This window comes from Nicotiana sylvestris, chromosome 9, assembly GCF_000393655.2.
Source record: "Nicotiana sylvestris chromosome 9, ASM39365v2, whole genome shotgun sequence".
In the NCBI taxonomy this organism is placed as follows: domain Eukaryota; kingdom Viridiplantae; phylum Streptophyta; class Magnoliopsida; order Solanales; family Solanaceae; genus Nicotiana; species Nicotiana sylvestris.
Genome location: NC_091065.1, coordinates 162,124,887 through 162,196,975, shown reverse-complemented (window position 1 = coordinate 162,196,975; position 72,089 = coordinate 162,124,887). Strand labels below are relative to the sequence as shown.

Below are 72,089 nucleotides of genomic sequence, written 5' to 3'. Positions count from 1 at the left end.
GGCAGGCTGTGCCGTAGCTGGGCAAGGCGATGCAGTAAAGATGTTCATGCTTGCATCATTGGCCGACATTCGGGGATGAGGCTCAGAAGGTGATCCTGCAGAGAAGGCGGAGGTGGCTGGGTACCCAAATGGGGTAGCAGGGTAATTTATGGGAACATTAGAAGTCCCACTTGACCTGGAGAATAGTTCAGGGAATCCGGGGACGACACTTGGCGGCTCTTTCCCATTGTTCCAGTCATCCAGCATTTCCAACATGCGGAGCCGTAGGATCCTATTTTCCTCCGCAGTTGCGGATTCAGGTGTGAGGACGGCTGAGATTGAGCTCTCCTCAGAGACGGGGACTGTTTGCAATGGAATTTCCGAAGACATTTCCACACTTCCTTTTGACCTGGTGAAGTAAGTGTGAGTACTGCTTCTGGTCCTAACAATAGGTAGTTGAACACCTCTCCTTGACCTCGTGAAGTATGAGTGCGAGGCCAGACTTTCACCAAACCAACCGTCTTTTCAAAAACCCTGAAAAAAATGCTCAATGACAAACGCACGGTTAATTCTGCAGCAAATAATAGATAGTTAATCTCACGTTGGGCATGATGTACCTATACAGTTAAGTGGATTACTATATGTTTGCTACAAGAGCATGCGTCATTCCGGCATTTTTCTCTTATTAGTTTTTCCCCTTTTTTCTTTTCTTTCCTTTTCTCTTTTGTTTTCCCTTTTATTTTATTTATTATATATATATTTTTTTTTTATTTTTGTAGTAAAAGAAATGCAACCGGATCCGATGAGGATTGCCTACGTATCACAATGCCTACGTGAATCAGATCATTACGTAGTTCGAGAAACACAAATGGACGTAAAAGAAAACAACCTCTTCATTGTTGAAATGTTCTATTACAAGCTACATTCTGCAAAAGAAAAAGCAAACTTGGAAAATGAACCTAGACTCAAAATAGACTGAAAATCACCTTGATGAAAAACAGGCAGAAGATGCTAAAATACAGATTTGACCTATGAATGCATTATGGTTTTAAAAATCGGTTTCCGCGGGGCATCGTTCGGCCTCGCCGCGGTCCTAGGCGTGAGATCCCTCTCAAGTTGCTCCAGCTCGTGCATAGTCTGCTTGACATAACCCATTACTGCCGAGAGGACGGTAGCGCTGGACATGTTCTCACATCGTAGGCATCGTCTGGTGATGGCATGGGCAATGGCCTTGATCCTATCTCTGGTTTGCTTCTTCTCTACGAGCAGGCGTTTTGTCTGATCGCTGCATATCTTGAAAACTTGAGCATCTTGTACATGCTGATGCTTCAGTCGTCGTACTTCCAACTTCATCTGGGCTATTGAGTCATACCAGTATCTGCTCTCAATTTGGAAATCCTTGGCCTGATTAGCTGCTTTGATCTCAAGTGCAGCCATCTCTCTCTTTATCTTAGCAACAGTCTTCTCATGGTCGCTTTCCAATCGATTCAGGTACCTGCGATGCTTATCCGTTCTTGTATCCCGCTGTGCTTTGAGCTCTGCTATGATGTTTTCAGATTTCTCCAAACCATCTCGCCATTCCCTGATTTCACCTTTTAGCCCTTTTATCAGCTGCTCGTCCGATCGACGCCTTGGTTGTCTATCTGCATCCAACCTTATCTGTTTGATCTGGGCTCTGAGCATTTCATTTTCTTGAATTAACCTGTTCCGCTCTCCCAGATCGGTAGCAACTTGCACGTTGTGTTCATATTTCAAGTTTTCCACTTGTTGCTTTAACCTGCTGATTTCGGTGCAATAGCCTCTTTCTTTTGCTAACCAATCCCACTGCTTTTGTGATGATTCGGTAAAATTCCGGATGTGGGGTCTCTTAGCTGGCCTTTCATGCTCGAGTTCCCTTCTGTACCATGCAAGGTAACCTGGCGCCGTTTCTCCTTTGGCTTGATCCCGCACGCAAGTATCTGATTTCAAATATTGACCCTCATTCCAGATTTGGCGAATCTTTGCTTCTGGGAACTGTCCGTTAGGACTTATCTCAACTGCTTGAGTGCTTAGATCTTCCTCATGAGGTACTGTCTGGCATCTTCCGAACTGTCTTAAAACTCGGCAGGGTGCGTAAGGTTGAATGCTCTTAAGCCCCATCAGCAAGAAATGAGTTTTAGCCGCTGACATATATAAGACCTCATCAACGGGCAACCATCCCAACTTCCATTGTATTTGGCTGGCAGTAAGAGCTTGAAAGAACGAGGTCCAAGCCAGGACTCCTTCGGGCAAACTGATCTCTTTGGCTCTCGCGTAAGATTCTTCTATGCGGGTCTTTTCCGGGGAACCATGGCTCAAAATCTCGGAATGATGGCAAAGGTGCTCGGTCATCCATATCTGCAGGAGCAAGTTACAACCTTCGAAGAAATTTCCCCCAGCTTTACAAGCTGTGAGAGCTCGAAAGATGTCGGATACCACCATAGGCGCGAGAGTACTGTCACTTTGCGTGAGTAAAGGTGCTGACGACCCCAGATATCTTCAAATCAATGTTTCCATCTTTCCTGGGAAATACCAGAAGGCCCAGGAACATCATCATGAATGCTACCCGTCTGTGCTCGTCCCACTTCTGCCGAACTCCTTTGCTGCACAGTTTGTTGATTGGATTATTGAATCCCCCCTCATGACCGTACCTATCATATATGAAGCATGGAGTACAGAATCCGGCTGCTAGATCCGGGTTGTGGACTGTTCTGGGTATCTTCAATGAATCTAGGAATCGATGTGCCGTGACGACTCTTGGGGCGACCACGTATTTTTCCCTCAACGGAAGTTCAGTATTCCCGATGTATCCGGCCATTTCTTCCAAAGTTGGGGTGAGCTCAAAGTCAGAGAAATGGAAAACATTGTGCGCCGGGTCCCAATAGGTAACCAAAGCTCTTATGATATCTCCCCGAGGCTGGATTTCCAACAGACCCACAAGACCTTTCAGATATTTCTTAACCTCATTTTGCCCTTCAACACCTAGATCATTCCACCATAGCCGTAACTTGATAGGGATTTTGGTCATTATTGAAAAATGTTCATTTTGCATCGTGCTCATCCTGCACATTTATTAAGGTGATTTTAACAAAAATGACTGACTCAAAATATTTTACAGAGGGGACCAAGCTTTGAACACGGCCTTTAAGCACTTCGGGGACGAAGATTTTAAGGCTGTGTGGGTCTAAAAATGCTAAGCAAAACCCAAAAGTGGCTATTTATGCAAAGTCAGCCTTCCGGCGTCCCTTTCGGGAACATTCGGCTATTCATGTCAAAACAGCATCACCTGACTTATTTATGACTCTTTAAAAATTTGAAACATATTTTTTTTTTAAAATTAGGAAACTCAATATTGCTAACACGACCTTTCAACGCCTAGGGGACGAAGATTTTAAGGTTGTGTGGGTCAACTGGACTAAACCTAAAAAATGACCCAAAGGTGGCTGTTTATGCAAAGTTAGCCTTCCGGCGTCCCTTTCGGGAACATTCGGCTATTTATGACAAAACAGCATCACCTGACTTATTTATGACTCTTTAAAAATTTGAAACATATTTTTTTTGATTTTGGCTATTTTAGCAAAATGGGGGTTGAACCCGACGAGGGTTGCCTACGTATCTCACATCCGGTGAGAATCAAACCGGCGTAGTTCGGGATATCGTAAAATAGGAAAAAAAATCGAATAAACCTAGAAATCAGGAATGCGTATTTTTTTACATTTTTTTTTTTGAAAAGAGATAAAGATTAAAGAAACTATATTTTTTTTATATATTATTTATATTATTATTTTTTTAAAAAAAAATTTGGACTATTAGTCTGAATTCATAAAAGAGGTACTACGAAAGAAACAACTCATTTTTTTTGAATTATGAATTTTCGATTTTTTTTTTACTTTTAAAATAAATACCTTTTCTTTTTTTTTTTATCTTTGAAAGTGATAAAAGAAAAATTGTTGTATATATTTTTTTTAACAACTCTCAATAAACAAAACAGTTTTTTTTTAGAAAAATTCCGGCGAGGTTTTGACACTACTTGGACATTGGTTTTATTTTCCAAAAATAAGTAATTATCTCCCCTGCGCTGCTATTTTCCTTTCTTTTTTTTAAGAACCGGTCGACATGCGGAACCGAAGCAAATAAATGCATAACACAGATAGGAATGCAGCATGATGGTCTTTCCATTTCAGGTTGCCTGTCCTAGACGGACCCAACCCCTGTGTTGAGTCCCCTAAGTCAAATGCCATATGATGCAAATAAGCGTTCCTACTAGGGATCCGGCATGAAGTTTCGTTATACTAGGTTTAAACCTTGGTATTTGCCCTAGACTGTGTACCCGAGCGGACAACTCGAGTCGAGGAGGGGGCTACGTACCGGGGACCCGCGAGATCGTCCGGCTTTGTAACTTGTCCGACCTCTTTCTTATTTCAAGTATTGACACTAACAGAATAGGGAGTCTCGACCAGCGAGCTTCTCCCCGGAGGTAAGAAAAGAAGGGTTTCGGCACAGTTTATATACAGTTCAGATAATATCAAAAGCGGTAAAAGACAACATTTAGCACTTTTATGCAAAACATGTAATAAAGATCAGATAATAAGCCAGATATAACAATTATTCTAAGCTCGAATTCTTGGACCCTGAACCAGTGGTTCTGGGTCACAATCCCCAGCGGAGTCGCCAGAGCTGTCACACCTCCTTTTTCCGCGCCATCCCGAAGGGTTAAATGCGCGGGTGGAGTTTTTCCAATTTAAGTGACAATATTCGAAAATGGGATTATTTATTTAGTTCAGAGTCGCCACTTGGGAAAGGTTTGGCTTTTGGTGTCCCAAGTCACCGGTTTATCTTGAATCCCAAATCGAGGAGATTTTCGACTTTTCCAAATGAAGTCTGCGAACCAGAAATTCTAAGTAAGGAATTCTGTTGACCCGAGGGAAGGTGTTAGGCACCCTCGAATCCCGTGGTTCTAGCACGGTCGCTTAAATTGTTATAATGGCTAAATATCTGATTTAAATACATATTATGACTTACGTGCTTTTATTAAGTTTAGAACCGCTTTTATTATTATCACTTATTTTTTATAGAATTGCAACGTCGTGAAAACACATCTCGAACCACGTCACAATCAATGCACCCGTGATCGTCGACACATTTGGACTTCGTTGAGATTCGGATTTGGGTCACATCAATGTGCACCCGAATTTAAGAATGTGATTTAATTAAGCCGCGCCTACAGAGTCTAACGCGTTATTATCTTTGTATAAGGCCATGAAATTTATTAAATGGCCTATCTTGAATTCTAAATAATTATCATGATTATTTATTGAGAGCCCCGCAATTTTGCATCTTTATTTGGCGAGGCTCATCTCTATTTTAGAAAAGGATATCCTAAAATAGCTACATTTCTAACGCATTTGTCTCTAAAACTAGAAGAAAAGGTACATGCTGATTCAATTATAGGCTTTTGTCTAATCCGGATTTTTGTCAGTTTCTGATTAACTACTTATAAAGTAAAAAACGTCATGCCTCGCGAGGATGTTTCAGTCGAACAAAAAAACTACATATGAGATTGATGAAATGCAATACCTAATCCGAATATTTCTTGAATTGAACTTAACTGAACTTATTTGGACTAGATTAAAGGATAACTGGCAAAGTAAAATACTTTAGTTTGGCAAGGAATCCTGTACGAGCTAAACGAAATACAACACTTAATCCGAACACTTCTCGAGTTGAACTCAACTAAGCTTATGTGGACTAGTCTTAACTAAACAAAACTAGTGAGACCAGAACAGTATTGTATAAGGTCGAAATATACATGCCCACAAACAACTACAGAGTTAAAATACAACAGGGCAAACTCAGTCAAATATCAATACATACTTTCAAACTGCTGGATTATAAACTAATCAATTTTCACAAGCCTGTTAATGTACTATGAATATTACAGCAAATGCTTGAACTTCTTCAACCTTTTCCATTTCATGCTTTCAAACTGTTTCAATTACATCAATATGGGGCTTGAAATGTGTACCTGAAAATGCTGAATGTGCAAAGGAGAAGAAGAAGAAGATGTGGAAATCAGCAGCAAAAGAAACAGGACTAGCAATAGCAGCAGGACAGGGCAGCAGCAAAACAAAACGAACAGCAGAAAAGGCTCAAGTGCAGAAATGCAACTATGGCCAATAGAAAGAAATAGCCAAACGAGAGCACAACCCAGTGGAATAGAATCAAGAACTCCAAGCAGACCAAACCAGTAGTGAACCAATGGAAAACACTTGACTAAATAGACACAGCTGGAACTTCAAACAATCAGAATTGATTTCAACGAGTTAAACAACTGAAAACCCAAATAACAAATAGGAAGAAACAATTTCTGATTGTAGATTGTATAATTTCTGTATCTCTTTGTATGTCTTTCAAGCTTTCTCTTTCAACACTCCTCACAGTGTGTTCCCCTTTCCTTTATTTTCTGATCTCCTCTCCCCTCTAATTCTGTGTTTTGCTCCTATCCCTCACACCATCTCTTTTAACAGCCTCTTTTCCAAATGTCACAGTACCCCTCCCATGTGTCTTTTACCTTTTCAGATCCCAATTAGTTATTTAAGTATATAACCCCATCAATATTCCCTGGCAGGCTTTCCTTTCCTATTTTATTAACTAAAAGCAAGCATGGGCAGTAGAATATATCTGACAGCATATGCTGTCAAACAATTTTTAAAAATCAAAAGCCTTCCTATGCAGGAAAACAGGCTGTGCACAAGTGCACATGCCATCAACTCAGATTTCAATTAACAGACCAAGCCTTAGGTTTCTGAAATCACATTAACAGCTTATAAGTACCTGGACTTGGTTCTTAATTGATTCAGGCAAATGTTCAACAGAGGCAAGTCAATTTGTTATCGTTCGGACAGTTGAAACTAATTGACGACATATGTCGACTCGACTATATTAATCATAACACATACAACCGTAACCAAAAATCAGACATTCAAAGTATAGGGCACATGACTTGAATTGTACTGGCTAAACAAAATTATACTTCGAGGAATCAGTTAATCAAAACAAATTTGGAACACAACCAATACACATGCCTTATCAGAATAGGAGGGGTTCAAACAAACACCGTGGTTCAAGCAAAGTGGACAAACAGAAGTTGGTAAAAATTCAAAAGATACAAATTGAAACAAAACATGAACAGCCATTCAATCACTCACATGGACCAAACAGAAATAAAGAAAGCAAGCAAGACTCACCTCAAGTCTTGAAAAATCAAAAACCTTGACTCGGACTTGGACAGACTTTCTTAAGGGTGAACGGACTTTAATCGAAGTGTTTCTCGGATGAGAAACACTTCGATTAAGGTCCATTAGACCTTAATCTCTTTGGTTTGGACGGACATAGGCCAGTGATGAAGAACTACAAAGTTCCAAACTCAGATCCGGGATTTATACTCCCCTGGTCAGATTCGGACCAAACCAAGTATGGTTTGGTCACGAGGGGGGTCCGGGGAGTGTCTGGTATGAATTTAGGGCAGATTGGTGTAGATTAGGTTCCGACTCGAATCTTCAAATGAAGATTCGAGAAGGTGGGATAGGATTCGAGGTGTGTGGTTGATAGATTTGGGTTCAGGATGTCAAGGGGGTTCTACGGTGTTAGGGGCGAGGTCACCGGCGCCCGTGCCGCCGGCTTCCATGGTGAAGGATACAGGGGCGGCTCTAGGGTTTGATGGGGAATGAGGTTGAAGACGGAGGCTGGGGTTAGGATAGGGGGGCAGGGTATGTTACGGGCTTATATATGGCTGGAAGGGGTTGATCTTAGCCGTTGGATGAGGCGAGATGGAAGGCTCAGATCTTTCTTTTGATGAGGAAACGGCGTCGTTTCTCATTCAGAGCTTGGGGGTCGGTTTGGATAAGACGGGTCGGGTTAGTTAGTGGGTACGGGGTGTGAGATCTTGGCCGTTGGATCAGTTTGGTTTGAATGGTTGAGATGGATCGGCCTTGAAACGACGTAGTTTTGGTGTTAAACTACGTCGTTTTGTGTCCTGGGGTGGGCTGTTCGGACTGGGGGTTTGGGCTGTTCAATTGGGCTCCAAATTTTTAAATGGACACGGCCCAAACAAATTTTGTCTTCTCTTTTTTTTTTTTTCTTTATTTCTAATTTCCTAAATACACAAACTAATTAAATAAAACCAAGCACCATTAATTAACACTTAACATATTTATTTCACGCGGATAAAATGTTAAAGGTAGGCAAAATTAAACACAGCAACAAATCAGGAAAAAAAAGAAAAAATGCGTATTTTTTGTAATTTTCCATCTAACAAACGGGTCATGGTTTAAATTACGCATGACACATACATTTTTTAATTCTTTTGGAGCGATTGTCGCGTAAAACAAAAATCACGTGCTCACAATCTTTGGAATCTATTAGTCTATTACGCTTCATGTGTATCATAAACTATGTCCATCATGGACTTTATTATATTTGGAGCATTAACAACTGAAATATGACATTTAGCTTTGGGTCGGCAAATGCTCCTGGCAATATTTTGGAAATGAATCATCACTTGAACTTCAAGTTCAGATTTTCTTGTACGAGGATCTAGATGTATTCATAATAATTCATTCCACATATTACTGTTTCAGCTGCCTATTTTCTCCCCCTAATGTTAGGATCACCAACACATTTTTCAGCCTTCTTTGGGAACCCATCTTTGTGCATTGTGGTGTCACAATTAAATCATATAGTACATCCATAATTCAAGATGGAAATTATTTAGTTCCTGGCCCTGAACCAATTGTGACGGGGAGAATTTATCATAACTTGGCTAGATGCGTACAAGTGCTGCTCTATATTAAATAATATATCTCATACCAAATTTCTTTTTGGTAATTTTTTTCTCATAACCAATGGTTTAGCTATAATTGGAGGCATACAATCTTTGCTAAACCAACTTGGATTTAAACCAGTATTATCAAGATAAATTTATATTCTGGACTCTGCTCTAATAATTTGAGCAATCAATCTTGCAAAATCCAAACTGCAAGTTGATAACAAACGCACATGTGACCATACAATAGATGCATCTATTAAAATTATATAATAGTAAATGGTTCACATGGCAGGTGACTGGGCCCATATATATATATATATATATCATCTTCTATTCGTTACAGAAATCAAGGGATTCAATCCCAACCTTAACTGGTATATCATAAGAATAAGCAGCACAAGAGAATTCTTGAAGAACCTTCTATTTCTTTAATATATGCCAATATGAATTCTCAATCAATTTTTCGCATCATAATTAAACCGGGGTGGCCGACCAGTCATGCCAACTGATACTTATTTCAGTAAACATCTAATTTGCTATGGCATGCGATTCTATCATCATGCTTATACATGTGTAGTACAAATAGAAGAAAAGTCGGGTAACCTTTCATATTTATCCGGTGTGATTATAGTACTATGAAGACATTCAATCTTCTTTTCATTTATAGTCTCAAATGCCAACCACTTTGGCTATTATATTTTAAATTCAAAAGGTTTCTTTTGAGACTTACTACAATATCAATGTCATGAACAATTTTATTTATCTGAGTAGTAACAAATTAGCTTTTCCGGAGCTCTTAATTAATTTTGTACTAAAAGACTTTTTTCTCACCATCCATATTGTAAATGTCTCCTTCACGAAGAAAAATTAATATTATAGACATTGTCAATCATCATAAGCAAAATCAGTTTTTGCTTTATTTTTGCCTTTAATAACTTTTTATAAGGCATGTCGAAATATTTTTGGCATACCCCATGTACGCGATCAATGACATATTCATGTAACCACACTGTAATATTCGTTATCTTTCTTTCTCTCAAACCTCCCTTAGAGGTGAATTGTAGTGTGTATCCAATCATGTATTGCACGTCTTTATTCATTACTTTTATCACATATTGTTACATTCACCTTCAAGAATGAATCTGCATTCTCAATGCTTATCACATGTCACATTCTTTTCAAAGAATGGAGTATAATTATCGTGACATGCTTTATAAATTTTTCATACCTTTGATGGTAAATATTTCCTTCTCCTTTTGAAGGATTACTTCGAGAACCCTTATTGTTCTCCTTTTATAGTTACCATAGTGATGACAATTATTATTTCGTCGTTTGTCATGCCCTCGTACATTCATACAATCATGAAAGATTATTTTTATTAGTCATTATTAGATCATCAATATGGTACATTGGGACTCAAACTCAATGTCTTACCCATATAAAGGCATGTAAGACTATAATGCGTTGGGACTCGAGCCCAACTCTTATCATCATGTTGCACCATGACTCAAACCCGATATCTTACTCTCGTGGTACGTTGGGACTTTAACCCATCGTCTTACCCATAATTAGGCCAATGCATTGGAACTCATCCTTGAGCCAAAGTCAGTACTGAAATACTATGCATGCGCATTAGTATCCAAGTGTATTAATAATTAGAGAATGCAGTATTCAACTATCTATAAGGAAATTTTACTAAAGATAGTTTTCAGTTTATGGTTCTAACATAAAACCTCTATAATAGAATGCACATATAAAAACTTTCTGTTGTTGCAAGCCGCAACCGCACAAATAAATTGTAGTGGTAAAAATCAAATTTTGTGGTAATTAGATACATGTCATGACTAACTTTCACATAAAAAAATGAAACAGATTGTGCATTATATTATTAACTCCAAAAAAAATCGACTAAATTAAGAACAAGTAAGTATATCCACTATATTTCAATGGATGAATCACTAAAACAGTGAAAATAAGTTTTCCTAAACATTAATGCTACTTTAGATATAAGAATACGGTAGTGTTCTAATCAGATATATATGAACACAAGTGTTAGGAGTTCTTTTCCTATTCTAACCATGTAAGCATAAATAAAATTTGAAGCTACGTGTCAACATATATGCAGATTAAGGAGTTATTTTGATTATGATGTTGTCATATTTACATAAGTGTAAACTCAAAGGTAGACATGAATTATCAAACATACGCTGACATAAGAATTTAGAAGTAAAACTTACTGGACCGAAAAGATTGACTAAATCTGATATAAACCCTTACTATTATGAAGAAAAATTAAAATAAAATTACCTTGCCGCCAAAATGGTGTGGCCAAAGCCATGGAAATTAAAGAACACCTACCACTGTAACAATCCGACCGGTTGTTTTACTTTCTAGAACTCTTTTCCCCTATTTAAGAATGTCCGTATTTGCTTTAACTGTTTTATGACTGCGGGGTTGGTTCAGGATTTGGAAGAGTTTGGGTTGAAATTGGAACAATTGGCTCCTTAAGGTTAGCCTAAAAGGCCAAGTTTGACTTCGGTCAATATTTTGAGTAAATGACCTCAGAATCGGGATTTGACGGTTCCAATAGGTTTGTATGATGATTTCAAACTTGTGCATATGTCTGGATCGGGTTTTAGATGACCCGGTAGCGTTTCGGCCCCTAATAGTGGAGGTTGATTCCTTAAGGATTTTGAAGTTCTTAAGTATTGGTTTGGAGCGGGTTTTTATGTTATCGAGGTCCGAACGGAGTTTCGAGATCGGGAATAGTTCTGTATTTCCATTTAAGACTTGCACGCAAAATTTGGTGTCAATCCGAGTAGTATACGTGTGTTTCGTCGCATCTGAAGTAAATTGAAGAACTTAAAGTTCATAAGTTTGATTCAATTTGTTTTAGGGAGTGATTCTTAGATTTAGCGTTGTTACGGGCATTTCGAGGGTTCGAGCGAGTCTGTTTTATGATTTTAAGCTTTTCGGTATGTTCGGACGAGGCTCAAGTGAAGTTGAAATATTTCGGAAGGAGTTGAAGCTCCAGGCATCTGTCATAACTGCACCTGTGGTTGGTTAGCCGCAGGTGCGAGACTGTAGGTGCAGCCAAAGGGAAGGAGCCCAAGAACCACAGATACGGCTCCTTTTCCGCAGGAGCAGCCCCCAGACCGCAGAAGCGGTCCCAGCCAGCCCCAGCCCATTTTCGCAGATGCGGGCTACCCCTCGCAGAAGCGAGACCGCAGATACAGTCCCCTAACCACAACTGCGGAAATTGCTGAAGGCAGTGCCTTCATTTAATACGGAAATGTGTCATTTTTGACACATTTCCTTCATTGTTTGGGTGATTTGGAAGCTTCCAAAGAAGGGATTTACACCTAATCTTGAGAGGTAAGTTATTCCTACTTATTGTGAGTTTAATACTTGGGTTTTGGGTAGATTAATACATGAAGATTAGTGAAAAATCATGGGATTAGAGTAAAACTTAGGGTTTTGATAAAAATAAGATTTAACCAAGAAATTTGTTATGAAATGAAGTAAAAATCATATATTCTCGATCCTTAGGCTATGGATAACAGCTTTCTTTAAAAATTTCCGAAATCCGGGCACGTGGGCTTGGGGACGAATTTTAGAAATCTTGTAAATTGGATTCGGGGAATCACTCTAATGGTTGGGATATGAACGTTTAAGCCTATATTGATTAGTTTCTATACTATTTGGATAGTTTTGGAGTGTTTGGCACCAAATTATAGGTTTGAACTTAAACTTGGACCGGAAAGTAGGTCGTGAAGCGAGGTAAGTCTCTTTTCTAACCTTGTAAGAGGGAAATCTCCCCATAGGTAAACTAAATTAATATGTGATGTGATTGTGGGGAGGCCACATACGCACGAAGTGACGATAATCCGTACGTGGATACTATTCCTGTTATGTCCGGGTAGTTCTAGGGTTACACCATGCTTTGTGGGTATTGTTATATGATTATAAATTGTTGAACTACACTGATTGAAATCTCGTTGAGGATGTTATAATTTCAAGGATTTCAAGTAAATAAATGTTTTGAAAAGAATTAAAGAAAGCATTTAAGTTGTGTCTATATTTAATCGCATCGCAAGTATATTCTGCGCGCGGGGTGATTATTCCACTACTCTCATGGGAGCGGACCGTTCGCCTCGACAGGTTGGTAATTGTATATATCTATGGTTTGGGCCGTTCGACCCTTGACAGTGCACAATTTACTTTTATGTTGGATCGGGCCGATCGTCCTTGGTGGTGATTGTGTGTGATAATGGAACCGGGGCCTCTTATAATTCTTATGATTATTGTTTAGAATGTCACTTGTCTTAAAGGAAGGAAATGGCTAGATTTACCAATTGATGAGAAGATTTTTTTTGTACTATCTCTTATTTGAACTTGCTTCTATCCATGTTCATTGTGAATTGAAATATTGAACTTCATATTATCATTTTATTGACCCTAGTAAGTGTCAAGTCGACCCATCGTCACTACTTCTTCGAGGTTAGACTAGATACTTACTAGGCACATATTATTTATGTATTCATACTATGCTTCTACACTTAATTGTACATGATCTGAGGCAGGTTCATCTGGCTACCCTACTGGTGCGCATTGTTGATACTTGACCGAGATTCCATGGTGAGCTGCTCCTTTCCGATGCAGTTCACCAGCCTGATGGAGTTCTCTCTTTTGTTTTAACTGTCTATTCTATTTCAGGCAGTAGGATAGATGTATTCTTTTGTATATTATGCTCATATACTTGTGACACCAGGTCTTGTCACACACACTAGTAGACTATTCTTTTTAGCATGTAATCACTTAATTATGACATCATTTAGTCTCTTCAGTTTTGAATTGCCTAAATATTTACCATTATTGAAAGTTTAGTTTTTGACTAAGTATATGTTGGAAATGTTTTGGTAAAATAAATGGAACCCACCAGTTTGGTTAAGTTTGGCTTGCCTAACCTTGACGTTGGGCGCCATCGCAACCTAGATTGGAAATTGGGTCGTGACAACTTGGTATCAGAGTACTAGGTTCATGTAGGTCTCACAAGTTATGGGTAAACCTGGTAGAGTCTTGCGGATCGGTACGGAGATGTCTGTACTTATCTTCGAGAGGCTATAGGGTGTTAGGAAACTACTCTTTATTCATCTTCAATCGTGCAGTTGATGGTATACTAAATTTCCCTTCTTCTATTCTCTCACATATGGTGAGGACGCGCACAGCAGATGTTCCAGACCCGGGAGGAGCTGCTCCCCCCATTGCTAGAGGCCAAGGCAGAGGCCGGGGGAGGGCACCGGCCCGAGATAGGGGACGAGGGCATCCCAGAGCTTCCCCAGTTGCACCACAGACAGATCCAACAAGGGATCCCATTATTGAGGAGCAGGGCGAGGTGCCCACAGTAGAACCTGCTCCGACGGATTTTATGATGGCACCAGGCTTCCAGGAGGTCATGGGTCGTATGCTGCGGTTCATGGACTCTATGACCTAGGCTAGTTTATTTCCAGCGGACCCAACCACATCTCAGGCAGGAGGGGGAGCACAAACCCCTACTGCTCAGGCTCCTGGGCATGCAGCTGCCGTATATCAGACTTCGGGTACTCTATCCATGAGTGGTGTTCAGCCAGTTGCAGCAGCGGCACCTGAGCCTAGACCAGTTGCAGACGGCGATCCGCAGAAGTTATTGGATAGATGGACTAGGCTATACTCTCCAATCTTCGGAGGCGAGCGTCATGAGGATGTCCAGGATTTTATTGACAGATGCAGGGACAGACTGCATAACATGAGGATATTGGAGGCCCATGGAGTAGATTTCACCGCCTTCTAGTTAGAGGGCAGGGCCCGTAGATGGTGACAGTCTTACCTTCTCGATAGACCAACAGGTTCTCCTCCTATGACTTGGGGTCAGTTTACACAGCTTCTTTTGGACAGATATATTCCACCCTCCTAGAGGGAAGAGTTATGGTGCTAGTTTGAGCAGCTCGAGCAGGGTTAGATGTCTGTGACTGACTATGAGGCGAGGTTCTCTGAGTTGTCTCGCCATGCACTCATGATACTTCCCACGGATGTAGAGAGAGTGTGGAGATTTGTTACGGGGTTACACCCCAGTATTCGAGCTATCATGTCCGGAGAGGTGGAGATGGGTACTGAGTATCAACTAGTGGTAGAGATTGCTCGTAGGATTGAGGGTTATCGCCAGAGGGGTAGAGAGTAGATTCAGCAGCACAAGGGGGCGCAGTTTTCTGGAGAGTTCAGAGGTGCCCCAGCTAGGGGTAGAGGTGACTTCGGGAGAGGTCATCCTAGCAGGCCCTTGCATTCAGCACCACCACCACCTCCCCGAAGTGCTCCAATGAGGCCTTATTTCAGTGCGATGCCAGAGAGTTCTTACCATCCACAAGCTATTCAGGGTTCCTTCGACGAGTATTCTGGTCATCCGGGTTCTTCCAGTGCTTACTTCAGTGCCATGCCAAAGAGTTCATATTGCCCACCAGCCATTTAGGTTTCCTCTAGTGGGTATTCAGGTCATCAAGCTCAGACTTCAGGACAACAGTCTATGGCACTACGGGGTTGTTATGAGTGTGGGGATCTAGGTCACATGAAGAGATTTTGTCCCAGACTTCGGGGAAAGGTAGTACAGCAGGGTTATCTCCCATGATTGTAGCAGCAGTTGCTCAGCCTCCCAGAGGCGGGGGACAGACTGGTAGGGGCCATCCTAGAGGTAGAGGCCAGATAGGGAGAGGTTAGCCAGCTACTGCTTAGTCAGGTGGAGGCCAGCCAGCCGGCGCTCCAGCCAGATTCTATGCCATTCCGGCCAGACCAGATGTATTGGCCTCAGATGCCGTCATCACAGGTATTATTTCTGTCTGCAATAGGGATGATTCAGTGCTATTTTATCCAGGGTCTACCTATTCTTATATGTCATCTTTGTTTGCTCATTTCCTGGATATTCCTCGTGAGCCTTTGGGTACTTCTGTCTATGTGTCCAATCCTGTGGGCAATTTTATGGTTGTGGATCAGATCTACCGGTCCTGTATGGTTACCTTCTATAGTTACGAGACTAGAGTGTACCTTCTTCTACTTGACATGATAAACTTTGAGGTCATACTGGGCATGGATTGGTTATCTCCATATCACGCCATTCTTGATTATCATGCCAAGACTGTTACTTTAGTGATGCCAGAGTTACCGAGATTGGAGTGGAAGGGTTCCTTCGTTAGTTAATCCAGTTGGGTTATCTCTTTTCTGAAGGCTCGATAGAGGGTCAAGAAAGGTTGTTTGGCGTATCTAGCATATGTTCGGGACAACAGCGCAAAGTCTCTGACGATTGATTCAGTAGCCGTAGTTCGGAAGTTCGCCGATGTGTTTCCATATGACATCCCAGGCATGCCACCAAATCGTGACATTGATTTCTGCATTAATTTGGCTCCAGGTACCCAGCCTATATCTATTCCACCATATTGTATGGCCCCAAATGAGTTGAAAGAGCAGCTTGAGGAGTTGTTAGCAAAGCGATTTGTGAGACCAAGTGTATCACCTTGGGGTGCACCAATGTTATTTTTGAAAAAAGAAGGATGGGACTATGAGGATATGCATTGATTACAGCTAGTTGAACAAAGTCATTATCAAGAACAAGTACCTGTTGCCCCGTATCGTTGATTTATTTGACCAGTTGCAGGGTTCTAGGGTGTTTTCTAAGATCGACTTGAGATCAGGGTATCATCAGCTGAAGATTCGGGACTCAGATGTCCCGAAGACTGCCTTCCATACTAGATATGGCCATTATGAGTTCTTGATGATATCTTTTGGCTTGACTAATGCCCCAACGACGTTTATGGACTTGATGACCAAAGTGTTCAGGCCTTATATTGATTTTTTTGTTATTGCCTTCAATGACGACATCTTGATCTACTCATGTGGCCTGAGGGAGCACGAGCAGCATTTGAGAGTAGTGCTTCAGACACTGCGAGAGCAGAAGCTATATGCCAAGTTCTCCACGTGTGAGTTTTGGCTAGAGTCAGTGGTATTCTTGGGGCATGTTGTATTGGGAGAGGGTATTAAAGTGGATCCTAAAAAGATTAAGCTAGTTCGAAGTTGGCCACGTCCTACTTCAGTGACCGAGATCAGGAGTTTCCTAGGATTAGCAGGTTATTACCGTCTATTCGTGCAGGTATTTTCATCTATTGCACCACCTCTGACTAGATTGACCCAGAAGGGTGCTCCTTTCTGTTGGTACGATGATTGTGAGGCGAGCTTTTAGAAGCTCAATACAGCTTTGACTACAGTACCAGTCCTAGTGTTACCTTCTGGCTCGGGGATGTATATTGTGTATTGCGACGCTTCATGCATTGGCTTGGGTTGCGTATTGATGTAGGAGGGGCGAGTTATTGCATATGCTTCGCGTCAGCTGAAGATTCATGAGAAGAATTATCCTGTGCACAATTTAGAGTTGGCCGCGACTAATCATGCTTTTAAGATATTGAGTCATTATCTGTATGGGGTGTCATGTGAGGTTTATACGGATCATCGCAGCTTACAGCATTTGTTCAAGCAGAGGGATCTCAATTTGAGGAAGCGCATATGGCTTGAGTTACTGAAGGATTATGACATCACCACTCTTTATCATCCGGGCAAGGCAAATGTGGTCGCGGATGCCTTAAGCAGGAAAGCATAGAGTATGGGTAGCTTGGCATTCATTCCAGCAGGGGAGAGGCCACTAGCTTTAGACATTCATTCCTTAGCTAACAGACTTGTGAGGTTGGATATTTCAGAGCCCAGTCGAGTCCTTGCGTGTGTTGTTGCTTAGTCTTCATTTTTGGGGTAGATGAAGGACCGGTAGTTCGATGATCCACATTTGGCAGTCCTCAGAGAGACGGTGCTACAGGGTAGTGCCAAGGAGGTTTCCATTGGCGAGGATGGTGTTTTGCGACTCCAGGGTCGCCTATGTGTTCCTAATGTTGATGGCCTGAGGGAGAGGATTCTAGAAGAGGCACACAATTCACGGTATTCCATTCATCAGTGTGCTACGAAGATGTATCATGACTTGATGCAGCATTATTGGTGGTGAAGGATGAAGAAAGACATAGTGGAGTATATGGCTAGGTATTTGAATTGCCAGCAGGTTAAGTATGAACACCAGAGGCCAAGAGGCCTACTTTAGCAGATGCTTATACCTGAGTAGAAGTGGGAGCGCATTACTATGAACTTCGTAGTTGGGTTTCCCCAAACCTTGCGGGAGTTTGATGCACTGTGGGTCATTGTTGACAGGTTGACCAAGTTGGCACACTTTATTCCAGCTGTGAGAACTTATACTTCAGAGAGGTTCGCTCAGATTTACATTCGGGAAATAGTCTGGTTGCACGGTGTGCCTATTTCCATTATATCAGATAGAGGCCCTCAGTTCACTTCCCATTTCTGGAGAGCCGTCCAGAGTGAGTTGGGGACCCATGTGGAGCTTAGCACAACATTCCATCCTTAGACCGACGGACAGTCGGAGTGGACATTTTAGATTTCGGAGAATATGCTTAAAGCCTGTGTGATTGGCTTTGGAGGGCAGTGGGATCAGTTCTTGCCTTTGGCTGAGTTTGCTTACAACAACTATCAGTCCAGCATCGAGATGGCTCCCTTCGAGGCTTTATATGGTCGGTGGTGTTGTTCTCCTATCGGGTGGTTTGAGCCTGGTGAGGCTAAGTTGTATGATACAGACTTGGTGAAAGATGCCTTGGAAAAGGTGAAGTTGATTCAGGAGAGGCTTTGCACAGCTCAGTCCAGATAGAAAAGTTACGCGGATCAGAAGGTGCGCGATGTACCATTCATGGTTTGCGAGAAGGTTCTCTTGAAAGTCTCGCCAATGAAGGGTATTATCAGATTCGGGAAGAAGGGAAAGTTAAGCCCAAGGTTTATTAGCCCATTTGAGGTGTTGAGGTGAGTTGGGGAGGTTGTTTACGAGCTTGCTTTACCCCCCAGCTTATCGGGAGTTCATCTTGTTTTCCATGTATCGATGCTACAGAAGTATCATGCCGACTTGTCCCATGTGTTAGACTTCAGTACTATTCATCTAGATGAGAGTTTGGGTTATGAGGAGGAGCCAGTTGCCATTGTTGATAGAAAGGATTGCCAGTTGAGATCCAAGAGGATTTCTATGTTGAAGGTCTAGTGGAGGGGCCAACCAGTCGAAGGGGTGACCTCGGAGTCTGAGGAGGACATGCGGAGTAGATATCCATGCTTATTCGGCACTTCAGGTATGAATCTAAACCCGTTCGAGGACGGACGTTTGTTTAAGAGGTGGAGAATGTAATGACCCGATAGGTTGTTTTGCTTTCTAGAACCCTGTTCCCCTATTTAAGACTGCCCGTACTTGCTTTAACTGATTTATGACTTGCGGGGATGGTTGGTTCGGGATTTGGAAGAGTTTGGGTTGAAATCGGACAATTGGTTCCTTAAGGTTAGCCTAAAAGGCCAATTTTGACTTCGGTCAACATTTTGAGTAAACGACCTCGGAATCAAGATTTGGCGGCTCCAATAGGTTTGTATGATGATTTCGGACTTGAGCGTATGTCCGGATCGGGTTTTGGATGACCCGGGAGCGTTTCGGTGCCTAATAATAGAGGTTGATTCCTTAAGGATTCTGAAGTTCTTAATTATTGGTTTGGAGCGGATTTTTATGTTATCGAGGTCTGAACAGAGTTCCAAGATCGGGAATAGTTTCATATTTCCATTTAAGACTTGCACTTAAAATTTGGTGTCAATCCGAATAGTATACGTGTGTTTCGTCGTACCAAAAGTAAATTGAAGAACTTGAAGTTCATAACATTGATTCAATTGGTTTTAGGGAGTGATTCTTAGATTTAGCGTTATTGTGGGCATTCCGAGGGTTCGAGCGAGTCCATTTTATGATTTCAAACTTGTTGGTATGTTCGCGCGGGGCCCATGGGCCCGACCCCGAGCATCAATCAGACGAGGCTCGAGTGAAGTTGGAAAATTTTTGAAGGAGCTGAAGCTCCAGGCATCTGTCATAACCGCACTTGCGGTTGGTAAGCCACAGGTGCGAGACTGCAGGTGCAGTCGAGCTCTCGCAGGTGCGGCCAAGGGGAAGGAGCCCAGGAATAGCAGATGCAACACCTTTTTCGCAGAAGCGGAACCGCAGGGGCGGCCCTAAGACTGCAAAAGCAGTCCCAGCCAGCCCCAGCCCATTTTTGCAGATGCGGGCTACCCCTTGCAAAAGCGAGACCGCAGATGCGGTCCCTTAACTGCAGGTGTAGAAATCGCTGAAAGGTAGTGCCTTCATTTAATACGGGAATGTATCATTTTTGACACATTTCTTTCATTGTTTAGGCGATTTGGGAGCTTCCAAACAGGGTATTTCCACCTAGCATTGAGAGGTAAGTTATTCCTACGTATTGTGAGTTTAATATTTGGGTTTTTGGTAGATTAACACATGAATATTAGTGAAAAATTATGGGATTAGAGTAAAACCTAGGGTTTTGATAAAAACAAGATTTCACCACGAAATTTGTTATGAAATAGAGTAAAAATCATATGTTTTCGATCCTTAGGCTATGGGTAACAACTTTCTTAAAAATTTCCGAAATCCGGGCACGTGGGCCCAGGGACGAATTTTAGGAATCTTGTAAATTGGATTGGGAATCACTCTAATGGTTGAGATATAAACTTTTAAGCCTATATTGATTAGTTTCTATGCTATTTGGATAGTTTTGGAGTGTTTGGCACCAAATTGAGGGTTTGGACATAAACTTGGACCGGAAAGTAGGTCGTGAAGCGAGGTAAGTCTCTTTTCTATCCTTGTAAGAGGGAATCTCCCCATAGGTAAACTAAATTAATATGTGATGTGATTTTGGGGAGGCCACATACGCACGAAGTGACAAGAGTCCGTACGTGGCTACTATTCATGTTATGTCTGGGTAGTTCTAGGCTTATACCATGCTTTGTGGGTATTGTTATATGATTATAATTTGTTGAATTGCATTGATTGAAATCTCGTTGAGGATGTTATAATTTCAAGGATTTCAAGTAAATAAATGTTTTGAAAAGAATTAAAGAAAGCATTTAAGTTGTATCTATATTTAATCGCGTCACAAGTATATTCCGGGCGCAGGGTGATTATTCCACTACTCTCATGGGAGCGGGCCGTTCGCCTCGGCAGGTTGGTAAGTGTATACATCTATGGTTCGGGTCGTTCGACCCTCGGCAGTGCATAGTTTACTTTTATGTTGGATCGGGCCGAACGTCCTCGGTGGTGATTGTGTGTGATAATGGAACCAGAACCTCTTATAATTCCTATGATTTATTGTTTGGAATGTCACTTGTCTTAAAGGAAGGAAATGCCTATATTTACTAGTGTGATGAGAAGATTTTTTTTGTACTATCTCTTATTTGAACTTGCTTCTATCCATGTACATTGTGAATTGAAATATTGAACTTTATATTATCACTTTATTGACCCTAGTAAGTGTCAAGTCGACCCCCCTCGTCATTACTTCTTCGAGGTTAGACTAGATACTTACTGGGTACATATTGTTTATGTGCTCATACTATGCTTATGTACTTAATTGTACAGGATCTGAGGCAGGTGAATCTAGCTACCCTACTGGTGCGCAATGTTGATACTTGGCTGAGATTCCACGGTGAGCTACTCCTTTCCGATGTCGTTCAGCAGTCTGATGGAGTCTCTCTTTTGTTTTGACTGTCTATTCTATTTTAGATATTAGGATAGATGTATTCTTTTGTATATTCTACTAGATGCCCATATACTTGTGACACTAGGTCATGGCACACACACTAGTAGACTATTCTTTTTGGCAAGTAATCACTTAATTATGACATCATTTAGTCTCATCGATTTTAAATTGCCTAACTATTTACCATTATTGAAAGTTTAGTTTTTAACTAAGTATATGTTGTAAATGTTTTGGTAAAATAAATGGAACCCACCAGTTTGGTTAAGTTTGGCTTGCCTAACCTCGACGTTAGGCGCCATCGCGACCTAGATTGGAAATTGGATCGTGACAACCACATAATCTTGAAATAGAAGATCATTAAATAAGCAATTTGTGCTGATAATGTGTTAAGAAACTAAGCTCAAAGCAATAACATAAAACAAGAAAATAGATAAGAGATATAGAGAGAAAGAGAGAAGAGATTCTTATTTCTTCCATGTATTCAAGTGTCTACAATGTGGTGCTAAAACATTCTATTTATAGGATTACATAGAGATATACAAAATAATGCCATAAATATGGCATTAAATATTTGAGATCATGGAGAAAGATCATGGGGGAGGTTATGGGAACATGAGAGTTACAACCATAAGTATTGGAGTAGTGGGAGTTATGGAGATAATGGAGAAGAGTAGTGGGAGTAACTTCTTTAGGAGTTATAGATATCCACTAATATAATTATAATATTTCACAATAGCTTTATGTTAGTTAATCAATTATTTCTTTCTTATAACCTATCATTTGTCTATAATAATGTTTGCCATTTTGATCTTAAGGTTATTGTAAGAAAATGTTTACATTAGCAGTTTGGTGGTTGTTACCCTAAAAACTGGATAACAATTAAACTTATAATGTAGTTTTAAAGACACGTGATTTCACCTAATACCAATTGATAAATGTAAAGATCAGTAATAGAAATTGACAATAAGATAAACTAAACCAGTGTTACAACGTAATTCAACCCTCGAGCTTGGATACTCTCGAACTGGTTGGTGCAAGAACAGTAAAAAATATGACAAGCTGATGAACAAGAGAGTATAAGCTAAAGAGAAAGTGTTGTATTGCTTTGATACACCAATGTAAGGTGTCTATAAAATGATTAGAACCATCTTTATATAGTACAAGAATCCTATCTATGGTACAATTCTAATTACGGAAGTAAATCCCATGATTAGCCTAAACAACCGCCCTTGATTTGATCTGTTTTAGGATTTCCGCCATGATCTTCGACCGGTCACTGATATCTCGCTTTTCTGTTATTGCACTTTTCTCGAAGTCTACCTTATTTGGTCCCGATCACTATTGGCCTCGATCTCAGCAGGCGCCTCATCTCGAACTCGGTACCTTGTCCTCGTGCTCTAGTCTGATCCACTATGAGGCCGACCTTCGATGCAACTCCCTGGTCTCGATCAAATAGTAAAATCGGGCAGGCCCAATTTTAACCGTATATAGATAGTCCCCTCATTTTTTGGAGTGTAATGAGAAGAAACAAATTGAGCCTTCGATTTTGTACCTCGAACTGTCATGATGTCATCTTTGTGACGTAAGCAACGGAAGTGACTGAAACGTCTCGTCGGTACAGTTCCACAAGTCACTAATGAGAATCAGTTGGTGGTCGGCTACTAGTGCCTTTGAACCATCGTCGTGAATCCCTTAAATAGGCCCCCTCTCTCATTGATTCCATCTTTACTTTCACTTTCTTCTAATCTCTTAAGCTTTTACATCTCTTAAGCTCTTCCTTTCTTCGGCTACTAGTGCCTTTGAACCATCGTCGTGAATCCCTTAAATAGGCCCCCTCTCTCATTGATTCCATCTTTACTTTCACTTTCTTCTAATCTCTTAAGCTTTTACATCTCTTAAGCTCTTCCTTTCTTCAAAATCTCCAGGGTTTGTTGCTAATCCCCTTTCAAACACCAAGTCATGTCATCTCTTTCTCTCTTTAAACTTGCATAAAAATGGCAAAAACGTCAAAAATTGTTCCTCAAAAGGGAAACGTCTCTTCATCGCAACCGGCCGGCGATAAAACACCGGCGGAACTGTGCCCTGAGAAGTGCGTTCCCGGGGAATGTGAACATAATTCTGACTTCAAGGTCGAGAAAACTTCATCGGTTCCTGGTCGATGTGAGCTAATGTCGAGATATATATGCTCAATAACTGAGAGTTTCCTTAAGCAGGTAAAGAAAGATTGCAATTGGGTAGACAAGCACGTGGTGGTGCCCTTGCTCGAAGAGTCAATCACTACGCATATAGAGGGGTTTTTGAGCATTTACACCTATTCTTTCACATTCGGTCCTCTAGACCCAATCATGGTGGACTTCTGCAAGAAGTACGAGGTTACCCTTGGTTAGATTCATCCTTCTTTTTAGAGGATAGTGATATTGCTTCGATTTTTTGTGAGCAAAGTCGAGGGGCTTCCCTTCACCCTCGACCGTCTCATTCGTCTGTATAGTCCCCGACTTTATCAAGGTGGGCTAATAAAGCTTCAATGTCGGTCTACGAAGGCGGTCTTCTTGAGCATGGATGAGGAAAGGGATAGGGGCTGGATAGGCCAATTTGTTCGAGTGAAGACCTCGGACCTGATCCCGGCCGAAAGCATGTTATTTCCAAAGAAATGGAAGATGGAACGTGAGTACAATTCCACTTTTAACTTCTGTTTATTGTCGTCTCTTTTTTCCATCCTTTCTTACTGGTGTTTTACTTAGTGTAACCATTGCTTGGATGCTGAGTGTGATCCCCCATCTATAGAACTGGGTCAGGAAACTAGTGTCGACGTCAACGCACGTTGAGCGCACATAGCACGAATTATTAAAGAGTCGATGGGAGGCCCAAAGCCATGGTAAGTTTTTGTGTAATCCAATAACTCCGATCTCTATTCAAAATTCCTTTTGATTCCATTTTCTCTCTTTTTGCAGGCCTTGGGAAAGACATGCGGATGAGGCCCCCATCAGCTGATGAAGAAAACCATCCCCAATTGTCTGCTCCAAAATAGAAAAAAGAGCGGAAAAGGAAAGAGGTTTCAAGCTCCACGAACCTAAATGAGCAAAACCCTAAAAAGAGGCAAACCCGCAAGGGGGATGTTACCCCTTTGTCGATGGATTCAGTCCTCAGGTTACGAGATGAGCCCAAAGAGGGTGAACAAGAAGAAGAAAAAGAAGGTGATTCAGGGCTGGTAGTCCATACTCGAGCTAGCTCCGGGGCTAGGAAGGCTACAGAGCCAATTAGGACCAATACTGACTGGTCTAAGCTCGATGAGGTCTAAGAGGATGCTTAGTCCCAAGTCCTTATGTCGAAAGTTGTTTTGCCTCGGTGCGAAAAGGCCGTTAAAGAGGCAGTGGGTGCCGAGCTCGAGGCTCTTCAAGATGAAGAGAAAGTCACTTGGGGCAATTGAAATTGGAGATTCCCAGTAGCTTCCTTTGTTTTCCGAGGGGGTGATTCAGGAGGCTCGGGCCAAGAAAGCTCCTTCCATAGAAGGAGCCCATGGAGGGGAGGACCTTTTTCGTGGCTACTTTACTGGATCGAGTACATCCCTGGCTCGAGCGACTTGGAGACATCGAGGAAAGATTCGGGTGGAGAACTGAGTCTCTTCAATGAGGCACAACAGGATCTGAATCGAGTAACCTTTAATTCCCTTTATTGATATCATACTTGCATTTTTTCCCTTCGTTGTCTAATTCTTTTTTTTCTATTTGTATAGGCCTTGGTGCTTTATCAAGAGGCATTCTCCAAATCTTGGGCAGAACTAAGTCGGCATGAGACCGATATTCAAAGGCTTACCGAGGAGAAGAATTCCTTTAAAATTCTTAGTGGGCGGAAAGAAGAGGAAATCAAAGGCCTCCGAGCTGAACTGGTAGTGGCTCAGAAAGAACAGAATGAACTGACTGAGCAGGTAAATAAAGTCTTAGAAGCTCATGGCCTCAGTTCGGGAGTGGTGGCTAACAATTCAATCTCACAAGTCCAGCAACTGCACAAGACGATCAGGCAACTCCGTGGAGAGGTAGATGTGGTGAAGGCGAAACCATAGTGTGGAAGTAAAATATGGACCACCTTTCATTAGAGAAAGAGACTGTTCGAGTTTAGTTATCCTCTACTGAAAGCTAGCTCCAAGGTATGAAAGAGAAGAACTTGGCACAAGCTAAGAAAATTGAGGAGCTCCAGGCTCGCTTGGTAAAGGAACTTGCAGTGGCGAAATCCGAGGCTGAAAAGGCTAAGGGCGATGCTGAGGCAATCATGGTCGTCTACCATTCTGACGCCGAAGCCACTCAATCTCGACCAAGAGAAGTTGCTAATACTGCTCAGACTCGAGCATACTGGGTCACCGAGCTTGCCAAGTGCTAGTCCCGAAGGTAAACTCTTGAGGAGGTCCACGCTCGTGGCTTCAATCTCACTACAGAGATTAAAATTGCAAAAGAGCTTGAAGCCAAAGCCAGATTGGTCTCTTCCAATGATGATGATTCCGGGAGCATGAGCGGATCCGAAAGTGGAGAAGATCCTGATGTCGAAGACGTAGCCCCCGGGGAGAATTAGGCACTTAGGATTTTACTTTTGAATTGTTGTGCAGGACTTTGATCGGTCCTTGTAAATATTCTTATATATAAAAGATTTCTTTGCTTTTTGACTTGTCTTTATTTCAACTTCTGCCTTGTGAGAATTATGTTTCATTCGTGCCTTGTGAAAATTTTGTTCATGAGTACAAGGCTTAGGCAATTTGATCAAAGTCGGACTAATATAGTCTTTGTAATCGAGTGAGTACTTGCTCGAACTCGAAGTAGGATGACCCTTAGGTTTTAGTTGAGTGAGGATGACTTCTCGAACTCAAAGAATAAAATGGCCCTTAGGCTCTTAAATTAAGCCGATATGGCCTCAAAAGTATGGCTCATTTCCCTTTTCGGCTTAAAAAAGTTAATCATATAAAAATTTGTTATGCCTTAGCATGAAATAAGGTTGTTTTGAGAGTTCGAACAATCTGTTACCCCTTTAGGGTCTTGGAGGGTTGATGTTATCGAATCCCTTTATAATATTGCCGAGGGTAGCCTTTTTTAAATCGATTTTATGAAAATATTCGAAGGCCTATATTACTACGGAATTCGGGCATCTCCGAACCGTGTTAGTTTGGTCGTAGCATTTAACTTGATATTTGCCTCTTGGGCTTATTATACTTCGAACTTGTTCGAAGTGTTAGTCCCCGAGTGGGGTGGCCGTGGCCTATAAAAATGAGGATTTCCTTTTTCAGGTCTTATGATCTCGAGGCTAATAATTTGACTACGCCGAATTTTCGAACGGTAGTCCCCGAGTATGGGGTAAGTTGTTGGCCATTTGTGATCGACCCTTAAGCATGTTTCCACAATAGATCAAAAGTATGAAATCGTAAAGTAAAAATTTCTTTAAGGCAAGAATTATTTGGCAAGGAAAAATACTTCTCTCAATAGATTATACATGTGTACATGTTCGCCTTTAGGACTCGAGTAATCTACATGGGCACGGTTCGTTTAACTTTTTGGCCCTTACAAAGTTTTACCAATCGAGACCCTATTGGCACAAAGTAACTTCCTTGTAACAAAGTTAACATCAGAGGGTGATGCCCCCTAGTATTCAAGGTTGATTGTAAAGAAGCCTCGGATACTATTGAATTGCTCTAAGTTAGCATGAACAATGGTTGCCTCATTAAAAACTTCGCTGGAAAAATCCATTTGGGACAAAAACCGGTCTAAGGGAAAAAGAGAGTAACGCGTGCTGTCAGACTTAAGGACTTTGTGATGAGAAATCCTTCTATGTTTTCGATTTAATACCTGTAATTGGTGAGTATAAAATATAAATAAAAGTGTAGAAGATCATACCTTAACAGTAATATCATTTGAGGAGTGATACGTTCCAATTGTTTGGTAATTGCTCGTCGTCCATTGTACCAAGTTTGTAGGATCCTTTTTTGATGATATCGAGGACCTCATACGGTCCCTCCTAGTTCGGGCCAAGTTTTCCTTCGTTTGGGTCTCGAGTATTGAGTGTGACCTTTCTTAGAACTAATTCCTCGATTTTAACGTGTCAAAGATTGGCTCTTCGATTGTAATACTTTTCGATCTGCTGGTTTTATATGGCCATTCAAACAAGAGAGTCTTCCCGTCTTTCATCTAGAAATTCGAGGCTCGTATTCATAGCCTCATGATTTTAATCTTCCTTTGCATATCGAAATCTGAAGCTAGGTTCCCTGACTTCGATCGGGATTAGAGCTTCGGCACCGCAGACTAAAGAGAACGGTGTTGTCCCTGTACTGGATTTCGATATTGTTCGATACGCCCAAAGGACCTCGGGCAATATTTCTCTCCATTTTCCTTTAGCTTTGTTCAATATTTTTTTTAGATTTTGGACAACGGTCTTTTTTGTTGATTCGGCCTATCCGTTCCCACTAGGATGATATGGCATTGACAAGATCCTTTTTATTAGTTGGTCTTCGAAAAACTTTGTCACTTTGCTGCCGATGAATTGCTTTCCATTGTCGCATACGATCTCGGCAGGCATTTCGAATCAGCATATAATGTGGTCCCAGATGACGTCTATCACCTCTTTTTCTCTGACTTTCTCGAAGGCCTGCGCTTCAACCCACTTAGAGAAATAGTAAGTTATAAACAAAATGAATTTAGCTTTACCTGGGGCCGATGGTAGAGGGCCGACGATATTCATCCCCCATTTCATGAATGGCCATAGGGATAGGACTGAGTGGAGTTGCTCTCCGGGCTGGTAGATCATCGACACATACCTTTGATATTTGTCACACTTTGGAATAATTCTTTAGTGTCCTTCTCCATATAGGTCCAATAGTACCCTACTCTGATGACTTTATGAACCAATGACTCGGCACCGGAATGATTTCTGCATGTGCCCTCGTGAATTTCTCATAGAACGTAGTCGGTATCTCCTGGTCCCAAACATTTCGCTAACAGTCCATAGAACGTTCTCCTATATAGTGTTCCATATTCGGCCAATGTGAACAGTGCGGCCTTGTTGCGTAGAATCCTCGATTCTTTCGGATCCGATGGAAGCTTCTCGTTCTTTAGGTATTTGATGTACTTATTCCTCCAATCCTGGGTTAAACTTGTGGAGTTTATTTTGCTGTGTCCTTTTTCGATTACTAACCTCGAAAGTTATACGACAGTCCTCGAGCTAAGATCATCATCTTTGATTGACGACCGCAAAATTGCAAGGGCATCGGCCTTGCTATTTTGTTCTCGAGGCACGTGTTGTAGGGTGCATTCTTTAAATTGATGTAGGGACACTTGTAATTTGTCCAAGTACCTTTGTATTCGATCCTCTCGAACCTCGAAAGTTCTGTTAACTTGATTTACCACAAGTTGAGAGTCACATTTGGCCTCGATGACCTCCGCTCCCAAGCTCTTAGCTAGCTTGAGACCTGCAATCATGGCCTGATACTCGGCCTCAAAATTTTGATAGACTTTCTAATTGTATTACCCGTGGGTAGATTCAAAATGATGCCTAGACTGGACCCCTTCACATTCGAAGCGGCGTCTGTGAAGAGGGTCCACACCCCCGATGTTGTGCCCGATTTTAGTAGTAGTTCCTTTTCAACCTCGGGTATGAGGGCTGGCGTGAAGTCGGCCACGAAGTCTTCCAGGATTTGAGACTTGATGGTGGTTCGACGTTGATACTTGATATTGTACCTGCTGATCTCGACGGCCCATTTAGCCAATCGACCCGAGAGTTCGGGCTTGTGAAAAATGTTGCGAAGGGGATAAGTGGTATAACACAAATTGGTTGACATTGAAAGTACAGTTTTAATTTCCTAGAGGCGCGACCTTGATTTTATCTGGGTTGATATCCCCCGATTTGATACCATAAAGTCGAGGAACTTGCCCGAACCGACCCTGAATGCACATTTTTTGGGTTGAGCTTCATGTTGTATGTTCTCATCATGTCGAAGGTCTCCTACAAATGTTTCAAGTGGTCCTCTACTCGCTGGGACTTAACTTGCATGTCATCAATATAAACCTCTATTGATTTACCTATTTGTTCTTTGAACATTCGATTTACTAGGATTGATAAGTAGCACCAGCATTTTTTAGTCCAAACGGCATTACATAACAGCAATAGGTTCCGTATTTAGGGATGAACGAAGTCTTTTCCTGATCCTATGGGTTTATTTGTATTTGATTGTACCCAGAGTAGGCATCGAGAAAACTAAGGATCTTGTGGCCGGCTGTGGCATCGATATTTAGCAAAGGAAAGGAATATTTAGGGCATGCTTTGTTTAAATCTTTGTAGTCTACGCACATTCTACGTTTATTCCCTTTTTTAGGGACTATGACTACGTTTGCTAGCCATTCGGGATATTTTACCTCCCGGATGGACCTTATTTTGAGAAATTTGGTTACCTCGTCTTTGGTGAATGCATGTTTAACCTCGGACTGGGGCCTTCTCTTTTGCTTTATTGGTCAGAACTTTGGATCAAAGCTCAATCAATGGGTAGTAATCTCTGGTGGGATCCCTGTCATGTCAAGGTGGGACCAAGCAAAACAATCCATATTTTTGATAAGGAATTTAATAAGTTTTTCCCTGAGCTAGGGGGTTAACCTCGTGCCAGGTATACCTTTCAATCGGGTAGACAGGTACTCGATCAGTATGATTTATTCCAGCTCTTCGATCGTTGACTTTGTTGCATCAGAATCGTCGGGGATTATGAAGGTTCGAGGTATCATATAATCATCATCCTCGAAAGTTTCCTGCTCCTCCGATCGGGCTGAGGCTAGTGACTGTGGTTGCTATTTGATTTCTTGCTTTCTTCCATCTCTTTTTTGATGAAAGTACTAATACCGGTACTACTTCATCAATTGCAAACATTTCTTTGGCGGTAGGTTGTTTACCGTACACCTTTTTGATTCCTTCGATGTTGGGAACTTCAGGACTTGATGAAGCGTCGAGGGTACTGCCCTCATGTTATGAATCCAAGGCCTTCCGAGCAGCGCGTTGTACATCATGTCACCTTCGATCACATGGAACTTTATTTGTTGGACAATCCTGGCCATATTTACTAGCAAAATAATTTTCCCTTTGATGGTTTCACTTGTCATGTTGAAGCCATTAAGTACCGAGTTGCGGGCACGACTTGATCTTGAACATCGAGTTTCTCTACGACCCTTGATCGAATAATATTTGCCGATCTACCTGGATCAATCAACACACATTTAACTTGAATTTTATTCATAAGGATAAATATTACCAGTGCGTCGTTGTGAGGTTGTTCAATCCCTTCTGCATCATCGTCGTTGAAAGACAAGGTTTCTTCTGGTAAGTAATCTCGAGTTCGTTTTCCCTCGTGATTGTCACCTTGGTGCGTTTAAATACCGATCCTTGAGGAATGCCGACCCTACCAACGATCATATGAATTACATGTTGTGGTTCTTCCTGTTCATTTTTCCTTTTTGCATCCTTGTCTCTGAAGTGATCTTTAGCTCGGTCACTCAAGAATTCTCGAAGATGACCCTCGTTGAATAAACAAGCTACCTCTTCCCTCGGCTGTCTGCAGTCTTCGGATTTGTGACCATAGGTACCATGGTATTTGCATATTTGATTAGGGTTCCTTTGAGATGGATCGGTTTGTAGGGATCTGGGCCATCTAGTATCCTTGATCCGTCCGATGGCTAATACAATACCCAATGCATCGATGTTGAAGTTGTATTCTAACAGTCGTGGTGCTTCGGTGGGCTTGACATGTTTATCGAAGCCACTTTTACTCATGATCCCTCAGGAGCTCTATCCTCGATCATTCCTTCGACCATTTTGAATAGGATTACGTCATGGGTTTATATTTCTACAATCTACGTTGTATGGTTGATATCGATCTCTGTTCGATCGGGGTTCTCTATCAATGTCCCTTTGAATTCTACCGATGGGCCTATTTGGGTAAACAGAACCGGAAGGAGTTCCTAATTGATCATCCTCGACCCTAATTTTTGATTGGTATCAATTATGTACATCTGCCCAGGTTACAGCTGGATATTCAATTAAATTTTTCTTTTAGCTGTCGTGATGCAATCGAACTTCGTTCGTTCAAACATTGAGTAAAATCTTGAATAACCCAATCATTTGTGACCGAGGGGAGGTCCATGCATTCTATCTGGAACCGAGATACGAATTCCCTTAGCATTTCATTATCCTTTTGTCTCACTTTGAAGAGGTTCAATTTCCTAGTTGCAACCTTTATCGCTCTGATGTGTGCCTTTATGAACGAATCTGCAAGCATGGAGAAGGAATCGATGGAATTGGGTGGTAAATCGTGGTACCATATCATCGCCCCTTTCGATAAAGTCTCTCCAAACTCTTTTAGCAGAATAGATTCAATATCATCATCTTCTAAGTATTTCCCATTATTGCACATGTATAGGAAGTAACATGCTCATTAGGGTCAGTGGTCCCATTGTATTTGGGAATTTCTGGCATGCGGAATTTTTTCATAATGGGCTTCAGAGCCGCACTTGGAGGGAAAGGCTTCTGTACGAACTTCTTCGAATACAAATCTTTTAGAATCGGGGGTGCCCCAGGTATTCAGTCCACCCGTGAGTTATATGTTTCTACCTTTTTATCATTAGCCTCGATTTTCTTTTCACCCGATTCGATCCGTTTAGTGAGCTCCTCGAGCATCTTCATAATGGCGGGGTCAGTCCCCGATTCAATGGCATTCGATTTCTACGGTACAGGTTCAGCTCTATGAACAACTTCTTGTAATGTTTCGAGCTCAATTCCGCTTGGTGCTCGATTCTGATTTTGGAGTTGTTCAAGCTATCGCAACTTGTTGAGTCTACAACATTTCGAATATCACTCGAAGTCTAATTCTGCTTTCTTCACCGCTCTGTGCATTCTGATCGGCTGCGCTAGCATCTTTGGGGATGTTATTTCCATGGTCGATGCCCAAATTCCCATTAATGGCAATATGGGAGTTGGCATCGATTGGGTCTACGGCTAGTGGTCCATCGGGGTTGACTGGAGGTACTCCGTTTCCCGGGATGACTGTGTTTTCGTTTTCTCCATAAAGACCAAGGCCGTTGTCAGTATAAGTGGGTGCTACTTGAGAGTTTGACATGTTGATTCCTGAAATCAAAGACACTTACGAGAACAAGCATAAAGTGGTGTGTTTTATAGGAATTGATATCAGGCAATCACTATTATCCTTAGCCCCATGGTGGGCGCCAAGCTGTTTACCCTAAAAATTGGATAACAATTAAACTTATAATGTGGTTTTAAGGATACGTGATTTCACCTAATACCAATTGATAAATGTAAAGATCAGTAATAGAAATTGATGATAAGATGAAGCAAACCAGTGTTACAACGTAATTCATCCCTCGAGCTTGGATGCCCTCGAATAGGTTGGTGCAAGAACAATAAAAAATATGACAAACTGATGAACAAGAGAGTATAATCTAAGAGAAAGTATTGTATTGCTTTGATACGCCAATGTAAGGTGTCTATAAAATGATTAGAACCCTCTTTATATAGTAGAGGAATCCTATCTATGGTACAATTCTAATTACGAAAGTAAATCCCATGATTAGCCTAAACAACCGCCCTTGATTTGATCTGTTCTGGATTTTCTGCCATGATCTTCGACCGGACACGAATATCTCGCTTTTCTGTTATTGCGCTTTGCTCGAAGTCTGCCTTATTTGGTCTCGATCTCGACAGGCGCCTCATCTCGAACTCGGTACCTTGTCCTCGTGCTCTGGTTTGATCCACTACGAGGCCGATCTTCGATGCAATTCGCTGGTCTCGATCAAATAGTAAAATCGGGCAGACCTGGTTTTAACCGTATACAATGGTCACAAGAAAAACACGTTATAACTTATTCACTTATCTCATACTTACTTCATCTTAAAGTCTCAATTGCTTTTTATTTATTTGTTTGAGAAAATGAAGATTGATAATCATATCTTCTATTTTGATTTTGAATTATAGTGCACCGACATTTTTAATCTTTTGTGACAATAAATCTAAAAATCAATATATAGGAACAAATCTTTGTCCGATTCGAAACAAAACATAAGCTCTTTTACGTTTCTGGTTTATATCAAACAATAAATGCATGCATGATTTGTATTTTTGCACATAAACTTTATCGCTCAAATTTGGTTAGCAAAGATGTTTTCACTTTAATTTATCACTTAGCTAAAGTATATTAACATGGTATACAACAACCGCCGGATTTAAATAAGTAGTATATTCAGATTTTAATAAAGCAATTAATAATCAGACGTCGAGTGACAATACTTGTAAATATTATTATTATTATTATTACTATATCTGTACGTATTGGAATTAGTATATAATATCCTGCATGCAATTGCTGAACAAAGGTGCATAATTTTATACTGTAGTAAACGACCCTTAATTATATTATTGGCTTTTAGTGTTGGCCCTAACGTATGCCTGCATGGAAAGTAGCCCTTAAATTGTTGGCATTTGAAGCAAATCATTCTATTACGATTTTGTTCCATTAATTAAACAGAAAAGCAGATATATTCCCTTCACTTTGCCAAAAGCAGAACAGGTCAATAGTGTAGGACACATGACTACGCATGGAATTCCCCCTTACTGCTTACGTTTAATGGGGACATAATTAATATCACAAATGTTAAGGGAAAACGTAGGGAAAAAAACTGAACAAATCAGTACTTCTTTTGGTCCACTTTAATTAATTTTTTGACTTTTTTTGGTAGTTCATAATATTTAATTTTTTTAGATATCAAGAAGGGATTAAGTTTTTTCTTTCAAAATTACCCTTGGAGCAAAGAATTTTGAGTTTTATTTACAATGAATAAATTAAAGAGATAGTAGAGATTAATATGGTCAATTTTATTACTATTTAACGTTAAAAGTTGGATTCCTAAATATGTGCAAAAACAACCAAAAAATCAGTTAAAGTGAAAAGAAAGGAGTATTGATTTTGCGACTTTAGGACGTCTTAATTTATATTTTTTCCAAAAAACAACTCCGGCAAGAAAAGCTGAAGAAGAGGATGTACACATTTACCCGTGCTATTATTTCTCTTCGTCTTCATCTAATAGTAGGAGTTATAGACCCGAATTTGAGTATGAAAATATGTCACCAGAGAATAACTTTTAGGAAAAAGTTATTAAAAACTCTGGATTATAACTTTCTGAAACAAATAGGTGGTCCCTTGCTTTTAAATGTTTGCACAATAATATTAAAGACGGTTTTTTTTTTAAAAAAAATTATGATTACTTTAGATGATATGCAAAAAGTTGAACTGATGAGTAAATAGGACTAGATGGAGAAATATAGCAGCAATGGAGATTCCTTTTTCAGAATAAAGTAATCAATAATAGTATATAATATTGAATAAACAAGCAAATAGCTTTCGTAGCTCAGTTGGTTAGAGCACCCGTTTAGTAAGCGGGAGGTCTTGAGTTCGACTCTCAACGAGAGCAATTGATGTTTTCTTTTCCTGGGCGACATTTCAAAAGACATCTTACAGTTTTTTATCCCTCTTTTTAGTTTTCCTGCAGGCAAAACCTCGCTATAGCAAAATAAGATAACCAACTGGCTGTTGTGAAATTATGCAGAGCTTCTAATTTCACATCTATAACTTTTTTCCATGATAGCTTTTTAAATATTTTTATTCAAACATTTTTTTCTCATTTTATGACTTTAGAATATACTTGCTTTTTTAAATCGGCTAAGGCAAAGTAACTGTATACGAAGTCGTTCACCAGCTTACACACCATAAGCAAATTTATCTTTAAGATAGTTACAAAATTAGTCATTATTGAACATAGTTCAACAATAAAGGGAAGGACATTCACCTCGCCCCCACTATATTTATATACAACTAGTCTTAGGGTACGCGGGTTGCGCGTGTACCCTGTCTCGGTGAGTACAAACTTCTAAAAAATATATTAAAATATGTTAAGTTATAAAATAAAATTTTAAAAATACAAGTTTTCAAAAACTATGACTATTGATCCTATTTAGCTAATTAATAAAGGAAGCCTCGTAAATTTCCTTAGCCATCTTGATGAGAATGGTGTGATGAGACTTAATGGTCACTTATGTGTGCCTAATGTAGATGATCTTCGCAGAGCAATTATGATAGAAGCACACAGCTCCGGATACTCAATACACCCGGGTTCTACTAAAATTTTATCTAGTTTTATAATTGCATTACTTCAATTTCAGAAGTAATCATGTGCAAAAACACATAACCCTTGAATATTGAAGAGCTTTTGTATTGTTTTTTTCTTCTTCGTCTTATTGGAAAAGGCATATTCTTAAGGAATACCTTCATCGCACCTTAGAGTTTATGTCACACTCTATTCTAATATTTTTTGGAACTACTAATCGTATTTGACAGAAATCACCTCCCAAACTATTACTTTTCCACCAAACGATTCATCGATATCCAATATATTTCTACAACTCTAGGCGATTGTTTCGATCGTTAGACGCTTAGCCAAAAACGCTTCATCCCATATTATTACTTTTGCTTTCCTTATAAATTTAGCACTATTTCTCTGATTTGATATATTTGTGACAATTATTTCAATTATTTGAAGAGGTATATCAAATCTAAAGCAAGTTGTACGATATCATAATAAAATCGTTGTCGGTACACCATTTTCTCTTATTGCTAACAATATCATGCATCTTGATTTGATATTTGCGAGTAATGCATGACATAGAAATATTATTTTGATTCCGTCGGAGGCATCTACAAAGGATAATCCCGCTATATCAGAGTCAATATTTTATAATATAGTCTTGAAAGTTTATTCTTGTTCAGGATTTAGCTTTGACTGTGCTTCCTCAAACACTTGTATGGCCTTCTTAATATTATACTAATCTTTTTTACTTTGTGATCTATTTTTTAAATCTCTAACACTCTTTTTTTGCAATAAATTTATGTACCTTAAGATTTTTTTTAAAACTTGAAAAATAAATTTACTCATATGATGAATTTAAAAAATAATTTAATTGGATTCTCTTGCTAAATAATCAATGGAAAGATTTGATTATTTGGTTTTAACATAAAATATAATTTATTTTCTGTTGATTTAGATTCTTAATATTTGTTCATCTCATTTTTGAATATTTAACCGTGATTATAATTATATCCATCATAAATTTTATTTTTAAAGAGTAAAAAGATCGATAATATTCCACTTTTAGATCTTTATGTTTACAAAATCATTAGTGGTATTGGCTCTTACTAACCTTTTTCTTTATTTTCTCACACATTTATATTTTTAAAAAATTTCTTAGTTGTTCTTTAATAATTTGGTATATTTCTCTATATTACACGAAAAATTAATAATAAAATAATATTATTTGAGTAGAAAAGCAGTTCAAATATAATATAATAATATATTAGTTGGAATTTATTTTCTCTATTTTAACTCTTTATGCAGTCCGTTTAGCATTATTTTTTTATTGAATATTATAGAGTGGTAATGTATTACCAATATGGAGGATTCTTATGAAATTGATTTTATTAAACCTTTCTATATATCTTTAATAAGAATTCAATAGACAAGATTGTATTAATTTTAAAATCTTAAATATTAAAGAATTAACATAGAAGTTATTGTAGTCAGAAAAAATAAATTATTACAGCTATGTCCTTTCCCTATGAGTTCTTCAATTTAATATTTTAGTGCTATTTTGGTCTATCAATATTATATCCGTGCTTTTATAATCATATATATGCTCTCCTATTTTTAAATAGATTTGGACAATATAATACATTTTCAAATTAATTAATATAGAAATTTTTAAGAAGTACATCCTAAAAGTAATAGGATTACAAGGCTAATATCTATTCCCAAAAATAATTATACTAATAGGATTCCTAAAGGTAATCATGTAGGATTCCTAACGTGTAGTATTATGTCCTAAAACTAATAGGATTACAAGGCTAATGTCTAGAATTTCGATTATGTCATTTTATTATGATTTATTATGCTTAATAGTAAAAGGTTATTTTTGTAATTCAACATTTTATTCATGCTTTTATAATAATATAGATATAGATATAGATATAGATATAGATATAGATATAGATATAGATATAGATATAGATATAGATAGTGTAACGACCCGACCGGTCGTTTTGAGCTTTTGCCCTTTGATCGCCAGTTTTCAGGCATGACTTGTCCTGTGTGATGTATTATGACTTATGTAAATCGTTGGTTTTGGTTATCAGGTTAATTAGAATGAAATTGGAAGAACAGTCTCAGTTGAAAGCTTAAAATTTAAAAAGTTTAACCAACATTTGACTTGTTTGTATTTGATCTCGGATTGAAATTTTTATGATTTGGTTAGCTCCGTTAGGTGATTTATGACTTAGGAGCGCGATCGGAATGGGTTTTGGAGTTGTAGAGAAGATTTAGGCTTGAATTGACGAAGTTGATATTTTGGCGATTTCCGGTTGATAGGCAAGATTTTGATATAGGGGTCGGAATGGAATTTTGAGAGTTGCAGTAGCTTCGTTGTGTCATTTGGGATGTGTGTGCAAAATTTCAGGTCATTCGGACGAGATTTGATAGACTTTTTGATTGAAAGCATAATTTAAGAGTTCTTGGAGTTCTTAGGCTTGAATCCTATGTTAAATTGGTGATTTGATGTTGTTGTGAGCGTTCCGAAGTCTTGAACAAGTTTGAACGATGTCATGGGATGTGTTGGTATAATTGGTTTGAAGTTCTGGGGGTTCTGGGTAGGTTCCGGGATGTTTTAGGCCGAAAAACATAGCTGTAGCAGGTCCAGAAGGGTTGCAGGCCTCGGAACCCACCAACGCGGTCCACACAAAAAGAAGTGCGTCCGCGGTAGGTGCTGTGCGGACCGCACAAAATGAAGTGTGGTTGCGGTAGATGCAGTGCGGACCGCACAAAATGCAGTGCGGCCGCGGTGGGGAACATTTCACTGGTCCTATTTTGGAAGCTCATATCTTTTGATCTACAAGGAATTTTGAGATACTTCAAAAAATAAAAGTTGTAGCCCTTCGTGTCTAGTTTCCAGAAAGGTAAAGATATCTCAATTTGGACATCTGTAGCAAACGTTATGGCCAAAATACTAAAGTCCATCACTGCAGATGAAAACCTGTGCGGCCGCAGTCGTTTTTGTGCGGACCGCACTGGTTTTGTGCGGACCGCGGTCGTGTTTTTGCGGTCCGCAGAGGTGGAAATCTATGGGGTACTCTATAAATACGAGGTTTTGGGTTTTATTTAATATTTTGACTTAGAGAGCTCGGATTTTGGCGATTTTCGAAGGTTTTTCAAGAAATTCATCGGGGCAAGTGATTCTAATTCAAATTTGGCTAGAGTACATGAATCTATCATTGAATTCATCATTTAATTCGTGATTTGGGATAGAATTTGGGAAGAAAATTTGTGGAATCTTCCAAAAATATAAAAGGATGATTTGAAGGACCAAATGGTACCAGAATTGGATAATTTTGGTATAGTTAGACTCGTGAGGGTATGAGGATTTTGAAAATATAGATTTTTCCTGATTTCGAGACGTGGGCCTGGGGTTTTGGTAATTTCGGGAATTGTGTCATATTTTGATTGTTTTTGCTTGGGCTTTGTTCCCCTAGCATATTTTGACGTCCACGTTTTGATTTTGGATAGATTCGACACGCGTGGAGGCCGATTTGAGGGGCAAAGGCGTCGCGAGCTAGAGATTTAGCCGGTTTGAGGTGAGTAATGATTGTGAATGATGTCCTAAGGGTTTGAAACCCCGGATTTGCACATCGTAGTGCAATATTGAGGTGAGGCACACGCTTGATAATGAGCGTGGGGTTGTGCACTATTGGGGATTGTGACTTGGTTTGTCCCGATTGATGATTTTACTGCGTATTCGATTGAAAACTATTTGCTATCACCAATATTTGGGTTGAATGCCATATTTGGGCCTAGTGCCAGCTATTTGAACCTTTCGAGGATTTTTATTATTATTTCCTCACTGTTTTGACTTTATACTTGAACTCAGTCATGTTGTTTTCACTATTTTCATACTCAGCTATGTTTACTCAATTTTAAGACTTAAATGATATTTTAAATGATGTTTGAGCTGAGAAACACTGTTTTACTATTGCCCGAAGGACTTGTGAGTATTTTTGACTGAGTAAGGCTGAGGGCCTAGTTGTGAGGAAACACTGATACTGATATGAGGCCGAGGGCATGAGATACATAAATATGCCACGAGGTGGCTTGATTGATATGAGGACAAGTGCCTAGATTTGTTGTCACGAGATGGCTTGATATTGCGCTTGGGCCGTAAGGAGCTCTTCCCGGAGTTTATACACCCCTAGTGAGCGCGGATACCCATTGTGATGTGAGATTGAGCCCGAGGGGCTGGAATTATTCTGAGGTTTGAGCCCGAGAGGCTGGTACTGTTCTGAGATGTTGCCCGAGGGGCGGATTTGTTGATACTGAGCCCGATGGGCAAATTTCTATTTGTTTACTTACCTGTCAATTACTTGTTTTACTTGTTGAGAAAGGGATTTTCACTTGACTTTTCATTGTTTTACTGTTTTAAGTGATTTTACTGCTTCAGTATGGAATGCCTTGTGTTTTACGTGATTTCTTACTTTCAATCATTATTTATATTTGTTACTCACTGAGTCACAGTACTCACATTACTCCCTGCACCTTGTGTGCAGATTCAGGTATTTCTGAATCCGGTAGCGGGTATTGGTTGTTCAGAGGCAGAGTCATCAGAGTTTAGCAAGGTGGCTGCCCGACGTTCGCAACACTGCTTTTCTCCCTCTTGATTTCATTAGATTATATTTCGTACATTTCAGGTTTTCAGTTGTATTTAGACCTTAGTAGATGCTCGTAACTTGTGACACCCCGGTTAGGGCTGTGTCGGGTTGGACTTTCCGCATTGTTATCAATATTTTCGCTATTTAGTATTGTTTAAATCATGTTTAGACTATTTTTATGTTGATTAACTGCTTTAAAAGTTGAGTTGGGTTGAACTGGCTGGCCTTGTCTTCATGAGAGGCACCACCACGACCGGATTCGGGGTTAGGATCGTGATAGATAGATATAGCACGTGTTAATTAGCTGGATCTATTAATAACATAATTGTTTATATTAGAAACAAATTATGTATAATAACAGTTGACGTTCAAATAGATACAACATTCATTTAGATGAAAAAATGAGTGTTATTACATATGTAATAGGTGAGTTCAAAATAATAGGATAAGTTATGTACCTTCAAACATGAGAAATTACTTAGTTTAGTTTATAGCATGTGTAGTTATATTATGTTATATCTTACATGATGTCTCTTAATAGACAATGCTCTTGATATCTTTCTATTGCTTTGATTGCTCTATTATACCAACAGGGCAGAATAGAAGTCAATCAAGATATTTGAAAATTCATTTAATACAGGATTTAAAAGAAAGATTTGAACCCATAATCAGGATTGAACAAAAAAATGTTTCACAACCTAAACATACATGTTAACAATATTTCTGATATGATTAATGCAGTCCACAACTCTGTAATACCAAAAAATTCAAAGGAGAAAAAGATAAATTTGTACAGGAAAATAGGCACACAAAAAAAAAAAAAAAGAAAAAAAAAAAGAAGAAAAGAAAAATAGCAAGAACTATAGTCGTTGATGGATTTTCTGTTGTAGCAACGTGCAGATATTCCCCTAAATCGTTTCAAACAGTTTTCTTCCAGATAAAATTTGACGTGCAAATCTATATTTATTTACTTAAAAGGAAAGAAGTCAAGCCATGAGATTTTGCCAAGTGTCGCATGCATAAATTGCCACGTAGCAATTTTAGGACAAATTAGTTAGTTTTGGTAAAATTAGTTTCTCTTTTTTAATTTTTTTTAATAAACAGTAATTTCTACATTTTATAGTTACTTGATAGTTAATAATTAGTTATTATTTTTGAATTTAATTTAAATTTAACAATAATTAAATATCAATATTTTTAAGAAAATATTTTATGTTGAGCCGATTTCATTTTACATTGAAAAAGTTACCAACACATATAACTTTATTCTTTTTTAATTTTTACCGATTCCATTTTAGATTGTAAAGAAGTTACCAGCACATATAACTCTATTCTTTTTCAATTTTTAATTACTGCTATATTTTAAACTAAAAAGGAACCTACACGCACTCACATCCCACAATCTGCACGATCTCAGTAATTATAGGAAACGAAAGCGTCATAATTTAAGTATTGGAGTGATAACTGACGGGATCTATATAACTGCTCTCTAAGATTCTCTTCAACTCTAACTATTTTCTTCTCTGATCAATCCTCTGTTACGCCGAAATTCTACCTATTTTACGGGTATCTTTCAGCCACAAAGAGACTCATAGATTCATTGCACGTATCTTTCTAATTTTTGTTGACATTAACATTATCAACAGTAATACTAGCATGTTTTTGTCTTGGCATTGTGGAAGTCTGTCTTATCTTAAATCGTAACTTATAAGAGTCTCATAATTTAAGTATATGTTTGAACCCAACAATCGTTTAACCAAAACCTAAAATCGTTGAATCCGAGGGCGAGAAGAAATTAATAAGGGAGAGAGTTTTACCGTTTGTGATAAAGATTTGAAGGTATAAAGTTTCAAGCTTACGCCATGTATCTCTGTATTAAATTCTTCTTCTTCTTCTTTCATTTTCTCCATAGCAGGCCTTATATTGGGTTCCCCCCTTTTTGGTATTCAGTTGTCGGAGCCGGAGCAACAATATATTGGATCACGGGAACTCCATGGAACATTTAATCTCTTTCTTCTGGTATGGCCAGAATTAGAATTGCATCACAAATCAATATTTGAATTATAATTATCTTATTTCTATCATTAAGGAATAGATTTTTTGAGAGATTAGAGAAAATATTTTGACAGTTGAAATCTCATCAACTCTCAAAAGTTCTGTGCCCATTTGCCTATGTTTCCATCTATTGTTCGTTGTTGTTGTTGTTGTTGATGATACATAATATGGTTTGTCTAGATTTCTTTCAGTTTTTCTTTACGTATTATGCGTTTAAATGCAAAATTTCAACTTCAAGACTCATACCGTTTATGGAATAATCTGGTAACCTCAAATCAATGTACAATTTTAAAGGTTGCTATGTCGTATAGTGATATTTATAGTAATTTTGCAAGTTGTGAAATCCTCAAGTGCAGAAAAATAGGGTGCTGCATTTACCCCATTAGGACGTGCTTGCCAAACAAAAAAAAAGATGCCTTTATCAATAAGGAATAATTTGTGGAATCTACTGATCATGAGAGCTATTGCTCAAGTTTTTGATCATAAATGCATGTGCCTAAATTAAGTTTTTTGAAATTGATTCAGAGGAAAATTTACCAATTAAAGGGTTTAATTGTTGAGTCTGAAAGATCCTATTTTTCCCTGCAGCGTAAGGCCAGAATTTTTGAAAAATCAAAATACTCTAGGAGTTCTGGTGCTACGTATGGTTGTAATGGATTAATATGTTACAAATTTATTGGCTTAGGCTTTTGCGTAGAAGATTATTCTTGACCCTTTTTTTTGTAATTACCATAAAATGAACTTTAAACTCAAGCTAAGCAGTTTGATTCCATGACTCTTAAAGACATCCATGATAGTTCCATTCCTTTGGTTCTCCTTCTCTTTTCGACACCTGGCAACTTTCCTCTTTCATGTGTATCCATATTTCTTGATGATTTTTGAAGAAAAACAACTTAACTTCTTTAGTAGTTTGTACAGTACTCAGAATATAATTGATTCTTTACTATTTTAAAATTGAAAAGACGCTATCTTTTGCTATTATCACCATGATAAGATCATTTTCATCAACAACAATATTGTGTTTGCTCATTCTGTTTTCACTTTGTTGGATTCTATTAGGTAATACTTAACTATGATCGCAACATAAAGTATTATAGTCATCTTGTGTTGTTAGAGAGATAAACTTTTATTTGATATTTATTCTGATTATTTATTGAGAATGTGAAATTAGTTATAATTGAAAATACTTTGATAATTCTAAAATATAATTGATTCTTTACTATTTTAAAATTGAAAAGACGCTATCTTTTGCTATTATCACCATGATAAGATCATTTTCATCAACAACAATATTGTGTTTGCTCATTCTGTTTTCACTTTGTTGGATTCTATTAGGTAATACTTAACTATGATCGCAACATAAAGTATTATAGTCATCTTGTGTTGTTAGAGAGATAAACTTTTATTTGATATTTATTCTGATTATTTATTGAGAATGTGAAATTAGTTATAATTGAAAATATTTTGATAATTCTAAAATATAGGAAAAAACCACTTTTGGGACTAATCTTGCCTCCCACTATAAAACTTTTGGCTGGAAAATAGGAAAGAATGTGTTTCGAAATCTTCCACACACTATATGTAATAATGCTTTTTTTTTTCTATCTTGATATGTTTGCATCTTAAATGGTTTATCAACAATGAAGATGCGCATATACCAAACATGGATCCTTCTAGTATTATTTATAGATGATTAGAACCAATCGGCTAGGACTGTTATTTTCTGGCATGAACAATGCACCAATAAGTTTGGCACAAAAACTAGCGTATAAGAAGACGAGAATATAAATAATATGCTATGATGGATCTGATGGGTTTAAAATAAACTTTAAACTGAAGCTAAGCGGTTTGGGAATAAGTATTTATTCTACTTATGGTCTTCTGTTGTTGTGATGATAAAGCAACAATCTTATTTTTAACTCATCTCCACGAAAGGGGATCAAAAAATATTTTTGTAACTAGTGGGAATTGAACTCATGACCTTATTTAGATTTTTAACCTCCTTAACCATTAAACTATACTTTTGGATTGTGTTAAGGGTGTTCAAAACTTAATATATAGAGATAAAAAATAGATTTAGCCTTATATATACAGTTTAATTTTTCGGCGAAGGGTGTTCGGGTGAACACCCTTGCGCCTCCCTAAATCCGCCCCTGGTTGAAGCAAATGAGTTCCGGTAACAAATACATATAATATTGTACAACCAATTGTCATCCGCGATTGTCATGTTCTGTAGCCTCAATGTTACAACAAAGTTATGTCAAAATTAGGCAGGTAAGTATATCAACAAGCTCATTATGGGAATTGTTTTCAATTGGAACAACAAGATCACTGCTATATCAGTAATTGACACATAATCTTGAAGAGAATTAATGTTCTTATTGTATGCATTTCATCTATGACTTAAAACAGTTATATAGATTCTGCTAACAAGGATTAGGTTTTTCTACGATATTAGTTATCGATACGAGTCTTCATTTTGTATCATCGACCAACATGATTGGCTTGCTCATGTGCTCATATACTTCTGATCCAAAGTATAGCACAACGGAAGGTGATTTCTTACTTACTGTGATTATACAAATCTTTAACTGTTGTTTGTTTTTGTTGATCATAACTTGAGATAATTTTTTTTGTATAGCATTACCCCAGTATGATCTAACATCTCTTGATAATTTGTGGTTCCTGTCAATAATTTTATAGAGAAAACCTGATTAAATTCACATATTTATTTTTTTGGTTTAATTCCTTTAAATGTGGTTACTAAATGTAGTCTGCAATTTATATCTGTTTCTAATATCTTTCTCTCCTCTTTTTTCCTTTGAAACGATCCGCGCATCGCACGGGTAAGTATACTAATAAAGATAAAAGGGAGGAAGCCCTTTGCTTACTATTCAAGCAACAAAGTAGAGGCATACTCTTTTCAGCTATGATATGCAATCCATGATGCGGAAAGCTCCTTGCTTAAGGTTGCTCAAAATAGCTTTCTCTAATCAGGTGTATAATTTTGGAATAGTGACTTCTTTTTATAATTTTGGTTTTAAAATTCTAGATAACCAAAAATTGCTTTGCATCCTACGACAATTTTGGTAAAAGAATACTAAACCATAAGTGACATTAATTGCTGGGTGATTTTGATGAAAGAACCCTAAACTTATAGTGACATTAAAGTGGCTTTTTCACACTAAAAATTATTGTACAACCATAAATATTTGAAATATAGAATATTTCAATTTTTATTCTCCTTATTCTTTCTAGAAATAACTTCCAGTTAATTGAATAACCCACTACACTGGTAAAATATAGCTAAACAAAATCAACGGCAACTATGGTAAAAGAATACTAAAATTAAAGTGACATATAATTGCCGGCCAGTTCTGGTAAGAAAATCCTAAGCCAAAAGTGACTTTAACAGCGGGTGGAAAATTAAAGTGACATTAATTGCCGGCCAGTTTGGTAAAGAAATCCTAAGCCAAAAATGACTTTAACTGCGGATGTTGAACCGATCTTTTTTTTTTACACTATAATTTAAATAATTTATATTTACAATTACAATATTATCCAATATAAAGTATACTTATTAAGGGTAAAAAAGGCGAACGACATTTCGCTAAGGGCCTTCGTGCTTTTATTAAAAATACGAAGCCCCTTAGCGAAATGTCGTTTGTGTTTTTTACCCTTTAAAATAAATTTTACACCGGATATAATAGTCATTTATAATAATTATTTCCTAATATTTAGGACTTCAAAATCAATTAAAATTTATGTATTACATCATTCCTTATATGAGTTATGTAGGAGCCCTAATATTTCATCTAATCAAGAATCACATCTTCGAAGTATGTTGCCTTCGTTAAAAGACTTCCGCAATTGGAGATTTCCTTGAACATATATTTTTCTTCTTTTTTCATCAAGTCTATTGATTTGCAGTGTATTTATGTCAGTTGATCCTTCATTCCCTTGCCTTTTATTTGAGTGTTTTTTTGGTCTACAATTAATATTATTTGCACTTAATTCTGGCATCATGTCTAGGCATCATTCTTCACATAGTTCTGGCATCATTCTTCATGCCATAAGAGTGTGGCAAGTTGTTTTTAACTAATAAAGAAGATGCCCATAGCGTCCTAATTTTTTTTTAAAACTCCTATTAGAGAGGATGAAGTGAAGGATAATATTAGCTTTTGAGGTAAAGAATCTATATATATCAGTATCTATAAAATTTTGGACATATTTTACTATTATAGACATAATGTTTTAATTAGGGATTCTCCCCCGTTTTTCACATGAGTTAGTTTATATTTTTTACAACTTTAATGCAGTAATTATTATGTTCTTAAAGGTTTAACTGGAAAGTATAGTCTTCCGACAATTTTATTAGTAAATCATTCCTTGTTTGAATTAGATAGGAAATCCTAATATTTTTAATACTTTAAATTCATTATAATTTTTATCTTATAATAATATTTTTTAAAAATGAAATAACTAACTTTGAACCATATTTTTAATGCAAAAGCATTCTAACACGGAGGACAAGATTCTTTTCATAACACGTATAACATATATATTCCTCAATCATAACTGGTAATATAATTATCGTGATATGGATACGTGATATGAAATTCATGGTGTAATTTAGAAATTAAAACCTACTTTTCGAATACATTAGTAAAACTCATACTAAGTAAACAGAAGTTTGCATTAAATGAGGGCATGTACGCCCAACACACCCATATATTTATGTTAAGAATATACTATTGATATCATGCAGGTTATTTTTTATTAGGAACGGTATCTATGCTGAAATAAAGTACAAGTGAGATTAATAATATAAATTTTTCATAGAGAATTGCAAATTAAAAGGTTGTGAATTGTAATTTTTGTTTACATTTTCTCATGTACAATTATCAGTTCAAATTAACTTATTTAAAAATTTCGCATAAGGTTTTTGGATGATTGCATTCTATAAGAAAAAGATTAGTTGGAAATTCTAACTCATACGAATAAATAAAAGAAAATCATAAAACATATTTTATCAAAAGCAAAAACGCAAAGTACGTTTGCAAAATTTTCATATCTTCGAGAGAACACAAATGATTAAAGTATTTCTTTTCTATTAAAGTCGGACTTACTTTTAAAAAATGTTATAAGAACGAATTTAAGTTGAACATATTGGCCGAGATGTATGAGAGCTGAATTGGGGCATAGTTCTTATTTATCAAATTAGCTAAATAGGACCAACTATTATTATAATCAAAAACTTAAATTTTTATTTTTGAACTTTTATTTTATAATTCAAACATAATATTTTTAGCATTTATTCTTTTTTAATATTTTATATTGTTGAAATGGGGTACACGCGCAACGCACGTATCATGAAACTAGTATAATAATATAGATAGATAGACTAAACGACAACAACCGAATGGATTCCCACAAGTGGGGTCTGGGAAAGGTAGGATGCACACAGTCTTACCCCTACCCTGACCAATTCTTCCCTTTCTTTGGTATTTCTTAGCACCCTTGCTGGTCACGCCATTTCAGATAAATTAATCCGGCACGATAATGTGTATAAGCCCCCGCCACCACAAGTACATGAAATAGTTGGTGGCTATGACCAGCAATGTCAAATTTCCCGGGCATCCATCTTTCTGGAACTCTTAACGCATATACCAATGCTCCAACGCCATAAAAGACGCCCATCAAAACTTCATAGCCGGTAGTATGAAGGGCCTCGGGTTGCTTCCAATAAAGAACCAACTTGTGTAGAATAGGTGCCACACCTGACATGCCCATCCCGAAAAATAGCCCTGCTCGAAGGCTTCGAAATTCTGGCTTCTGAAACACAGGAAGGAGAGAAACCAAGATTGTGCCAATTCCCAGGACAGTAATAAATCCCAAGTAGAGGTTTAAGAAAAAAGGGTAGCACATGAAGGAATAATAGACGGGAGGGTAAAATGAAGTTGATATCAAGGCAGCAATACCAGCATAGTCAAGCCTCAACATGATGTACGATAAACGCTCTGAATGGCAAGAAAGTAAATGACATGTGCTACTTGCTAATAAGCAAAACATTGCTCCACCAAGAAAGGCAAAGAATGGCCACCGCGTTATCGGTGTCACTAGCAATGGTGCTATCATGTTTGCAACATCTTCCTTCACGCTACGCTGCACCAATTTGAATAAGAGAAATATCAGTCACAAATAATAGTCAGGGAAAAAATTCTTTTCTATATATAATTTACTATCGATATAGAAGTATTCCAAAACCAATAAAATCTCAGCGTGATTATATGAATGTCAAACAAAGGAAATACCACGTGACTAGGCTATTCGGTTCATCTACCACCATGAAATCCAACACAAACTACCCTGATTACACCTAATCAGATAAATTCTGCTCCGAGATGAGAAATCAGCTTAATAAATGATATCAACGCCCTCAATCCAAGAGAAATATCAATCAGAAATGACGGTGGGAAACTAATGGTTTTCTGTATCTACTCTAGCATCAATCAAAGGATTTCCACTACTAATGACTTCTGAAACAGTTTATTTGTTGCAAACCAGCATGTTCTTCAGGAAACAGACATTCACTCAGAGTGATAAAAGAGACATAATCAGGGCGAATAAACTTGAATCCAAGAAATCTCCAGCAGATGATAGTCAGAACAAATGGATGACACACCTGGGGAAAACTCAGTGACTAGGCCATTCAGTCCATCCATCATCACAAAAATAAGAGACTATTGACCTAATCCAGTTATTTCTGCTCTGATATTAGAAGATTGATCGAGGCTAGCAAGGTCCTCATAATCCAAGACTTAGCATTTGTTATGCAAGTAATAGGGTTACACCAGTAGATATAGTCACATCGTAATATCCATGATTAATACCTAAATCCTGTCTTGTTATTTTCGGAAGAGTAACCACTACTATATTGGTCATCATCGGTTTGACTAAAGGAAACTTCCAAATGAAACTGATTAATATGTCTCTTTTGAGGTCAGATTTTAAAAAATATCATATTATGTTCACACAATCATTTTGTTAGATTCCTCACATTTTGCACACATGCAGAAACTTAAAGATTGCCTGCATCAACCTATTAACAAAGGGGAGGAATTTGTGGAGATATGCATATTCAACACAAAGGGACTAGACATATAAGGGCAATGCACTCAATGATATTTAAGTAATCCAATCAGTGAAATAAACTAGATATCGAGCCTTCTTCAGAGATTAAGGGCACAAAGCAAATAAGTAGAGATACAAGTTACATAGAAACTTTCTCCTTGGAAAGTCTACAGAGGTCCCATTATAAAACTTTTTCCCCTTTCCTCACGAGTAAAGTAAAATTTTCCCACTCTGATCATCTTTTTCTCTTTATTGGTGAAAATTTTACCATTTGATCTTTGATACAGAGGCTCAAACAATGAGACAAACGAAAGAAGAGGAATGACGCAAATCATTTAGCAGCGAAGAAAAGGAATAATTCAGCAGAGATCAGTAATCTACGAACTAGCTTACTCTGAAATAAGAAATTCTCACTAAGCATAACTATATTCACCTTTAATGACATAAATTGCAAATGGCCAGGCACAATCTGGGATCAAGAATATGAAAGCAGACTAAAGAATAGAAGTATAGCATAGATATAGCTGAACATTTGGTGACGTTTTAAGCCTAAACAAAATAAAGAGATCCCAAGCAACAATTTTTCTAACAAAGAGGAGGAAGCCATACCAAAACACCAACATCAGTACGGTTGCTGTTGGAAAATCGCTCAGGCAGACAGTTAGACAGGAGTTGCAGCAAATCCTCTCGAAGTTTGTGCAAATCCGGCATATGTGGCAAAGAAGGGATACAGGGTAAAAGTTCTGCTTGTAATTTGTGTAGATCAGCCTTTCTAAGCTTTTCCGGAAGATTTTGTAAAGTCTGAAGATCCACAATATCTGGGACCTTCATTGCAGTATAAATGGTCAGCACTAGGAAGAGAATGAACCCTATCAAATGCCTGCAAAAAACAGAGAAATCAAGATTCAAATAAGGAATTCTTCTTGTTTTTAATTTTTCCTCCTCAAGTTAAACCAGGATATTATGAGTGAAGTAGAAAGTGGAAGGGTAAACAAATCCTAACAAAATCACACTGATCTCTATTAGGAAGATGTTCCTAACTGTTATTCTCCATTTCCTGAACCCTTTACCCAATCCTTTAAGAACTAACGAAAAGTTTTGACCTATTAAGTGGATCGGTTAAATAGGATTCTTATCCTTGGGAACATAGTAGCCGAGCTTTATTTATATGAGTGGCATTTAACAAATGTTGTTATAACTATCTCTAGGCTAGCCCTTTCCGAAAAGAAAAAGTTGACTACCTTTCCAGTCCATGAAATCCCCGTCTTTGGCTAAACAGCAAATCCACGGCAAGATCATCTTTTCTGGTTGATACTACAGCCATCTACAGAAATTAACTTAATACTACCACTACTTGGTAAATTTCACATCCTCATACCTAAGTAAAAAGATAAAACAGAATACAATGCCTTCTTATAGAAGCTATAGACTTGTAAATATCCGGAGACTCAAGCTCGAAACTATCTCACCAGTAACAGTCCTGAGTACGACTACCCAAGAGGAGATATGTATAATGCAGGAATCTAGTCATGCCACATCCGACCAATTCTCTTTCCAAAGTAGCAACAAACCTCATCCGCAAATCCTTGAAAGTGTGGCAAAACATTGCTATTAAGCTCAGTCAAATGATCGAGAGCTGGAGTAACTACACAGTTGCTAAATATTGTGTCCTTGAGAAGTTCTGTACTGGAACCCCATATTATCTAGAGATTATCCTTGAGTAACCACGCCACATAGATTAGTGTTGTCAAAGGCGCGCTTAAAGCACGCTTAAGCCCTGAAGCGAGGCTCGAAACATATTGAGCGCTTCGCCTCGCTTTGTGGGCACTTTAATGTCGTATCAAGGGTCTAAAACATACTTTTCCTTGTCAAGAAGTGTAATCTTTTAAAGGTGATATTAAACAATTGATATTTCAGTTTATCGTAAAAAAATTTAAATTTCTTTGTCCATATATTTGTTATTCATGCTTATAATTATTAGTCTTGGACTACACATACATATTTTTACTTTTTCTCCAGTTGCGCCTTTTTTCATTAAAATTCACACTTTATTTGCGCTTTGCGCTTAAAGTCCCAACGGAATTTAGAGCTTTTTGCGCTTTTCGTCTTTGATAACACTGATATAGAGTAGCGGATAAGGACATGGGAGATACTGAAAGGTCATCATATTAATGTATGTGGTGTGGATTTTCCATGAACAAAGAGAGAACTTTAATTGGCGCTTTCCGAGAAACTTTGCAATAAAATTTCAAATTCGAGACCTCTACCTAGAAATTATGCACAATATATCATTATCATTGTGCCTAATTACCATGATTAAGGGAGATTGACATAAAAGAAAAACTCCAATTAGAGAACGGTACAAGTTAATAATCCCAAAAGATATAACGACTAAAAGCATCATATCACATTTTGATGCATGTTTGTCTTAGTCAAGCTTAGGAAGTTAGTTAAGCAGCATACTTTCAGTTAGTTAGCAATTGAAGTGTACAAAGCAAACCGTAATAACTTCATATGGTATCGGTGAAAATATTGTGATCTCCCTATTCTTCCCATTTGATCTTTGAGTTAGTTTCTCGGATTAGTCCCTCAGGTAACCTTAATTTCTCTCGAATCTTTGGTTCCTCATAAACTCTGATTTGAATTCATTTACGCTTCACATTTCTTCTTTTTTCTCTTTTCTTTACTTACTTATAGATTGTTTAGAATCATGAAAGATCAATAAAGTTCTTAACTTTTTTCCTGCAAGCTATATATAATACCAAGTAAAGATTTTTCTTTAAAGCGAAAAGAGGGAATTCTTACGTCCAAACATTGAGGGTCTCGTTGTGAATTGTAAAAACACTGAGCAAGGCCTGCTTCAATGGCCATTCGGCGCGGTAATGACCAAGAATGAATTCATTGTCTTTCAAATAACCAGGCAAAGAATGATACTCCACCAGCTGGTACTTCACCTTCTTCCACAATCTCTTTGGCTTCCCTTCCTTTGAATTTGAAGCACACAATGGTTGGTTTTCATATGATCCACGAGCATTTAACGCCTCTTCAAGACCTTCCACATCGTTACCCATCTTTCGCTTAACCATTAACTGTCACATCAAAGATCCTTTAAACACTTAGATAAAGGAACTGATATACAGGGGCGAATCTACCATGTGAGCTACATGTTTACGTGAACGCAGTAGCTTTGCCTATATGTATTAAATTTTCACTTAATATCTATAAATATTTGATTGTGAACCCAAATATTATTGTACATTAACTTGAAGTTATTGTAGGAACCCACAATCTTCAAATTTTGGTTCGCCTCTGCTGATATACTATCAAGACAAAAATGCATAAACAATAGAGCTTTGAGTTTAAAGCAAATATAACAAAATATTTGGCATTCTCCTAAAGGAATTTTGGTCAATATTTGAAAATGCATCTTATCACCATTTTGTTACGAAGAGAATTCTTTTTCTTTTCTTTTCTTTTCTTTTCTCTTCAAGGATCCGGTGTCCAGGCCCGACTAATCCTAATTTGCCATAGAAACTCCATTTAGCGGTCCCTACAAAGAGTATTTCATTAACAAGAGACCTGTCGTCAAGGAAGAGGGGTCTTTATCATTCCACCGCGCCTTTCCATGGGGTTACCAATTTATAGTATTTTTCATGTAGCTTTTGTATAATTTAAAAGAGCGAAAGTTCGGCTGAGCTCAAAATTTATGATCAAATTGACTATAAATGGATTAAAGAAAAGTATCCAACAAATTGAGATTGAAGGGCAGGTAAAAACAAAATTGTACAATACCCAGTAACATGAATTGAAACATATGCAAAATCAAGAATGAAATGTACCTGGAAGAATGGGAGAAGCCTTAAAAAGAGGGTGATGTAGATTATTTATTGAAAGTATAAAGTGTTGGTGTTATTAATTCTTCCAAGGGTAACGCCTAAGTGTGGGAAATGGAAGGAGAAGGGGGAAAACAGAGATTATCAATGGAGGTGCAACAAAACAGCAGATATACAATAAACTTCTTTAATTTTATTTGGGAAATTATATCAATTAACCAAAGAATTTTAACTTCAAAAGTAAGATAATATAAAGTTTGTGTTTTACACAAAATCTTCAAATTCTTTTAAAATTGCGTCTCTAGGAACTACATAGAAAAATACGGGATAATAATAATAATAATAATAATAATAATAATAATAATAAATAAAATTCTTTAAATTGCGTTCTAGGAACTATATAGAAAATGGGATAATAATAATAATAATGTTATATAAAATAGAAAAAAATAATGAATAATAATTTTAAAATTACCATTTTAGTTATTATTATTCGATTACTAGAAAGATCTGCAATCTATTTGGATCAATGCAGATTTAGGCTGTCATATGTCTTCAAAGAGCTTTTAGCTGCACTAGTTATTTTTATTCCAAATAGAAATTACAAAGAACTTTTGGTACTTTTTATTTTTTTCGCTATTGGTATGAGATGAGCACAAACAAATCAATAACTCAATCACAAGTATCTTTACAACTGATGAATATGAAGCGGAACCAGAAAGGAAACCTTGTACCAACTTGGGAATTCACATATATAATATTACACCGCAAGACAAGTTTAGTAGATGACAATTTAAAAGATGCAAGTAAGTCAATTAAGGCCAATAACAGCGAGTCATGTAAACATGGAAAGATGTAACATTTTTTTACATGAGTAACAATAACTAAGAAGTAGCAAATAAGCATGGAAGACATTTTAAGCACATAATAGTTAAGGCATGGAAGGAAATAATTAAGGAAAAGCGAAAAATTAGGGAAAACAAGTAATTCGACGGCGTATGCGTATAAGCACTCGTCGCCTTGCATATACGCCCCAACACATGGGATTCATATAGCATATAATCTGAGGGTTCCTCATTCCCTCAAATCAAGGTTAAACTCGACACTTACCTCACTCCGCAGTCAACTCAGAGCTCTACCGGAGCCTTTCCCCTAGAATCCGCCTCCAAGCCACTCGTATCTAACCACAATTGACTCAATAATATCAAATATTGCTAAAGGAATCAATTACAATGCATAAATTTAGGATTTTTATACTTTTCCCCAAAAAGTCAAAAATCGACCTTGGGCCTGCTTGGTCAAAATCTGAGGTTCGAACCAAAACTCATTTATCCATTCGCCCCCGTCCCCCGCACCCAGTTATGTAAATAGTTTCGGAATTCGACATCAGTTTGAGGTCTAAATTCTAATTTTACAAAAATCTCTAATTCTACCCAAATTCCCAATTTAGGTGAAAATCTTATGAAATGTAATGGGTAACTGAAAGAAAGTAGGTTAGAATCACTTGTCAATAATTTGGGGAAGACCTCTAAGGTTTTCTAGGTTTGAAAATTTGAAAGAATGAACAAAATTCCGTTTTTGGGACTGTTTTAATCACTGGCGTCAGGTGTTCACTGCGTTCGCTTGAAACCTGATGCGTTCGTGAAGGGCACCGCCCAAATGGCTTACGCGATTGCGAGTTAGTCTACGCGTTCGCGTAGGCTTAGCCCCTTAGCCTTCGCGTTCACGATCCTGGTCACGTGTTCGCATAGAGTAAGTCCATTTTCCAGCCCCCACCTCTATAATACTATGCGTTCGCGATTGACTGGTCGCGTTCACGAACAGCAGACCCCCCAATGCTCCGTGTTCGCGACCAAGAGCTCGCATTCGCGTAGAAAAATATCCTCCCTAGCTCAATTTATTCTTTGTGATTGCGAGAGTACCCTCACGATCGCGAAGAAGAAAACACCAGAAACCAACAGGAGTCCAAAAACCAGGTTTTTTCTAAGTTTAAAGCATCCAAAGTCTATCCGAAACTCATCCAAGCCATAGGGGCTCCAAATCAAATATGCACATAAGTCCAAAAACTTCATACGAACTCGCTCGCGATCAAAATACCAAAAGAACGCCTACAACTACGAATCAGACATCAAATCAAATAAAATTTTCAAGAAAACTTTAGAACTTCTATTTTAACAACCGGACGCCCGAATCACGTCAAATCAACTCCGTTCCTTGCCAAATTTAGTAAACAAGTCATAAATATAGTAATGGACCTATACCGAGTTCCGAAACCAAGATACAAACCCGGTATCAATAAAGTCAAACATTAATCAAATCTTTAAAGTCATTAAACCTTTACACTTTCAATTTTCGACAAAAAGCAATAACTCGAGTTAGGGACCTCCGAATTCGATTTCGGGCATACGCCCAGGTCCTAAATCACGATATGTACCCACCGGGACTGTCAAAAACATGAATCCGAATCTGTTTGCTCAAAACATTGATCGAAGTCAACTCAAGTAGATTTTTAGAGTAAAATTTCATATTTTATCAATTTTTAACATAAAAGCCTGTCAGAAAATGATACGGACTGCGCATGCAAATCGAGGAAGGCTAAAATGAGGTATTTGAGGTTTCGAAACACAGACTTAAGGTTTAAAACTCTAGATGACCTATCGGTCATCACATGAGTGAACCGATTTCAACTTATTTAGAATTGAGGCTTAGGACTGCCGACTCTTGGGTAAGGCAAGTAAAGCAAAGGCTTTAAGCTCCTAAATTTTGGGGGCTCCAATTTTTACTAGTAGTAAGTTTATGAATTATTATTTATAAAAGTTATATTTTAAAGTTAAACGTATAATTTTTTAATAAAAAGGAAAAATAATCAAAGTAGATTTGAACAATTCGAAGTGTATGAAAAATATTTTTAATTTTCTATATTATGGTTAAAAAGTAGGGGTGTTCAAACCGAACCGGAAAACCGCACCAAACCGAAAAATCAAACTAAACCGATTAAAAAATCCGACTAGGTTTGGTTTGACTTGGTTTGGTATTGAGTAATAAAACCTGAACCAAACCGACATATAAATATATAGATTTTATTTATATTTTCAAGACTTTATAGTGAATTTTCTTTAGAAAATGTAGAAATATTTGGGATCCTCTCATGTATTAACCTTGAAAGCGTAAATTAACAAAATATTATTGTTAGACGGCTAAGAAAATAACTATCATGTGTTACTAAAAAAAATCTCCCATTAGAATATTATAATAGATCATATGTTTGTCAATTTTTTTCCATATTTACTAAACATATATTCACTTATCAAAGCTTTATCTATAATTTTAACAAAGTAAGATTGAAATAATATTCATGCAACAAAAAAATCCGAAAACCCGAAAAATTCGACAAAACCGAACCAATCCAAACCGATATAGTTGATTTGGTTTGATTTTGATAAAAACCGAACCAACTCGGTCCATGTATACCCCTATTAAAAAGTAAGATCATTAGGTGATGGAAGTCTGAAAATATATTGTCTTAACCTCCAAAGTTTTGTAAAACATAATAATCACTCTGATATTGACAGTTTAGACTTATTTTTGAATTAAAAGTATTAAAAAAAAATAATATAAGTAGAAGATAATATTTCAATCGATATACTCGATCAGATAGAAAGATTTAATTTTTTAAATGTCTGTATTGCTTATAGAATAATATTAACTATAATTACATTTGTTTTTTTCTGATTCTCCTACCTAACGACCCCTTTAAGGTTGTCCTAGTTGCTCATTCAAAGGCAAAAACTAAAAATATCTTATTCAAAGGTTGGCAACTCGGCAAAAATCTGTCGATGGTCCTGTGGAAAGTATAGCCGGCCGGCAGCAGCCTTTGCAAGACCATACTGCACATTCTATTGTGATTTTGTAAGTAAAAGGATCGATTTTGTAAGTAAAAGGATCTTGTCATTTTCGATTTGGAACTGTACAGTAGACATAGTCTCTTTTTTTTTTTTTAATTCTATTTCTTATCTTGTGATTTGTTAAACGCATTAGGATCCCAATTAATCAGAATTTGTGCCACCTAAAATTTATTAAAGGAAAAAAATACTTCTTACTAGGATCTTTTTTCGTATTCAAAGCTCAAATCCAAGACATTTAACTAAAAGTGAAGGGATTTTATTCATTCCGATATAACTTTTGATGGTTAGATTAGACATAGTCATGTACGTTGAATGCTTCCAAAAGTTGTATGCTTTGGCTTCACTATGTGGCTGAGTTGAGAGAGTTATTATACACTTCATGATAAGCAATTAATTAAGCAAACAATGGATTTCATTAGAACAAAGTTTTAATGTATCCATTAAAGGTGTTGCATTGACTTGGCCCTTAAATTGCGGCATTGAGTTTGTTAACTAAATTGATTAAATTTAACTATGTGTTTGTTAAAACTTAACATAATGCCATATACTACAACCAAAATAGTTTTAACAAGATGGGTTTGTTATCCTGGGAAATATCAGCATTCATGTACTCATCTCCAGCAAAAGTATGATATGTTTTTTGGTAAAAATTTACCTGTAACACGTGTCTACATCAAATCAATAAATGTATGATATGCATATATATAAATAGACTCTTCTCACTTAACCATGGTTATTATTTACTAATACATATTTTCATACTAGTTGGAGAAGTCCGGGTTGTGCCCGGGCCCAATTTCCACAAAATAGCTTGTTAAATTGATAGTGTTTTGAAACCTGACATTTAAACTCTGCTCACTTTGGAAGTTCTTCATTTCTATTGAGGATTTGTATATGCTATATAAATGTGTTCAACTATGATCTATGATTAAGTGTGTAAGTGAAAACAAGAGAAAGTTATATAAATTCCCAAGTGTTTAATTTATGTACTCTTGATTTAAAAATATGTTACTGTAAAAATTCTTTACGCCAACAAATATATGATGTGAAAACTTTAAACAAATTACATATAGAAAAGGAATTTTTTTTCAAAAAACCATACTCCTAGCAAGTTGTTCATTTGGTAGAGATTAATGTGACATCTATGGTTGTAACTGCAGTAAGTACAAATTGAAGGAGACAAAACGTAAAACAGAAAATTGAATTTTCCTTTATTTTGTTTTTCCTTTAATTGCATTCTTTCGTTTTCTTGTTTTTTTTTCCTGGAAGAAGAAACAAGAAAGGACCATGCATGTATACACCAATTTAGTTGAGCTGAATTATCAACATTAGGACAAGAAAAACAAAAGAGATGTATATAATATATGAAAACAAAACTTTACAGTAACATGAAGGAATGAAAGCACGGCCAAACTAACTCTGAGTTTTTCAGTCCATAACATCCACTTTGCAGTAGGAAAATACAGTCATTAGAGTAACAAGAAGAATGACTCCATCTTTCAGAAGGATGAACACTCATCATCCTTGGATACAACCACACTGCCTTCTTATTCTTCAGTTGTACTATTTCTATGTGATGACCCAAAATGTCATATTTAATTTAAATAATTATCTCAGTATTTTAAAACCTTGAAAAGCACTATCAATAAATCCTCGACTTGCGTGCGCAGTCCGTATAATTTTTCGGAAGGTTCATATATGAAAAATGGATTAAATTGTGAATTAGAGCTTTAAAACTCAATTGAGTTGACTTCGGTCAATATTTTATGCAAACGAACCCGGATAAAAGTTTTGACCATTCCGGTAGTTCCGTATCGTGATTTGGGACTTGGTCATATGCCCGAAATCGAATTTAGAGGTCCCTAGATCAAATTATCGCCATTTAACCGAATCTAGAAATCTAAGGTTAAAGATTTCTCAAGTTTGACCGGAGATTTGACTTTTTGATATCGGGGTCGGAATCCATTTCTGAAAATTTTCATAGCTTTGTTATGTCATTTATGACTTGTGTGCAAAATTTGAAGTCAATCGAACTTGATTTGATAGGTTTTTGCATCGAATATAGAAGTTGGACGTTTTTAGTTTCATTAGGCTTGAATTGGGGTGTGATTCACGATTTTAGCATTATTTGATGCGATTTGACGTTTCGACTAAGTCCGTATCATGTTTTAGGACTTGTTGGTATATTTTGTTGAAGTCCCGAGGGCCTCGGGTGCATTTCGGAAGGTTAACGGATATAAAAAGGCTGCTGAATTTTCTCTTTGGACAGCTGCTGATTTTTTACAGCATGGGAACAGTACCCATGAACAGTGCCCGTTAACAGTACCCGTGAACTGTAGGCGTGAACATTACAAGTGAACAGTGCCCATGAACAGTGCTGGACAGAATGTTAAGCTCTGAAAATGGGACTTCGTCCCATTTTCCATTTTTACCAAATTGGAGCTCGGGGAGAGGGGATTTTCGGGAGATTTTCAGAGAAAACAATGGGGTAAGTGTTCTTAACTTAATTTTGGTTAGATTACCCGAATCTATTACTAGTTTTGGCATTTAATTGGTGATTTTAGTTGGGAAAATTTTGAAAACCCTCTTGGTTTAATTTGAAAATTTGAGGGTCGAGTTGATGTCAGATTTTTGTAAAATTGGTATGGTTGGACTCGTGGTTGGATGAGGTTTCATATTCCATATTTTTGTCGGGTTCCGAGACGTGGGCCCACGGGCGAAATTTTAGTGCAATTTCAGATTTTTAATGGAAAATGTAGAATTTCATACGGAATTAATTCCTATAATTTTTATTGATTGAATCGAATTGTTTATGACTAGATTTGAGAATTTCGGGCACGAATTCGCGAGGCAAAGGCTTGTTGGAATTTTGAATTGGTTGCAAAGCGAGGTAAGTATTTGGTCTAACCTTAGCTTGAGGGATTAGGAGTTGTGTCTTATTTGCTACATGTTAATTGTGGAGTACGACGTATAGGCATGGGGACGAGTATCTATACGTTGGTGTCAAGCATGCCCGTGAGTCTTGTATTATAATTGTTACGACTCCGTTGTGGTTTATTGCGCTTCATATGTTATTATCACCATTGTTCTCTTGCCTGGATGTTTGTTTGATATTATTGTTCTCTTGCCGGGGTGTTTATTTTGATAGTATTGTTCCCTTGCGGGGATGTTTATTTGATATTATTGTTCCCTTGCCGGGATGTTTGTTTTGATAGTATTGTTCCCTTACCGGGATGTTGTTGAAATATCATTGTTCCCTTGCCGGAAAGTTGTTATATTGCTCTTGTTCCCTTGCTGGGATTCCTTGTGATTATTGTTGGCTTGTAACTGGGAGCGGGTGGTATGCCTACTACAAGATATAATGAAATGGGAGCGGGTGGTATGCCTACCACAAGATATAATGAAATTGGAGCGAGTGGTATGCCTACCATAAGATATAATGAAATGGGAGCGGGTGGTACGCCTACCTTAACATATAATGAAATGGGAGCGGGTGGTACGCCTACCACGAGCTACATGAAATGGGAGCGGGTGGCACGCCTGCCACGAGATACAGGAAATGGGATCGGGTTGCACGCCTGCAACAAGATGTGAAAAGAAAGTGAAATCTGCCTTTGTTTTCCTTATTCTTGTTAGTGGTTGGATTTTGATTCCTTTATAATTCTCTTGATATTCTGTTTTTACCCATTTTTTTATGTTCAATACTCCAAATTTCAACAATTGTTACATCTTTAACTCAATTGATTTCTCAACTAAATTTTCCTTAAACCGTTTGAGGTTGTACTTTACCTAAAAAGGAATTTCTACTATGTTTGATTTATTGATTTCTCGTATTAAAGGTAATGATTCATTCGATATTGTACCTTAATTGAAAAGGGTATCTTCTTTATCAAATGATTTCTAAAAATAACTTCATCTTTTTTTGTTGATTTCCTAATTGGGTTGAAAGTTGTACTCTACTTTATGTTAAGTGAATGAGGCGTCACAAAATGACCTTTACTCGAAAGAATTATATTCGAAAGATGCTTATTTGAAAAATATTTATTTAAAGGAAATATATTCGAAATATATTCATTGAAAAGCATATTATCTTAGAGATTATTACTTGAAGAATTTATAGGCGAAAGATTTATATTTGAAGGACTTGATAAATTGCTTGCACTTGTATCTATTATTTGTTGAGAAACATTTATGGTGTTCTTGTTACCTGCTATTTATATCACTGGTTGATCATTATTTCCATTATTGTTATCTGCTTTCTATTATTTTTGTACACTATATTGCACAAGTTTATTTGGTAGTCTGGTCCTAGCCTCGTCATTACTTCGCCGAGGTTAGGCTAGGCACTTACCAGCACATGGGGTCGGTTGTGCTGATACTACACTCTGCACTGTGTGTAGATACTGATACCGGAGTGCTTGGACCACAGTGAGGGTGTTGTCTTCAGCCCACACAGGCGACACGAGGTAGTCCTGCAGACGTCCGCGGGCCTTGGCGTCACCTCCTATCTTTTTCTTTATCCTGTTTCCTTTACTCATTTCAGAAACAGTGTATATTTTATCTTTCAGACTTTGTATGTAGTACTCTTAGACCGTCTGTGAAGCTGTGACACCAAATTCTAGGTAGAGTTGTATTTAGACTTCCGCAGTTTTGTATTAAGATAAATTATCAGATTTTGTCTTCCGCTTAATTATTTTCGCTATTTGCATGATATCTACTTATCACTGATAATGGTTTAAAACTGGAAAAGGTTAAGTAATTAGAATAATTTGGCTTGCCTAGCTTTCACTAATAGGCGCCATTACGGCTTTCGAGGGTGAGAAATCCGGGTCGTGACATTCTGCACTTAAAGATCCTATTTTGTATTTTTCTCTTTAATCTCTTTTAGTTCAAGAGCTTCAAAATATAATGGAAGAAATAAAAAAGATGGTTATAATAATAAATATAAGAACGATCGCAAAAGATTTGCACGTAGTGGTTCAATTTCTGGCAAATCCAATTCTAGAGCTGCGGGAAATAGAACATCTTTTCAAGATGATCCCAAGCCAGAACAGCTACCGCCGAAACATGGAAGAATTGTTTGAGAATGTGCTCTTGTCACAGTTAATCTACATGAATGCCAGAAACACCCATAAGACAAAAGTGGGCTTTGCCAGCAGCACACCCTTAGCTTGAAAAAGCATACCACAACCATGGTTGTCTTGACCATTTTATCCTACACATATGAAGGGAACAAGCCGGACATATACCCCATACCTTGAATAGAATAAGAAAATAAAATAACAAGACATGTAATGATAAAAGGTTATAATGTAATTAACAAGGAAAAATTTCTACTCCTAAATTATTCAGATCATGTAATTAAGAACCAAAAAGTTCTGGTCCCACTTTATTCGATATCTTAAGCAAAGTACAAACATATAATATTACATAACAGAAACTATATATGAACCAATAAATACAATAATTTTAACTATATAAACAACTATTGGTACTGCAGTAATATTTTCTTATTCTAACGCTTGTCCGTCAACACAAGACAACACAAGATTTGACCCTATATGGCGATCATCGTTTGTCGAGGTGAAGTGGAGACGGAATTTCAGCAGGAAAAAGATGTTGATTATCACTCAAATTACTTATTTATAGTTTGATATCGTAGTGGTTTTGGCCGGTAAGGGCGTGACACACGCGTATCCTTGTAATATGATCCTTGTTACAATAAAAATTTTATCAGAAGTTTTGTCAAAATATAACACATTTCTGGCAACTGCACCGCATGGCTGTCAACTTCTCTAATGCTTGGTAGTTGTGAAGGCAAGCCTAATGAGAGATGATAAATTTAAGAATATCAAGAGGAAAATAAGTGACAAGAATCTCCATACAAATGGTTATGCCTATCCCCAACTGATTCCTTTTATCCCGACAAAGTCCCAGTTTGCATATACAATAAAATCTCAAATGACCAACAACATGAAGTTCTAGGTAATTTAAATCTCAAGAATTTTCATCTCCATAGTGAGCTGCAACCAAGGTTATAGTGTCTACCCCAACAGATTGCAGTATGAATATACCGAAGTATCATGTAATTTAGAAACGTTAATCAATTTATGTAGTTGACAAATGTACGTAAACATGTTAAACATACACGCACAGTCTTTGCATTATATCCATTATTTATTCCACTCTATGGAACAAGTATAAGTGGACATACTTGGAGAATACTCACATCCAAGTAACTAAGTTCAGGGCATTCTGTTGCTATGGCTATTATTTCAGCATCCCCAATTTGGTGGGAGCCACTTACATTGAAATGATGCAGAGAGCAACCTTCAGTAATAGCCACAAGTGCTTTATTCCCTACGTTGGTAATCAAATAGAGATTAATGACTTATTTGAGCGAAAATATCAGTAAGCAGGTAGCTAAGTAGTGAGCACTTGATCAACAAAAAAGTTTAAACTATCTGCAGTAAAAGAATATAACTGGTGAATATTAACGAAAGAGAAGTTGTGAAGGCAAGGACTAAATAAATATAATTATTTGTCGAACGTCGCAATGTGGAACATTTCCAAGGGACTCAGCTAGGAAGGTGTTAAAAGAAGATGAAAATTGTGCCTAGACAAACTTCATTGAAACAAGCAACCACTTGCAGCAGCAAAGGCAGCAATACAAACATAATCATGTCCAAAAGGATAAATGCTTATTTCAAAGAGCATTCAAGGATGGATTTATATGACAATTGAAGAAGAAAGTAATGCAAGCAATGGAGAGGTTGTCCCCAATCTTATCAGTAGAACACTTGGTTGAGACACAAACTAAAATTAAGGCAACATTATTTGAAAAAGAAAAAGTCACATACTTATCACAAAACCAAAGGCTAAGATCTGTAAATTTTCTTACAGTTCTCAGCAACAACTATAATTCCCTTATTTCCAATCTATCAAATGAAATGTGAAGACCGCTATTATCAAACAGAATAACTAAGTTCCAAAGGATATTGCACAAGCCAGATTTCACTAACAAAATATTTAGGGATAATTAACAACTGCTGGAAACAAAAACCGTTTTCCACATCGGATACTAATAATGCACATGTCTCTACAGGAAACCCCATTCCACGGCTAAAGTGGTTTTCGAAAAAAATATAATAGAAAAGCTTGTCTAAAAGCTTGACCAGCTAATGGGTCAATTATAAGCATGAAAATATTTAAAAACATTATCAAGCAAACGAAAGAAAAGTATAGTTGTCAGATTTAACTCCAAAATCCAAATCAGATACTATTTTGAATTCATTAAGCAGTAATCTTACATGGTTTATAAACTTAACCTTAGTTGCATAACTTTTACCTCAGTTGCAAATGAGCATTCACGTCTTTCTGTTTTTATAATTATGTCCACCACAAGTAACCAAAATAGAAAACATTGATGCAAACTTAAATAATTCTGTAGTTGATTAGTAAATATGTTGGATTGATTTCAGACACGACGATAATATCTTTTGACTTTCAAAAATTAAGTTTGAACTGAATAAGTAAATGACCAAGCGTGATACAGGATTCCAAGTAACTTTAAGAAAATGTTGAAATAACAAGATATAAGCAACTGGGGAAATAAGTAGATGATCAATTATATTTGATCAAATAAGATCTTATAAGAATTAATATTAAACTATGATGGTGAACTATTACTGACCTTGTTTTGCAGGTTGAGGTAAGCAAAAGGTCCAGTGACAACCTCATCGCCTAACCGGGGGAAAAAGTAGATATGAGTATCGATAAGCATTTAAAAAGTAAAACAAAGTGTACGTGAGTAGAAGACAGAATAAAACAGAAAAATTATTCTATTTTAGGATAACAAGAAGACTTATAAGGACGCTCTTTGGATAATTTCGTCGTAAACAATATTATATGTAGAATGGTTATCACGGTTGGCTAGTGTGGACGGCTGGACCAACACTTTGACGCAATTTGAACTCTTTGCTCTCGATAAGGCGACATAAAGTTGACCGTGGGAAAAAACAGGTTCTCGCAAATATATTCCAACGAAATCTAGAGTCTGACCTTGCGCCTTATTTATAGTCATAACGTAGCATAATCTTACTAGGAACTATGTTCTTTTAAATTGAACTGGTAATCTTTCATCTTGCGACGATAATAATGGTATTCTTGGGATAAATACGTGATTATTTTTAAAATCACCTGTCGCGATCTTAGCACTAATAACATGTGTCTTAATATTGCAGCATATCAATCGTGTACCATTGCATAAATCTTCATACGGATTCAAGTTACGCAATAATATAATGGGACAGTTCTCCTTCAAAGTTAATTTATAAGGAGGTAAACCAACAGGATTTAAAGTGTGTAATAGGTCTTCAAATTAACTTTGATCATTAGGTTCAACTGTTTCGTCAATAGCAACAAATGTAGTTGGTTTTTCTGGAAATTTTGCTATTAGAATATCATTGATTTCATTCACAAAATCATTCTTGTTGTTAGGATAACGTGAGAATCTGCCGAACAAGAATTAGAGGAGCATGCTTGTGCATTTGAGAATGTCATAACGAATAAGTGATCTAGATATTATTTTTCAGTTGTAAAAAGAATAACTAAAGAATCTAGAAGTTAAATTTTGTTATTAGAGTTTACCCTTTCTTGCCCATTTTCAATTCTCATCAAGTAATCACAAAAAGCAGGATCTGTTTTTGCCCTCATATTCTCAGATAGTTGCAATTTTTCAAGTTCGTCTCAAATGGTAGAATATAGTAAACTTTCATTAATAAAATCTTCTTTTTTCCCGTTTCGAACAACTAGAAGAGTTTGTCTAAAGTCACCTCCAAAAACGATGACTTTTCCCCCAAATAGCATATTTGTATCCATAAGATTTTTTAAGAGCAAGTCAAATACATCAAACATTCTTTTTTTAGCCATAGACACTTCATCCCATACAATTAATTTTGCATCACGAATCAGACCTGCAGTTGAGCTTTGTTTGTTGATATTACAGCTGAAATTTTTATCAATGTCTATAGATATTTTAAAATGTGAATGTGCAGTTCGCCCACCTGGAAGAATTGAGCAACGCCAGAAGTAGCAATTGCTAGAGCTATATATCCTTTACTACGTACGGTCGCTAATAAGGCACGATATAAGAAAGTTTTTTCAGTTCCTCCTGGACCATTAATAAAAAAACTCCTGGTTTCTTGGAAAATATTCGGTCAATAATCACATTGTATGCTTGCAATTGTTTTGCGTTCAATTTTTGTGTAACAGTATATCCTCTTCACTAACTGTGATGGTTCTTTCAAAGAATACCTCCTTTGCTCCTTTTTCCAATATAGATGCTTGAACTGTTTCTGGGATAAGCTCTTATTCATTTACATTATGACCCATAGAGTGTAAAATATCATTAATATGATTTAAAACTTGATATTGAATATCTTTCGTTCCAACATTATGTAACACTCTGAAATCTTCAGATATTGATTCTTCAAATTGTTTCCATATTTCTTTTGGATTGGCTGGATTACAATACACTAATAATGTAAATAAACGTCTTAAACTATATGGCATTTGGTAACCTGCTGCCTCTAACATGCAATCAATTAAACTGTTATCACAGTGTAATAGTCCCCATTTTTCTGCGGATTCTCTAAAAGTATTATAATGTTCCCCATTTATAGTTCGAAGATCTTTATATGATTTGGTCCCCTCACATTTAGCAATAGTAGTCTCAGATAATATCATTCTCCTTCAGTTGAGTGACACGTTACGATACGGCCAACGGCACAACGTTGTTGTAGCCGTGTCCATGTTTTGTCTGTAGTTGACCATACAAAATGTTCACGAAATTCTTTGTATAATAAGTTAAGCTTTATGGCATCTTTGTTAATTCTGTACATCTGGAAAAATTCTGTCAGGATTGTTTTATTAATCATAGGATTATTAATGATTGTGTTTATATCTGTACTGCCTTTAAAAGAAACAAATTGTTGCCCTTTAAGATGTAGCTAAAGGTGATAAACGCTTGGATACATCTCACTAATAGAGAAACCAAATAAACTCCATGTAGCTTTAGGTGGTGATACCCATTAGCAGATTGATACTCTTTTATTTCATCTATTTCTTTGTGTGATTCATTATCATGTACATAAAATGCAATTTTGTCATGTCCTTTATAAATATATTTGTAAAAATATTTAACAACCTTTATATCAGAGCAAACTTCAACATTCATATGACAGTTGAATTTACCAAGTAAAAAAGGATTTTATGGAACAACCCAAGAGTTATCTAAATATTGCTCCCGTTCTTTCACAACCTTTCCTGTGTTTCGTCTTTTATAAATGGGATAAGAATCACTTCCTTTTGATGTATGTTCAGCAATTTTTTTTTTTGGATAATTAAACTTGCAAAGACCATTTTTTTCATACAGGAATTTGTTGGATTCAGATTACCGCATGGACTGTGCATCATATGTTTAAGAATAAGCGAACGTAATTTTTTATCCAAATTAGCATCTGGTAGTTCAGCACTAATAATTCCACCGTAAGCCTCTGATGTCAATAACTTATATTCATTAGCTAATATTATAAGGAAATAAGCATGTGGTAAACCTCGTTTTTGGAATTCAACAGTATACATATAAGCAGCAACTTTTCCAAAGATATTTCTCTGGCTTATATCAGTTTTCAGTTCTTCAACTTTAGCCCTGAATACTCGACTAATTAAATCAGGTCTATTTTGTGCCTCATCAGTTGTTCACATCTGTTCTTTTATTTCCGGCCAAGTCGAATTACAAGTCATAGTTATAAACAAATCTGGTTTTCCAAAATGTTGTACTAATGCAATAGCATCCATATATCATTGTCGCATATCTCTAGGTCCACCTATAAAAGAAGCTGAAAGGAATTTTTGCTTGCCAATGTTAGAAGAATCTCGTTCTCCAAGTCTTAAAATATCTAGAAGTCCTTGCAATATATCCATTCTAAATAAATCTTGATTGAACGAAGCAAAATCCAATCTTTAGGTTTCAATTTTTATGTATTCGTCAACTGAATATTGCTGAAATAGTCTACTAGTGTGTAGTAACTCGTCTTCATCATCATTTCTCATTTGAAATTTATAACAATAATATTCACAAGCAGAAACTATATCTTTTTTTTTCTTTCCTTTTTCTAAAGCTTGAGCTTCAATTTGAAGATATGAATCGAGAGAGCAAAGATTTCGTATGCTTGATAACTGTTCACATTCATGAGTATAACTTTCACGAATATTTTTTGCTTTAGGAATTTTCTTAATACCACAATGCCAGCCATTTTGTCCATATGAAAACAACAAAGGATATTGTAAGGCATCATAACATCCGTAATAATAGTTCACTATTTGTGTTATGTTGCTATGAGTATAAATTTGAATATATGGGGCATGAGTTATATTATTGTCATTGTCCTAAACCCATATTGCAGCAATTTCTGATGAAGTTGGCAAATTATATACTCGCTGATCTAAACCAGGATCACATTTGAGTCCAATATGGAAGTTCGGTAGCTCAGGAATATCTATCAAAGATCGGATAAAAAAGGAGTATGGGTTAACTTTCAACATGTCCATCAGTTCACTCACTATAGAGTCATTGACTTTGTTAGAGTATGACATTCTACTTGCTAACTCATTGTTGTTGTCATAAAAGTACAACTGTATATTTTTTGGTTTTTTCCCTCCAGGATACAAATTATCTATTAGATGATACATTCGTCCTTGAACTCTGAAAGTATAGATACCACGATTCCTTCGCGCTAAGTCTGTATCATAATTTACAACAAGTGATGTAAATGCAAGCGAATTATTATATGTTCTGATGTATGTTCGAAAGTGTTGGGATTTTTCATTATTATTGAAGTATAGATTATGAAGCTTAGCAGACATCTGATGTGAAATTATCTTAACTGTACTAGTGCCACAACAAAATCCAGGAGATTCATATTCAAATCTTTTTGCAGAGCAGAATTTACAGTTTTGAGTCTTTTTTAATGGTACGTAGTCTGACCGTAGCTCAATATTCATAGTAGTTTTGTTATTTCGAATACGACCTACATGTTCTAGAGGTTGTAAGGAGTGAAACAGTAAGCACAAAATGATATTATTCAAAGAAGACACAAATACAAACCTTTAGTTATCACTATCTCAGTTGTGTCATTTTGTTCATTAAGTACAACCGTTGTTGAACCTACCACACAAGTAATTTTTAATTAACATTAATATGTCTTGTATATTAGTATAAACTTATGCCAATTTTCAGCAACTTGCCTTTGTCATAAGTGCAAAGAGGATTTCGTTTGTCGAAAGCAGGAAATGATGGAAGCAATGTAACTTTACTCTCTACATAGTAAGCATAAGCGCAGTAGATGTTTACAGTATTGAACTTAGATAGATATTCATGCAGACAAAGAAATTATATTTGCGGTAATAGTGAAACAGTTACTCATGTTGTATATAGTACGATATAGAATTAATATACTAACTTGTTTTGGAAGTATAGTAGGAGTCCATTATATTAGGAGTATATTGTAAATGTCCTGATGATGTTATATCAGTAGAGATGGTAGAAGTCATTCCCTCAAAGTGACTATGTTGTAACACTTGACTTGTGAGCACTTCATGTAGTGCTAGTGCACTCTTTTCATTGTCCATCTTAACTAACTTTATATTGTTCACGTTGTTTAACATTCCTATCAAGACATTTCTTTTCATAGGGACGTTTGTTTGTTTGTCCAGAGTCCATCAACATTAAAATTTGTTGCTCCCAAATATCTATTGGTACAAAAGTTCTATAATTGTTAAACATTATAAAATCCATCATCAGGAAACAATTAACACTGCAAGTCTACAACCATATTAAAACATAGTTGTTACAGTTTCTATTCAAATCAATTTAACTTTACCAAAATAAAGATGCAAATCAGGAGCTGAACAGTCACTTTGTGCAAAGTAAACTGTAACTATTTCCATATCAAGAGCACACCAAAAAATCTAAGAAGCACAAATTTTTAATCAAATAGAAGTAATTACATGAAACAACAGAAATACAAGCATGTCGACAATTAGAGCAAGAGAAGAAAATATGGCTAACACAAAAAGCAGAAATAAGCACAATGTAATAGTGTTTATATGTTGCAGAAGTTCATATTCAATCAGCAGAAAAAACACTGCAGAAAGGACAAATCAACAGTACTACAAGACATTTGCTATACTCCCTATTCATATCAACCCGCTCAACACTCAGAGCAATGAAGAAGGAACGACCTATGGCAAATTGAAGAATAAAATAACATTGCTTTGTTCTTTCTCTGCTACATTAAATTTTTTCCAAACAACATTTCTAATTAAGCATTCTTCACCCATCATCTTTATCCGAACAAACAAATTAACCAAAGAAAAAGAACAAAGCAACTAAAATTAAATATTTAATTTCCTTATATTATTCTACATATTGACTATGGACTAAATGTTATTATAGTTATGTAATATGATTGTTGTTTTCTTGCATTGTAGCTTGCTTCATTCAACGAAAGAGAAATTCAGCAGAACTATGAAATTGTTATAAGAATACGATATCCCAAATTCACAATACCAAAGTTATCATAGAGAGATATAATTGTCTTAAATTTCTCAATTTATTACTATAAATTTTTAGTTTGTTTTCTAACTCATTATCACTAATCTATTTTCCTACATATTTCATTCTCTTTGATAGACTAATAATAAATATTCTCAGAACAATTCAATTGTGGTTTCCTCCAAAAAATGACCTCACTTTAGTTAAAGTCTTTTAAGTCTTTCATCTTGGCCAATATAGTCTATTCTCTGCTTCAAACTAATTCTTCATTGCATTGACTGGCTTCTATATGTAGTTTCCTCTTATTGGTAAATCAACATATTACTAATACTTTCTATTTTTTTATATTAGTATTATAACTCCAATCTCAATATTGCACTCAGTTTTTCAAACTTCTCTGAACACATAAATTTAACCCCAGCCAAACTTCTCTTACCTTCTGTCAGTTTCTTCGTTTTTTCACTGGCCAAGATTCAATTTTGACATGTATACCCTATACTAAAACGATATTATAAGCAGAGTAGTTGAAACGTTTTTTTATTGATGAGGTAAGATTTTCTTAAACATAAAACAACATTGAGTTGATATTAAGAAATTACGAGCAGAGTAGTTGATACTTTGTTACATCAGCACACCGAACTTCACTAATATGACCACATCTGAGTTTCTAAAAACTATCTCTGTACTAGGGGTGTTCATGATTCGGTTTGGATCGATTTTTCCCTAAAAAGAAATCAAACCAAGTAAGTCGATCTTTCAAATATTTGAACCAAACCAAACCAATTAAGTCGGTTTTTTATCGATTCGGTTTATGTCGGTTTTTTGGTCTTTTCGGTTATTTGTGGGTTTTTTCTTAAATATAAGACATACACTACCAAACACACATTTCGACGATCACATTTTCAACGTAAGACTATCAAATCAATTGCCCTTTGAAAAATCTATTATTTACCAAGATATATTGATGATAATTGAATCAAATAGTGATGAATAATTTAAGGACTCAATTAAATATATATTATTTTTAACATGAAATAGATTCTTAAACTTAATAAAAGAAAACTACCAATTAAACTAAAATGTAAAGGTAAAGAACTGTACTAAAAGTTCAAACGATTAATATTTACTATAAAAAATTTAAAACTTTGTACAAAAGTATACATATATATAGGTGCAATAATAAATTTAAAATAGCTATTCCT

At 37.0% G+C, this 72,089-nt stretch overlaps 1 protein-coding gene and 1 non-coding gene across 2 annotated transcripts; one reads left to right on the top strand and one right to left on the bottom strand.

The window, feature by feature from the left end:
- The first annotated feature begins 34,938 nt into the window (after positions 1 to 34,938).
- TRNAT-AGU (transfer RNA threonine (anticodon AGU)) lies at positions 34,939 to 35,012 on the top strand. Its single transcript has one exon. It is a non-coding gene; the product is annotated as a tRNA-Thr (tRNA).
- A 12,753-nt stretch (positions 35,013 to 47,765) lies between these two features.
- LOC104244012 (heptahelical transmembrane protein 4-like) lies at positions 47,766 to 53,584 on the bottom strand. Its single transcript, XM_009799302.2, has 4 exons — positions 53,371 to 53,584; positions 52,337 to 52,620; positions 50,141 to 50,411; positions 47,766 to 48,562 (listed from the first exon to the last, which is right to left on the bottom strand). The coding sequence occupies exons 2-4, from the start codon at positions 52,615 to 52,617 to the stop codon at positions 47,909 to 47,911; spliced, it is 1,206 nt and encodes a 401-aa protein (XP_009797604.1). The 5' UTR covers positions 52,618 to 52,620; positions 53,371 to 53,584; the 3' UTR covers positions 47,766 to 47,908.
- Positions 53,585 to 72,089: the final 18,505 nt, after the last annotated feature.

Coding starts and splice junctions, on each gene's coding strand:
- LOC104244012 (XM_009799302.2), bottom strand. CDS start 52,617: ATGGTTAAGCGAAAGATGGGTAACGATGTGGAAGGTCTTGAAGAGGCG. Junction 50,412..52,336: donor GAGACCCTCAATGTTTGGAC/GTAAGAATTCCC, acceptor TGTTTTTTGCAG/GCATTTGATAGGGTTCATTC. Junction 48,563..50,140: donor GTACTGATGTTGGTGTTTTG/GTATGGCTTCCT, acceptor AAATTGGTGCAG/CGTAGCGTGAAGGAAGATGT.